Source organism: Pteronotus mesoamericanus, unplaced genomic scaffold (genome assembly GCF_021234165.1).
Source record: "Pteronotus mesoamericanus isolate MK-2021 breed Mesoamerican mustached bat unplaced genomic scaffold, CSHL_Meso_final contig_72, whole genome shotgun sequence".
Classification (NCBI taxonomy): domain Eukaryota; kingdom Metazoa; phylum Chordata; class Mammalia; order Chiroptera; family Mormoopidae; genus Pteronotus; species Pteronotus mesoamericanus.
The window spans coordinates 452224-519080 of record NW_026555242.1 but is presented as its reverse complement, the minus strand read 5'-3'; the positions used below and the strand labels follow the sequence as shown (position 1 = coordinate 519080).

Sequence of the window (66857 nt, the reverse complement as noted above, 5' to 3'; positions counted from 1 at the left end):
GAGGGGCTGAGGCCGTGATGTGTTTGCAGCATCCCAGAGCCACCTGTCAACAGCCAGCTGGTTGACCTGTCAGGGAGAGGAAGGGGCAGTGGCCTCATCCTCCCAACTCTTCCCTCCCTGGAAGGAAGAGGGAAGAGGTTCTACTTAGCCCCCATGGTGGATGAAAAGGCAAGTGCAAAGAGGTTGGGAGGTCTGCTCCAAGTCACAATGATGGAGAGCCAGAATTTGAATCCAGATGAGTCTATCTATTGCTCCACCCCACCCAGGGCAGCTAGAGGTGACTCAGAACAGATCTGTCCCTAGACAGAGAGAAGGGGTCTGGAGAGGAAAGTGTCAGCAGGAAGGCCCCAGGGCCACATACTCATATTGGCCAGGCAGCTACCAGTCTCAGCCTCGGGCTCCGGCTCCTCAGTGAAGTAGACCTGCCAGTCCAAACTGCTGACCCAGTCCTCATAGGCGGGGAGTGCTGTGAAGACTGCAGGCCGTGTGGGGCCTTGGCAGGCATCTCCAAAGCTGTGTAGCCCAGCCAGGAACCACGTGCCCCTCACCTCGTGCACCAGTGGTGCCCCAGACAGGCCCTGTTAGGGGTGAGGTGACACTGGGTGACTTTCTGTTACCCATAGGCAGCTGCAAGGGCCAGAAGGGGCTAGGGGCTGGCCTGAGGCTCTGGCTCTTTGGGTGCCAGTTGGCAGAAGCTGAGTTTCAGGTGAGAGGTAGGTCTGGAGGCCAAGCCTGGTAGATCTTGTACATGAGCTGCAGGGCAAGGATGCCAGGGGTCTGTGGGGTAAGGTTTGGAGGACTGGGGCTTACCTCACAGCGGGGTGGCTCACCCACAACACTGGTACACACCATCCCTGGCAGAATGGGGATGCTATTGCTCCCAAGGGTAGTATGCAGTCGGCTGCAGGCTCTGGGCCCCAGGAGAGTGACAGGCACTGTCTGAGGGGAGCTGGTGCCTGTGGCGGTAGAGGGAAAGACCTGGCTGCCCCAGTGGCCTCTAGGCTGGATGGACAGCTGCTCGTGGCCGCGCCCTACATACCTGCTTCTTGGTGGGTCAGCCCCAAGACCCAGCCACGCTCCCCATCAGGCAGCTGGTGGTTCGCATAAGGCAGGCAAAGGGGCCGCAGGCTGGGGCCTAATGTCACAGGCTGGGCCAGTAGCAGGAAGGCTACATCGTAGCCCCCCTCTGGGTGGGTGTAAGCCCCATGCAAGATGAGTTGCTTGAGGCTGTACTCCTCTGGTCCAGCCCCCAGGCTTACGCTCCATTCCTCTGGGCTCTGACGCCTGTGCAGAGACAGCACTGACAGCATTGGGTGGCAGGGCTGCCAGCAAGGAAGGGGGGTCACGAAGGGAAAGGAGACAGGGCTCACCCAATAAAGCAGTGGGCAGCAGTCAGCACCACCTCCTCTGATACCAGAGCTCCGCCACAGGCCAGCTTCCCCTGGTGCTTCAGCCAGGCGTTCCAGGGCCAGGGGGAGGGGGATTCTGCTTGCACACCTTCTCTCCCCAAGGTTCCGCAGGCTGAAACAGATGGAATTACACCATCTGTCTTCTTGCAAAGTCCACTGCATGCCAGAACCTATGCTAAGCACTTCCCATGTACTGTCAAATCCTCACAGCAGCCTTTTAAATTGAATTTTGTTAGCTTTGTAACCAAAGTTCCAGAGAGGTAAAGTGATTTTCTAGCTCAGTAACTAGAGGTAATTAGCAGATTTGATATTCAAATGCTAGGGCCTAAGCTTTTAACCCTGATGGTCCAGCCTCAAGGGAGTGGCCTGCTCATCATTCCTCCACTCCATCTGTCCGCACCCCTCCAGGCTTGGGCTGGACCAAGAATTCCAGCTCACTAGTGCTTCTCTTACCATCAAGACAGCTTCTGTCCCAGGAGTTATTTTGCATGCAATTTGTATGTTAGTCATTTTATGCTAGAATTCCAAGTGGGAGCCATGCCCTGTCCAATCTCACCTATTCTATTGGGTCCTGGCTTGGAAACTTGCTGCTTACCTCAAAAATCTTCAGCCAGATCACAGAGATCCCTCTTTGTACCTAAACTCCAAACCCATAAAGTTTTGAAGCATTTATTCCTCTCAGCCCTAAATGGGGCTGTTCCCATTGTAGGGGCTCATTGTAGGGTGGGCCTTAAAGGCCCCCTAGTTAGCATGTGGCAGGTTTTGGATGCCCTGTATCAATTCTCTATTCCAAGTGGCTTCTACCTGCTGCCCAGAAGTCTTCATGCAGGCCTGGGTATCCCCACATGTCACTCTTAACAGCCTCTGCTCATACCTACACAGCTGTCCTCATCACTGATCTCCAGGGTCTCTGGGTTCTGGGTCAGAAAGGCTGCCCCCAAAGCTCGAGCCTGCAGCCAGGAGCTGTGAGCAGCCATGTTGGTCAGTAGCACAGGAGTATCTTCTTGGGCACAGCTTGATGTGAAGCTGATGATCCCAGCCTGAACCCAGTGTCCATCAGGCTCATGGCACAGCACAGGACCTCCAGAATCTCCCTGGAGCAGGCAGTGGAGTCAAGGACAGACACCTGAGCCCCAACCCTGGGCAGACATCTCTGCAGCCCTTCCACCCATCCCTGTGGATTGAGAACCCATCCTGAAGCCAGAACTCTTCCCTTTCTGCTCCCTTCCCCTCTCCTCCCCCTCAGACCTGACAGGGCCCCTGCACCCCAGGCTGGGCACCCCCACACAGCATCCCAGGCCGGGCTGGGCTGGCTAGCAGCCGCTGGTGCAGTCTGTTGTAGAGGCAGTTACACGTGGGGCGGCTGATAAGACGCAGACGCAGATTCCGTAGGGTCCTGGGAGCTGGCAAAAGATAGGGGGTTGGGGCTAGAGTCTGGGCTCTGGGAAGCAAGGGAGACTAGAACCAGGGACAGTTGGCAGCCGAGTCTGTGTGACCTTGGACAGGTGCAGTACCTCTTTGGGCTTCCATCTGGGACAGCACTTACCATCATTGGTATCCTGATCCCAGCCAGTGGCCCAGCAAGAGGTCCCAAAGTGAAAGCGATGGGCAGGTTGGGGCAAGCAGAGGGGTGTGTGGGCCATGGGGTGGGCAAGCTGTAGCAGGGCCAGGTCTGAGCCCTGGCTGTAATGGTTATAGGCCCTGGGAAGCTGCAGAGCAGTCACCCTCACCTCCTCAGCCCCTGGGCTCAACCCCTCACGCTGCAGAGAGCCCAAGACAACTGACCAGGAGTTCAGTTCTGTCACTGCTGCCCTGGAAGGAGAGGGACAAGACCCAATCATGGCATGCAAAGGGAGACAGTGACACCATGGAACACAGAACAAGGCAGGTGAAAAACAGATAAATATCAGCCCATGGCTTTAAGCAAGGTCCTTCCTTCTCCCAACCTGTTTCTCATTTGTAAGGCTGCTACCATGAAGGTTGTTGAACTTAACTTGATAATAAGTACTTGGCACATAACATAGTCTTAATAAACGCTACTTTGTTATTCTAGGGGCAGGGATCAGTCTTGTGGAGTTTGGGGACAAATCACCCACCCCCAAAGCTGGGAACCCTGTCTGACCCCAGCCACAACTCACTTTTCAAAGCAATGGGCAGCGGTGAGGACCCAGGTGTCCGCCACCAGAGATCCACTGCAGATGTGGACCCCCTGCCTCCTCACACTGGCCTGCCACGGCCACTCGCCGGGCCCTGTGTTGCCCTCCTGAGGTTCAGGGGGGCCAGGACCACGCTGCCCACAGGCTGCAGAGAGGGGTGGGTCAGGCTGACAGCAGGTCCTTATCCTGCTCTCACCCAGGGTCTGACCCAGACCCAAGTGAGGCCCAGGCCCCATGTCCCCAGAGCTTACCACGCTGAGCTGCTTGAAGACCTAGGAAGAGAGAGACACAGGTGAGACTTGGAGAAGCCTTACCTGCCTGGCCCAGCTTTGGTGGAGGGGACAGTTTGGGGGACAGGCTTTGGGCCCTTGCCTATGACTCTGTGACTACCTCACCGGCCTCTCCCAGAATGAAAATATTTATATGAGGTCAAGAAACAGCTTTTATTAGAACCTATTCAGAGCGTATGCTCGGTAATTAATTATCCTCCCTCAGCTGCACTCAGCACTCAAGGGCCCAAGGAGCAGGGCCGAGGGTTCAGACTGGGACCAAGCCATCTCTCCTTCAGGCTTCAGAACCGCCAACTCCTGCCCCCGCCACTGAGTCAGGCAGCCTCTGTAAGTGGAGAGCATTAGCTTAATTGTGCCCTCAGCCTAGAAGGCCTAAGAGGAAGGATTAGAGGCCTGTGTCACATCCAAATGAGGGAGGGCTCCGAAATTGAGACTCACCCCACCCATTCCAACGACTCAGACTCCTCCACCTTTCCAGAAACTGCCGGACTCTACCAAAGAGTCCCCTGCCCTGACTATTCCCCATAATAGGCACACACAAACACACCCATTGAGCATCTGAGCCAGGAGAGACGGAACATACGTTAAGACCAGGGAACTGAGACTAAAGGGCCTCAGAACTTGCCTAAGGTCTTCCTGGAAGTAGAGAGGCAGATGGGCACAGGGCACACACATAGGCGTTATGACAGTTCCTGCAGACATAGACTAGTCCAGCCCAAGAAAATCACCCATTTGGACACAGGCAGCCACATACGTCTCTCCACACACAAAATCAGACGCAGTTATATCACTGCCAGTAGACTGTCACCATGCAGGCAGTCTTCCTCACACACACACCAAACTGCAGAGGCTGCTGGGGCAGAGGGTGTCCCCTGAACCCTCACCATAGCACTTCCCCACCCATTCATACACAAGTGACTCACCCTCTATAAGGACCACAGCGCCCAGGATAAGCAGCCCTTGTCCCCAGCTCTGCTTCATTGCTGCTCCAGGCCACTCTGCTGCCTGTGCCGTGGTTCTCAGAGAGGCCACCTGGGTCTCCATAGCTCCACCTCTGCTCCGCCCCCAGTTGGCTAGGATTCAGGTGTCATTGCTTTTCCTGGGCTTGACAGGGAGCCAGCACCTCCTAGCTCTGTGGCTGTGGCTGTGTGACCCTAGGCTATTTATTCACCAACCCTCGCTGGTCCTCAGCCGTGGCCAGACTACCTGGGTTCAAATGCCAATTCCCTTGCTTGAGTAATCTTGGACAGTTAGCCTATCTGTGCCTTGTCTGAAAAACTCAGAATTTTTAAACATAAAAATACTTAGACCAGAGCCTGGCATAGAGTAAATCTGCTCCCAGCATGGAAGCTATCCTCCTGTGACTGTGAAGAGTACAATGGGCAGGCCCTCCCAGTTCTTTTCATTTCAGCTTCCCCAGCTCCCCCTGACCCCCGGGCCCAGGTCCACATGGATTGCATGTCCCTTCTCCCATCTTGCTTCAGATACAATGTGTTCAGGACTGGCTGGCAAGGGGCCAGGGCTCTCTGCTACTCACTGGCTATGAGACTGACACATCTCAACACCTCCCTGGGCCTGCTACCTTTCGGGCATTCAGGGTTACAGTGGCACCCCCTTTTCATGCCAGGGTTGGAAGGCTCAGTCAGGAGGGGAAAACATTCAGGGTGCATCGTTTTCTACTTCCTGACTTCTAACTCAGGCCAGCCCAGACTGTTCAGAGGCAGCTGTGGATAGGGTGAAGAGCACTGACACTGGAGCCAGAGGGTCCTGGTGGAATCCTAAGGGCTCTCTAACCCTCCTTCCAGGCACTAGCTGTGTGATCTTAAGCAAATTACTTAGCCTCTCTGTACCTCAGTTTCCTCATCAAGGTAGGGATGATCATAATACCTACGTCATACAATTGCTATAAGAATTAAGTGAGTTCACATATGTCATGTTTTTAAACAGTGCTTGGCATACAGGTAAGTGTTGAGTAGATATTAGAAAAACAAATCTAAAGCACAGCCTGTCTCTGGCTCTTCGGGCTGCCAAGACTGTCTTGGGGTGGTACCTAAGACAGCCAGAAGGGTTAAGGTTACGCTATAAGAACTTCCCAGCAAGCATGTATAGAATCAGAAGGGCAGCTTGCCTTGCAAGTGTGTGCTTGGCCCTTCTAGGAGAGGAGGCCTGGCTCCATGGGCAGCAGGGACAAGCTGCCAGCCTGTCTCCTGGGGGGCGGGGGCTGGTGGCGCCCCAGGTCTTGCTGACTCCACACGCTGGAGAAGGAACTAACTAACGCTTCGCAGGCAGGCCCTCCACTCTCCTGACTCATCCTTCCAGTCCCAGAGGAGGCAAGACTCAGGGAGGCCCAGTTCATAGGATTCCTGGCAGACAGGTGGCTCAGACTTGGCCAATTTCAGAAATTTTATTGCTCAGAACCTTCCTTGGGCAGTGGCAGGAGCTTTCGAAATCAGTCCTTGGGGACAGAGCCAGAGGCACTAGGTTGAGGAAAGAATGTAACACATTTGGTCCATTGTCCTGTGTGGGGAGCACGGTGGAGGCGGGTTGTAGACTTTTCTAGGGACCCAGACATGTTCCCCTTGGGCAAGGCTGACATGCCAAAGCAGAGCATAAGAGGTGAACCTGGCTTAGGATTCAGTGCCCCTTGACCTTGTCCTGTGGTCCCTGGACCTCCCAGAAGCTGAGCACCATCAGGCCCACATTGATGGCATAGGTAGTGATGCAAACGATGCAGAAATCATAGAGCACAAAGAACAGGATCCAGGCCAGGTAGACAGAACCAGCAAGAGACACTAGGGAACTCAGCAGCAGCAGGATAGATACCCAGCGGCCCCGGAGGCAACCTGCAAGGAAAAACAGGGTCAAACATGGGCTTCAGCGACTGGCCACCTCTAGAACATTCCCATGACTTCATGGTGCCACCCAGGCAGCTGCGGGGTAAGAATCTCTAAAATAAGAGGGTCTGACAAGCCCCACCAAGGCCTTCATTTTCCTATCTGTTCTATGATCCCCAGGACCCAAATAGTGAACTTTCCTGCTGAAATTTCATCTACATGAGATGAAAGCCAATCCTTAGATTCTGGCCTCTCTGCCGCTGCCAGAAAGAACTTCTGAGTCTTTCTCACAAAACTGGTGCTGAAAGCCTCTTACTAGTTACGCCCCCCCCCCCCCCCGCCCCAATGCTCAATGATGAGCAGCTGCCTGTCAGCTGTATGAGTCCCCAAAATTGCAAGGGATGGGGCTGGTTGGCCAAGGAAGGAAGGGCTGTCATGAAGGGGTGGAGCCTGCAAGGAAGGGGCAGGGCCAGTTACCTAACAGCAGCTGTAGTGTGTAGAAGATGCAACCAAATATGCTGTTGGATTGATTGAAGACACTTTCTGGCCCCAGCACTTGTTCCACCAGTCCGAAGCCCTGACCCCACCTGGTGGAAGGGAGGGCCCAGGTAAGGAGTGTCAACCCAGGGCCTTGGGCCCTGTCCTGGAGGGGTGATTTCCAAGAAGCCACGCGTGCTGTCCTCCTACCCGTTGTCCCCATTCCTCCCATCCCAGCTTGAGGCCAAGGGTTGATGACCTCATGGTGAAGCTTCCCTTTGGCCATATCAGGAATCTGTGAAATTCCCAGACCCAGTCTGGCCATGGTTCCTCCCTTAGGCCCCTCTTTTCATCCTAGATCTTCAATAATTTATTTTAAAAATTTATTTATTGATTTGAGAAAGAGAGAAACATCAATTTGTTTTTCCAATTATTTATGCATTCATTGGTCGATTCTTGTATATGCCCTGACCAGGATCAACGCGCAAGATGACAAGGTGGGAAATAACGGTTGACCTTGCTTTACTGAGTTACCGGAGACTGGGAATCTGGAGCAGAATTCTCTCTGCCCGGGACCTCTTAATTCTCCAGCTCCCTGGCGGCCCATTCCCTTCCTCTGTACTCAGTTATCCCACTAACCCCAGGCCCTCAAGCATAGCCGTATCTGACCACCTTAACCCCAGGCACAGCCATACTCAAGACCACCATCGTTTTTTCCACGTTACCCCTTCTGCCCAATAACCGTTATTCCCTGGAATCCAGATCCACGTGCTACTCCCCAGAAAAACTGCAGTCCCCAGCACTATCTGCCTCCCACCCGACCTTGCATTCCTATATCCGACACACCCATACCCAATTCTCCGGGCAGTGCCCCCTTGAGCAGCCCCATGCATCCGTTTCCCGGCATACCGATCCCAGACTCCAGAACCGTCTGGCAATCAGGCCACCAGGCACACCCAGTCCCATGCACCGCTCCTACGAGCAATCCGGTGCCCCAAGCCTTCCACTCCCGCGCGCACCTGGAAGAGAAGACGCGCGAACAACTGATGGCGGTGCCCACGTCGCACAGCGCACGGTAATCCCGGTCCCGGGCGCGCGCCGCCTTCACGTGCAGCGCGTAGAGAGACAGCACTAAGCCTGTGAGGCACAGCGTGAGCCTCGCCCATCCGGGGCTCCTCCAGGTAGCGCCCATATCTCCGGGTTCCGCCTGAAGCGCCAGCCGCTAGAGAGCCAGCCACGGGGCAGGGGCGGGGCAAGGCATAACCACGCCCTCTCCCGCCCCTCTTGGTGAAGGACATCCTGGTCTCACATCTCCTGATCCAATTGGGTTTTCTTTGGACAGGATGGGCGTGCTGGCGAGGTAGGAAAACAGCGAGGAATGCAGTTCCAGGAAAATGAGATTAAAGGTCATGGGTGTGTAATTACGGACTAGGTGGCATGCCGGGCATTATGGGACTTGTAGTCTGAGCGGCCGCTATGCCTCAAGGGAAATGGAGTCTCTGGAGTTTTAAAAATTACGAATGTATATTAATTATAGGAAGAGTAATAGGGGCCACCCCACAAAAGCGGAATTGTTCTCTAAAGGGCGGACCCCTGGTACTACAGGCTTCCCCCGCTACCCATCTGTATCAGTGTCCCAGCTGGTGTTGCTGTGAGAGGCTCCGTTTGGCTTCCGCGAATTATTTTCAAGATTTTTTCAACCCTTTGTCCATTCACAGTGGGTGATTTAGGAGCGCCCCTGCCCACACCGTGCTAAGTGTTCATAAGTTTTTAACCAAAAAACGGCATGACCCTTCGTGCCGCATCCTCCTTGTTCACCCAATCTCCCCAGAGCGACTTTCTCTCCACCCCACCCCACCACATGAAAAAAGTCTTCAAAGGGAAACGGTTTGCCGATGTCGAAGAAGTGAAACAAAAAATGGCAGGAGCACTAAAAGGCATCAAAATCAAAGAGTTCAAAAACTGTTCTGAGCAGTGGAAAAAATGTCTTGATAGGTGTATTGCATCAAATGGAGAGCACTTTGAAGGCGACTGAAGTTTAAACATGTAAGAATAAACACAATATTTTATAAATAATTTCCTTTTTGGGGGGTCCCTCCTCCCTTCCTGTCTCCTCCCTTCCTGTCTCCTCCCCTCTCTTTCCCTTTCTCTCTCCTCTTCCTCCCTTTCTAAGTCATTTCTGGCTCTATCACGTTGGCCACAAATTTGACAGTATCCTAACCTCTTTTCTATTGTTCGTGCCCACCTGGCTAAATCTGAGCCTGGACCAATTCAACAGTCAATCCTTTTGAAGCTTACTGTGGGCAAGGTGAATCCTCTTCTTCCTTCCCATATGCATTGAAATTTGCTTCTCTTCCCTAGTTTTAGAAACAGCAACAAATCTTCCTTTACAATCAAATTTTGGGGAAGATTTTATAGTCTTAGTCTCTACTTTTTCTTCCTTGCTGCCCAGGACACCATAAAATAGCTCCTGGCCCCAACACTACCCCAACTAATGCCTGATGCCATCAGGACACTCACTCCAACTGACATTTTTGAGTTTTTATCAGGCTCAACCTCCCAACAGTATTAGTGCACTCCTTCCTGGGAACTCTCCTCTTTGACGCCTGTGATATGTCACTCTCTTGCTAGCCCGTGTCCTTTCTCTGTCTGCTCTCTCTCAGACCCACTTCCCTTCTTCCAGAGAGCATGGTTGGCAGAATAATGGCCTGCACAAACATCTATGTCCTAATCCCTGGGACCTGCGAATATGTTAGGTTATATGGCAAATGGGAATTGAAGTTGCAGATGGAATTAAGGTCACTATTATGCTGATTTTAAAAGAGAGATTATCCTGGGGGTCCAATGTAATCACAAGCGTCCCTAAAAGTGAAAAAGGGCTGTAGAACAGGAGAGTCAGAGGGAGGTGTGACTACAGAAGGAAGGCTCAGTGAGATGCAACATTGATGGCTTTGAAGATAGAGGGAGGGGTCATGAGCTAAAGAATGCATGTGGTCTCTAGAAGCAGGAAAGGGCAAAGAAATAGATTCTCCCCCAGATTCTCCAAAAAGGAACTCCTGACATCTAGTTTTAGCCCAGCGAGACCCCTGTCAGACTTTTGAACTACAGAGCTGTAAGACAATAAGCTCATGTGGGAAGAGACTACAGAGTGGCATGAATACCAGGAGGTGGGAATCTTAGAGGACCTATTGCTGTTCAACAAATCACCACAAAAATAATGGCATAAATCAATAACAATTATTTTCTCTCATAGTTTTTATGAGTTATGAATTTGGGGAGAGAATTGTGGCTGGGCAGTTCTGGCTCACATAATTGCAGTCAGATGATGGCTGACACTGGAAGAATGAGAGACTAAAGCAGCTAAGAAATAACCTAGCAGCGCACGCTCCACGCGCACCTCTCTCCCCCCCCCCCCGCCCCGTCATGTATCCATATAGTCTCTCTGTAGGGGCTAGTTTGGGCTTTTTCATAGCCTGGCAGCCCACAGGCTATAGTAGCCAGCTTTCAAAATTGTCCTCAATGATTTCCACCTCCTGGTTTTCATACCATTGTGTAGTCTCTTCCCACACTAAATAAGGCTGACCTGACCCAAGAGGGTAATACAGGAATGAGTGTGTCTCTTTTAAGGCTATCATAGAGATATTGAGGTTCCCATCTTGCCTCCTCTTAGATCACTCATTCTGAGGGAAGCCAGCCATAGATTCCTGAATAGATTCTAGCCATAGAGTGTTCCTGAAACAGGAACACTCAATTTCAACAGCTCGGAGAATAAAATCCAATATTTCTTTTATTTTTTTAAACAAATGTTTATTGGGCACCTGTTAGATAGCAGGATTAAGGGTGGTGATAAATCAGTACAGCAGATAAATATTCATGCTCTGGTTTTACATTTTATAGGAGAAGAAAATGAGCAATATAATAAATATACAAAGTATATAGTATGTTGGTGGTGCTAAAAGTTACAGATAAAATAAAAAGTAGGGCACAGTGAGGGGGATGGAGATTATTGCAATTTTAAATAGGTCAGGGTGTGCTTCATTCAGTTGACATTTGGGCAAAAGCTTGAAGGACATGAGAGAGTACGCTATATAGATATCTAGGGGATGCTCCAGGTAGAGTGAAAGCCAGTGAGAAGCTCCGAGGTGGAATATGCCTGATACGTTTAGGGAACAACAGGGAGGCCAGTGTGGCTGGAGCGAGCGAGCGAGCGAGCGAGCGTGTGTGTGTGTGTGTGTGTGTGTGTGTGTGTGTGTGTGTGTGTTGGGGGGCGGGGCGGTGAGAAACCAGAGGAAAGCGGGAATTGGTGGGGGAGTGCTTTCGGGGCCTCAGTTCTCTCACTGTAAAATGAATAGAGTAATAGCACTTACCTCAGAGTGTTGTTATGAAGATGAAATTAGTACATAGAAGGCTCTTAGAAGCCTTACTCTGGAAGAGGGATCGTGGGGTGCATGTGCAATTTCCGCCGCCGGGAGGCAGCAGAGTGTTCGGACCGAGCGCTCGTCTAGGCGGAGTCAAACTGGGTAAGGTCGTTCTCAGGCGCTTCCCGCCTCTGTGGCAGCCACGGCAGCCGGCTCGCGCGTCGTGTACACAGCGCCCACCTGAGCGCCGAGTTCTGGCATACTGCTTGCACGCCGAGTCCTTGTTTCTCTGCGCATGCTCTCCTCCCGTACGGAGAACCCTTCCTTCTCCCTTCTTCCATGGGCTCAAGCAGTGCCTGCCTCCGGAACTGAGCGGCCTCTTGGCTTCACCTCAGGATATGGCCGGGACGTTGTAAAAGAAAGGGTGGGAGGGGGTGGAGGGCGAAGAGGGACTCCAGAGACTCAGGGAGCCCCTTTGCAGATCTTCCCCCCGTTCCTCAGGTAGGCCAGCCAAGGTGAAAAGTCCTAACTGCTGAAGGCTCAAGGCAGTCTTCGGACTCCAAAGATGTCACGTACCTCCCTTAACCCTTTTTTTTTTTAAATTTAAAAACTTTTAAAATATAAAATACATAATCACGGTAAATAAAAGTCCAATCAGTACAAAGACACACACACACACACACACACACACACACACACACACACACACTGAAAATTCTCTCATCATTTCTTGCTTGGAAAAAGTAATTGTCTTTTCATTGGTTTCTCTGCCTTTGGTTTCACTAATCCCCATCCTCCCAATTACAGAGGGTTCTAACCTGACAAGTTAAAATTTTTCAGTGGCTTTTTACTACCTCAGGAGAAGTGCAGACTTTTTTCCTTCATGATCTGACTCTGGACACCCTATTCAGCTCCTCTCCTTCCCAGTCCCCATATGGCTGCCGCCATATTCTCGGACTATCCAGGCTATTCTCTATCTTGCTATTATGCCCTTCCCACCCCAGCTCCCCTGTCTGGCCAAGTCCTACTCACTCTGCACCCTATCTGATGCTCCCACAGTTTCCTGTGCAGCCCCCATCACAGCTGATGGCACTGAAATTGTTTTTAGGACAGGGAAGTTTTTTTGTTTGTTTCAGTTTTAAGTTTTTTAAATTTGATTCATCACCCGATCTCTTTTCCTGGCAAGAAAAGTCACCCAATCACTGTTAGTTGCAGGCATGAATGAATGAAAATGAATGATAAGGCCTAACACACAGTGCTAATTCAGTGCCTGACATTGTTCCAGGCACACTGCATACATAATTAACATAACCACACAACAACCCCAAGGTTGCTACATCCTCATTTTACCAATACAGAAATTAAAAGCATTGAGCAGTTTAAGTAACTTGCCCAAAATAGTAAGCGGCTGAGCTGGGGTTTGAACTAGGTAGTCTGATTTCCAATAAATAAATTAAGAACTGAAAGGAGAAAGCCAGACCACAGGGAAGAAATCCAGGTAGGGTTTGTGCTCTTTACATCTAAGGATCTTTTTGCCCTTTCGCGTTTCGCCACCAGGGAGCCCATTTTATTAGACTAGGAAACAGAGGACCAGGGACCCCACAGATAACTCCGGGAACCCTGCGGAGGGAGCCATGGTATTTCTTTGGGGGGGTCAGGAGCTAGGAAGGACCAAGGATGGGCAGGCACCTGGGTTGCCAGTCGTCCGCGCCAAACTACAACTCCCAGGAGGCACCGGGTGCCCACAGCCTACGCGACGTCACAGCGGCAGAGGGCGAGGGTTACTGGGCCAGCCCGGTGCGTCGAGTGTTGGGCCGTTCTGCTCGGACTCCGGCCCTGGCGCTTGCCCCGCGGTAAGTGGAGCAACAGGGGTAGACCCTGGCCGCTGGGGCTTCGCAGCGCGAGCCCACAGCCTCCGCCATTGTGCTGGACCGCGGGAGTGCGCGGGGCGCGGGGCTGGCATCTACCGTGTGGGAGGATCCAGGCCGAACCAAGTGACCTGCGGAGAGGGAACTCTGACGAGGACTCCGGTCCGCAGCTTCGATGCAGCCGGCCGTGGGGCGCACAAAGCCCTGTGGCGCACGTACGCAGGCCAGGCGGGTGTAGGGGGGTGAGAGGTGGCGGGTGTGCCGGTTCTGGAGACGCGGGATAGGGGTCGCTCCGCCCCTTGAACTAGGGTGCCCAGGGACCTGGGCGAGGTTTTGAGCTGGACAGGTCTGAGGATCTTCTTCGCTCTAGACCAGAAGGAACCTCAGATTGAAGAATAGAAGCTCCGGACAGCAAGGTTGTCCAGGTTCGGCGTGTGTGTGTGTGTTTGGGGAGGTGGTTGAATGGGTTAGGGTTAGGGAGATTGCCCAAGGTCTTAGGATATCAGTGCCCACGTGAAGAGATGTGCGGGTCGCCTGGATTCTACCCTTAACCACTCCTCTCCCCCCCTACCCCCGCCCCGATAGATGGGAGCTGCTCCCTGGGGCTGAGCTTGTCAGCATCCTCCAACAGCCCTCGCCCCTGAAGTCAAGAGAAGAGCCCCTGCCTACCCACACCTCCCTTACCCCGTTTGGGGGTCGCCTCCGTGTATCCAGTCCAACAAAGAAGCTGGACGATGATGCTGGCGTCGGTGCTGGGAAGTGGTTCCCGGGGTGGGTCTCCACTCCGGCCCTTCGTTGGGCCTGCACTCTTGCTCCGGGCCCTCTCCACATCAGCCACCGATACACACCACGTGGAGATGGCAAGGGAGCGCTCCAAGACTGTTACCTCCTTTTATAACCAGTCTGCCATTGACGTGGCAGCAGAGAAGGTGGGGAGCTGGGACAGCGAGGCCCGGGTCTGAAGCTGGAGTGGGTGTCCAGGGAAGGGGTGGAGCTAATATGGCAGGGCAAGGTGTTGGAATTCCAGTGCTCAAGTCCCCTCTGCCCCTCCAGCCCTCAGTCCGCCTCACTCCCACCATGATGCTGTACTCAGGCCGCTCTCAAGACGGCAGCCACCTTCTGGTAAGATTCCTGCCCAGTTTTTATGTTGGTCCCTGGAGCTCTGGCCCAGCCAGACCCCAGCCCTGCCTGCCTTCTTTTTTTCTTCTAGAAAAGTGCCCGGTACTTGCAGCAAGAGCTGCCAGTGAGGATTGCTCACCGCATCAAGGGCTTCCGTAGCCTTCCTTTCATCATTGGCTGCAACCCCACCATACTACATGTGGTAAGGTGGCCTCTGGGGGCATGGGTTTCCCTAGTAGAGGGGACCTTAGATCAGAGTGCCTATCACCCAAGGGGCAAATGGGGCACTGGGCTCAGAGTGGCAGAGATTTGCCAGACAGGAGGTTTCAGGATGGATTGTAGAGGACGCAGACCCAAGCCTGCAGAGGCCAAGGCTACATATTCATGGAGGCTTGAAAGGCCCTGATGGTGGTTTGAACCTACTGAATTGCAGTCCCGTTAGGTTGGTATAGGTAGTTATTCTCTACCCAGTGCCCACAGCATCCTTGTGAATTCTGATACTTCTTCCTTGCAGCACGAGCTGTACATCCGTGCCTTCCAGAAGCTGACAGACTTCCCTCCGGTGAGGGCTGGGCCAGGACAGGGTGAGGGGTTGAGAAGTCAGGGCTGAATCATCCATGCTTATGACTCTGTGGCCTGCAGATCAAGGACCAGACGGATGAAGCCCAATACTGCCAGCTGGTGCGTCAGCTGCTAGACGACCATAAAGACGTGGTGACCCTCTTAGCTGAGGGCCTACGTGAAAGCCGGAAGCACATAGAGGTCAGGGGCAGTGCAGTGGGGTCCTGTTGGGGGTCTTGAGATGGATATAGCATTCCTGAGGCCCCACTGTTTATAGGATGAGAAGCTTGTCCGCTACTTCTTGGATAAGACACTGACTTCTAGGCTTGGGATCCGCATGCTGGCCACACATCATCTGGCACTGCATGAGGACAAGGTGGGGTGCTGGGACCTAAAACCCACCTGGGAATGTCAAATGAGGCAGAGGGGACTGAGCCAGGGGCCCATTGAGCTGGGGACCTGGGGAGGGGCTTAGGGCTACTTCAGCAGTCCAGAGGTTGCAAGCATTTGGTGGCTGGAGTGTGGGTAGAGGGCTGCCCAGTCCTGACCTTCTTTCTCCTACCAGCCTGACTTTGTTGGCATCATCTGCACTCGCCTGTCACCAAAGAAGATTACTGAAAAGTGGGTGGACTTTGCCAGGTGAGGCTAGAACAGCTAAGGGGCGGGGGAGTGGATATCTTTGGGCAGGGAAGGCTTGGTGCTGAGCCCTTGCTTGGGGCATGGCCTAGGACAGGGTTTCTCAACCGTCGCACTATTAGTATTTTGGGTTAGATAATTTTGTTTTGCGAGTAGTTGTCCTGTGCTTGTTAGGATATTTAGAAGAATCCCTGGCCTCTACAAACTTCATGTCAAAAGTACTCCCTAGTTGTGACAAACAAAAATGTCTTAATATCCCCGGGTGGAAGGGCCAGGAATGGAGAAAGAAGCACCTCCAGTTGAGAAGCGCTGGTCTAGGTCTGAACCCATGCTCCTACCCACAGACGCCTGTGTGAGCACAAGTACGGCAATGCCCCCCGCGTCCGCATCAATGGACATGTGGCTGCCCGATTCCCCTTCATCCCTATGCCACTGGACTACATCCTGCCCGAGCTGCTCAAGAATGCCATGAGGTGGGCTTGCTGGATATGTTGAAAGAAGTCAGATAGGAACTGGAGTGAGGCTGGGATACCACCACCTACTACTGGTCTTTCCCCTCTGTATAGAGCCACGATGGAAAGTCACCTAGATACTCCCTACAATGTCCCAGATGTGGTTGTTACCATTGCCAACAACGACATTGACCTCGTCATCAGGTTTGCCCTAAGTGGGAGTTGGGTTGGGGTGGAAAAGGGGTTCCAGGCTATATGACTTGCTGTATGACCTCAAGCCAGTACCTGCCTCTCTCTGAGACTTGGTCCCTAGAAAGACAAGATAGTCTATGGTCCTGAGATTGCCATGACCTGGATAAGAATGAATCCAGGCCCAGCTGCCCTGTCTTCATTAGCAACTGAGGGGCCAAGAATGAGGAAAGAGGAGTAGCCAGTCTATGATGCTGGGCTAAGAATAAACGTCACACCCTGTGAGAAGGAATTAAGCAGTCAGTGGCCCAGGCACAGGTGAGGATAGAGAAATGCAGCTAAAAAAACCCCAAGGTCCAAGGGTCTAGGTGGACCACATTCCACCTTTGGGTAGAAGGGACAGGATGACACTGTCCGCCTAGGAGGTAGTGAGCCAAGTTCATACTGTTGACATCCTGCCAGGATTTCAGACAGAGGCGGGGGAATCGCTCACAAAGACCTGGATCGGGTTATGGACTACCACTTTACTACCGCTGAGTCCAGCACCCAGGATCCCCGGATCAACCCACTCTTCGGCCACCTGGACATGCACAGTGGGGGCCAGTCAGGACCTATGCATGGGTGAGACCCCACCTGGCCATTATGGAGGGGTGTGGGGCTCCAATAGACTTAAGCCTCTGAAGCCCCTATCCTGTCCCCTACCTCCACCCCAGCTTTGGCTTCGGGCTGCCCACATCACGGGCCTACGCAGAGTACCTTGGTGGTTCCCTTCGGCTGCAGTCCCTGCAGGGCATTGGCACAGATGTCTATCTGCGGCTCCGTCACATCGATGGCCGGGAAGAAAGCTTCCGCATCTGACCTCACCGCCCTTGGCTTGCTCACCTGCTGAGCATGGGCCTAACCCCCTGCCAGGACCTTCTGGGCCAGAGAGAGTGCCACCCTGCTCCACACGCTGCTGCATCTTGGGTCCTAGGGCCCCAAACCGATGGACTTACATGGAGCCTGGCACCACCCCTTCTCAATAGGGTCCACTACTTCCCTATCTCCAGGCCTCGGAGGGAGGAAGTGGGGACTCTTGAGGCCTCCAGCACCAGCTTCATCACTCTCGTTCCTGGAGAACCCCATTTTGACCTGCTGTTTGTTATTAAAGTTCACATTCTGAATGCCCTCTTGGACCCCATGTGGGGAGGGCAGGTGAGCTTTTGTTTCTGACCCCATTCAGGCTTCCTGGGCCCTTAGGTTCAACTAATTCATACCCAGTCTCTTAATTGTCCTGACAGCCTGGCAGACCAGGAGTAGAATTGGCCCCAAGTCTCTTGCATATTTGATTTGACGGGAGCGGGGGTGACTCTCAGTTTGTGCAAAGACCTTCCATTCATTTCATTTAACAAATGTTTCTGCTTCCCATACAATATTGAAAGCCCAGGTTGGCTCAGCTTCAGGCCTCAATTCTGACTCCTCCCTTCCTGGCAGTCACAGGTTCTGGAGGTGAAGGTCACCGGACTGGGCAACCTCCTAAGCCACCTGACTCTTGAGCCCGAGTTAGGTTAAAAATACTGCCCACCACCTGTGCCTATTGCTGCCAAGGAAAGAAACATTCCAGATTGTGCCCTGGCAGGCCCCAAGGATAGTGGGGCCCTGGTAAGGAGGGCAAAAGAAAAGGGCTCCACAGAGCAGGTGGGGCCTCCCTGCCCATCTTGCCAGGGAAGGAGAAGAAGGGTCCAAGAGCCTGCTTGGTGGGGCTGCTGATGGAGGTGCGGGATTGAGCGGGGGATAGGAAACCAGTGACTTGCCAGGCTGAAAATACTGCTGGCTGCAGTGCAGGTGGGTGAGGCTGGAGAGGTTTGTGGCAGCAGTCAGGGTGCAGGGCCTTGACTGTACAGCCAAGAACAGAAGCTTTATCCTGGAGGCAGCAGGGATCCGTGCATGTGTTTTAAGCTGGGAAAGGATATATCAGGCTGGGCTCCCTAGGAGCAGACCCTGAGGGAAATTTGTGTCCAAGTGATCTGTTGGAAAAATGCTCCTGGAAGGGAGTAGGGGAAGCAGGAAAAGGAAAGGCAGGAGGCCAGGCAAAGATCTCAGACAGAAGTCCACAGCCACTAAGTTCTTCCACAGAGTTGGAGGCAAGAGAGCTAAGCTCCACAGACACTGGTTAATGTCTGTGTTGGGAGGTACCTGAAATAGTTTTCAGCTATTTCAGGCAACACCTCTTAGTGACAGGGGCAGTTCACCAAAGGAAGACCTCTAGTGCTATATTTTGAAAGCACATTGAATGTAATCTGGGCACACAGAAGCAACAAAAAAAGAGATCCCAGATCTGGGTGAAATATCCATACAGTTCTTGGAGAAAAGTCAGGTTTGTGCATTAGAATCAGCACTGGTGGCTGGTGGGTCTGAGGGAGAACAGTGAGGAGGTTGGCGGAGTGACCCTGATCAGGGCTTTATAAAGCCTGGAGTAACCCTTAACTAGAAAGGACAGCATCCTTATTTGAAGATGTCAGGTGAAACCCAAAGTTAGGCACCAGAACCCCCGGTAGAAAGAACAAGTCTCGAAAATGGGGGTGGGGTAGAGAATGGGAGAAGACATGATTTTAATTTTTCATTCCTTCTGTTTTTTTAATGCTGCCAGATACCTGGCATTCACTGCTCCTTCCCTCCAACTCCATTTCCCAGAAGCCAAGTTACCAGCACTTATGCCACCAACCCCCCACAAAGACCTACCTCAGATATTTCTTCTTTTTTTAAAAAAAAAGGACTTTACTTCTATTTTAGATAGAGGGAGAGAAATATTGATAGGTTGACTCTCGCGCACCCCCAACAGGGAACTCTGCCTGAAACCCAGGCATATGCCCTGACCGAGAATGGAACTAGGGAACTTTTGCCTCACCAGACAATGCCCTACTAACTGAACTACACGGGTCAGGGTGGATATTTTTTGATCTGTAACCTCTGAGCCACATCCTCAGGCCCTGAGCATTTCACCAACTGTTTCTGTCTGGGTCCAATAACCAAACTATAAATATAAAAAGATTCAGAGTGGCCAAAAGGAATGCTTAGAGCACCTACCCTGTCTGGCACTGTGCAGTGTATTTGCTTTATAAACATATGTAAGAGGTATTACACAGTTTAACCCTTACCAACTCTGAGAATGGACACACTTCTACAACTTACCCAGAATAGGGTCAGAACCCAGGATTCCTCACTCGCTAAGTCCAAGGCTTCTCCATTATGTTCACTGCCTCTGGCTAGTTTCTGTTCAGGGGATGTCTGGTTTGGAGGTCCTGGTTCACTCTTTAGAAAGGCTTGATTCTGTTAAGAGTGATATATTGGTTGGCCCCTGGACATACTCTTCCTGCTACCCCCACCCCAACTGTGTCCTTTAACCGCTCTGAACAAGGAAGGCCTTTTCTTCAATATTCAAAAAAGAGATGATCGGTATAAGGCTGGCCAAAGTGGCGGTGCAGGGGTGAGTGTTAAATCCAGGCTCACAGTCCTAAAATCGGGCAGCCAGGAAGGCTGTTCTGGCTCCGCCCGGTTAAAGTGGAAACAGCGCCCCCTGAGAATTGGCACTTCTTGGCGGCCTCAGGCACCAGGGCCTTTAAAAAGATCAAGCTGAATCATCACATCAAGAAAGTCTCTTCAGCTCTAGGACGCAACCATTCTTCCATTCGGAAAGAAATGAACTCCAGGGCAGCTGGCACGGGAAACCTCGAGCTTGTCCTGACACCGCGGAGACGGCCACACGAGCCAATGGGAATTTGCCACACAGCAGACCCCACCCCCTAAAGCAGCTGCGGCCTCCACCACCCTAGGCTGACCCGGAGCCAAAAGCGCTGCACGGCGCTGAATTCTGGCGTCATTTCCACTACAGCGATGGCGGCCCAGGGAGCAGCCGCTGCGGTGGCGGCGGCGACCTCAGGGGTAGCCGGGGAGGGCGAGCCCGGGCCCGGGGAGAATGCGGCGGTTGAGGGGACCGCCCCATCCCCGGGTCGCATCTCTCCGCAGACCCCGGCGCGCGGCGAGCCGGAAGTCACCGTGGAGATCGGAGAGACTTACCTGTGCCGACGGCCGGATAGCACCTGGCGTGAGGGCGGAGTCCAGGGCCAGAGGGCGGTGTTTACAGGGCGGGGTCCGGGCCGAGTTGGTTCCTTGAAGGGCTGGGAGTAGTGAGGGGCGGGGCTTGGGGAAAGAACGCGGAGTTTGGGGACGTTTTGCAAACCTAGCCAGTGAGGGATTTGTCACCAAATTCTTGTCTATATAGAGCTTCCATCCCACTTCCCTTGCCCAGCCTTAGGTTACATTCTCTCGTTAACCTTGCTTCCTTACCGGTCTTTCCTCTCTCTGCGACTTCCCCTTCCCCTTGTCCACTACAGCCGCTTGCGGAGAGGATCTCCCAGACCTCCAAAAGGACCTTTCCCTTCCCACGCTCCCCTCCCCTCCCCTCCCCATCTCTCCTCCCCTCCCCTCCCCTTCCCATCTCTCCTCCCCTCTTAATTGCATAGAATGGCATTCATCTTTGTGACCCCTCTGGTTTCTAGCCACCCCTAGCAAAGACCGTTACCAGACCAGACCACACTATAACCTTTGAAGACCTTTGGCCTCCTGTGCCCTCTGCTTGGAATGCTCTTTCTTCCCTTTCTCCTTGCTTACCTGATCAGCTCCTTACTCATTCGTTTAACACCGAATCCCACTGTGATGCCATTCCTGAGTCCCTTCAGACAAAGTGAATCATTCCCTTCTGTATGTTTTGGCAATGTTCATACCTCAGCAATGGTTATAGTAACATTCTTGTCCTTGTCTGTCTGTGTCCGCCCCTATCAAAGTGGGAACTTCTGGAGGGCAGGGCTGCTTGTGATTCATTGTCATGCCCTCCAGCAACAACGCAGCATAGGGCCAGACACGCAGTGGTTCCCCTCCTCTTTTACTGAATGGTCTGCTAGTTGTCAGTCACTCTACTAAAAGCTTTAGAGGCATTAACTTATCCTTTGAAGTTGGTGATTTTACAGATGAAGAAACTGAGGCTCAGAAAGAAAATAACTTGCTCAGTTAAAATAGCTAGGAAATGGGGAGCTGGAATTATATATAAACCCACACTGTCTGACTCCAGAACCAGCCCTCATGACCTCTGAGCAAGTAAACGACTAAATATAGTAAACCAAATATTGAGTTTGAGTCAGATTTAAGCTCAGTTAAGTATTAGCTGTTAAAGTCTGTGAGCATGGGTAAGCCTCAGTTTTCTCAAAGGTAAAATAAGAACAACACTCTCAACCTGGTGTACCTCACAGGCAGTGATTGAGTTGAGTGGCAGATGTGGACAGGTGAGGTTAGCTTATCTGTGAAATCTGGAAACAACCTCTCAGTGTTCCACTCTGCCTTCCTGATGATCCTATCCTTTATCCTTCACAGATTCTGCTGAAGTGATCCAGTCTCGAGTGAATGATCAGGAGGGCCGGGAGGAATTCTATGTACACTATGTGGGCTGTGAGTGACTTGGGGTATTTGGGCCTGGGGCGGGGGGAGAAGGGTGGAAGGGCAGCGCTCTCATGGCACATCCTCGCAGTTAACCGGCGACTAGACGAATGGGTAGACAAGAACCGGCTGGCGCTGACCAAGACAGTGAAGGATGCTGTGCAGAAGAACTCAGAAAAGTACCTGAGCGAGCTGGCTGAGCAGCCTGAGCGCAAGATCACTCGCAACCAAAAGCGCAAGCATGATGAGATCAACCATGTGCAGAAGGTCCGGGCTCTCTCCCCTTCCCTACAGCCCTAGGAGGCTCATGTGCCTCTGCCAACTCCTTTGGGTCCCAGTGCCTGAACCACAATAGCTCCCATTTCTTAAGCTCCTACAGTGTGTCAGAGACTTAACCCACTTTTTCTCATGTACTCGTCCCCGATGAGAACTCTGAGGTTCAGAGAGGGCAAGGGCTTGGCTACGGTCTCAGAGCAAGGAAATGGCACAGCTGGGACTGGAACTCAGGCCTCCTGAACCAGTAGCCTGTTTTGTCTCCTATTAGTTGTGCCATGTCAGACGAACCAATGTGAAGTTCAAAGGGAAAAGAATAAATGATAATTGAGCACTTGCTATTGCTCAGAACCATGTTGAGTACTGTACGTGTAAAAACTCATTAAATCCTCCTTAACAGTTAATACCACGGGACAAAAGTAGGTTTATAGTTGTTTGTATGGAAAATAAGACAATAACTAATAATAATACAAGGGTAAACTCTGTGTTTCACATACAACGGTAAACCTACTTTTCCCCCACACTGTATATATTTTTTGTAGATGAGGAAACAGGCTCAGAGAGGTTAGGTAACATACCTAAGGTCACACAGCTATTAAAAGGGTGGGCTGGAATTAGAATAATAACAAACATTTATTGGCTTGTGGCCCACAGTTTATAATGGAAATACGGATAGGTTTTTCCATTGAAGCCCAGTCAGGAATTAGATTTGCCGTTGTCCTACTTCAGGGCACCAATCCTTAACCATGATTTTGACACATTCTAGACACTCGGGCCACTTATTTCTAAAACCTGGGTTCTTTTCATCAAGCCACCTGCCCCTGGTGGGTTACTTTTCTCTCACTCTGAGCCTCAGTTTCTTGATTTGTGAAATGGGGAATGGAGGAGAACTGGATTTACTGAGCTTTCAAGGCACACAGACTTTCATTAGTTTTGACTAATGCAATTTGTTCTAAGTGCTCATGTGCTTTCCAGTAGTGCTTGTCGCCTGTGGGCACAGCTGTTAATAGATTACCACATTCGTTCATTGGGTTCTGACCAACATTTAAATTTTCAAAATGGAAGGAAAAAAATAAGATAAACTAGAAAATACCAGCATGCATTGAACTTTATTAAAGGTAAATATTATTTTGAGAAGTTTTTATTTCACATACAAATACATATGTGTATATACATAAACATTAACTAATTTACAGTGCTAATTGCACATCCTACTGTGGTTTGTGATTTCCTGAACTAGAAAGACCCCTCAGGGTCTAAGGCAGCACTGTCCAATTGAACTTCCTGTGATGAATAGAGATGTTTATATCTGCACTGTCCAATAGAGTAGCCAGTAGCCACATGTGGCTATTAAGAATTTGAAATGAGTTTAGTACTAAGAATTAAATTTTATTTATTTAATGTCTAGTGGCTACTCTATTGGACAGCACAAGTCTAGGTTCTCTCAGTTCCTCAATGAACTGGCACTGGCCAGTTAAGTCTCAGTGTGTGTGTGCACCAGCAGTCAGCCAGGTGGGTGACAGTGGGCCAGTGGCGATAAAAATCAAAGAATGGATAATCATGGAGTTAACAAGCAGCAAGATTCTTCAGAAGCTAATTCATTTTAATTCTAAATAAATGGCAGCAGTTAAGAAAAGTAGTGTTTCTGTAGTTCCTTAACGCATTTGCAGCAGAGGATTGTGTTTTGTGAGAGTTAGGAAATGTGTTTTAAGGTGGTATATGAGGAGGAAAATCTTCCTTCCCTCATCTTTACAGGGCTTACACTTGGGAGTTGGGCATACCAAGGGCCTACGCTCAACTGTGCTGAGTACCTTTTCTGTGACCTCGGGCAAGTGACCTCACCTCTTTGTGCCTCAGTTTCCTCTTTTGTGCAGTGCAGATAATGAGCAATCTTGTCTAAGGCTTATCATGAGGACTAAATGAAATAATGCCTGTGGAGTGCTTGGCACTTGGAATAATGGCAGGTGGCTTATCCCCAAGGGCAAATGATCTCACCTCTCCCTGCCTGTTTACTTCTCCATAAAATGGAAATGAGTGTTGTGTATATACAACCGTATTGGCAAAGTGCTTTGCGGAAGGGGCTTCTGAGTAAAACGTTGACACCTTTCTTCCTTCTCAGCTACAGGCCAAGGCTACTGTCTACTCTGGTATAGGTCATAGGCCTTCTTGGGTCCCCACTCCATTGTCAGGGTGTACTTAGTTCCTCCTTCAGAGTCTGGTCTAGGAACACGATGTGCTGTGAGTGTGTTATGACTCTTAGTCCCTCCTAAGAACTTGGAAAATAGGGGAAGCCAGGCAGGGCAATTAGAGGTTATTGTTTTTAGTTACTGCATTCCTGACTTGGAAAGGGGGAGGTATATTCTGCATCGGAAGAGTCCAATCTGGTATTCTAGAGGGGATGGGAATGATGCTGGGCCTTCGGGGACAGGAAAGAGCATAGTAAAAACAATTACAGCGGATAGCTTACAGAGTGCTGCCTTGTCATGCACTCACCTGGCTCACCCTCTGTTTAAGGGTGAGTAAGCATTTTCTGGCAGCAGTAGGATAAGAAAGGGTATTGAGGTGGAAGGATCTTCTGTGTGCAAAGGCACAAAGCGTGGAAAAAGAAGGGTTGGTAGCAGTGTAGGTTTGAAGGGGCTGAGGCTGGAGGCTGTGAATCTAAGGAGACCTAGTCATTTTTCCGGACCTGATATGGTGGCAGTGGCTATTTGGAGTAGGACAGAGAAGAGAATTCCAGAGAGGAACCAGTTCCAAAATTTCAAGGAAGTAGAGTTGACAGGACTTGGCCATTAATCAAGTGCCAGGCCGAGAGAGGCAGGAATCTTAAGACAGGCCCATTATTGGTCTTAGGCATTTGGACCATGATGCACCCATTGAGATGGGAACCCAGGAGGAGGAACACGTTTACATGGAGGAAAGAATGAGTTCCTTTGTGGACATTTTGTGGAGTCTGAATGCCTGTGGGAAGGAATTCTGGGAGCAGTCCCATGGGCAGGCAGTTCCTCAGGTGTTCAGGAATGAGGTCCAGGCATATTGGGGAGTCGGCAACAGTTTCTGCCACGAGTGTGGGAGATAAGATCCATTATTTCACAAATTTGGCTGAACTGGATCGATCCCATTGTAAAGCTGAAGCTGTTATCAACTAAAGGACTATAACCAGGCCTCTTGATCCTTGCCCTGTTCATCTGGCAGAAGGTTCAAACTTGGGTGTCAGGGATGTCTGGGATATATGGGTGCTCAGACAGACAGGAGAAGAGCTTGGACAAGCCTGTTTCAGAACCAGGTAAAACAAGTTAGCTACTCCTATGGTTATTGTCATTCAGGATGTGAGGTCTGGAAGATAGATGGGAAGCACTGTGGATGGATTCTGGGACAGGGGAAGGACATCCTGACCACCATTTCTGTTCACCTCTGTCCACTGCTCTGTCCTTGCCTAGACCTACGCAGAGATGGACCCCACAACAGCAGCCTTGGAAAAGGAACATGAGGCGGTAAGCGGGGCAGGGATTCTAACTGCAGGCTCCCCCTACCCCTGCTCTCTCTATTTTGACTGAGCCATCCACTGCCCTCCACAGATCACCAAAGTGAAGTATGTGGACAAGATCCACATCGGGAACTATGAAATTGATGCCTGGTACTTCTCACCGTTTCCCGAAGATTATGGAAAACAGCCCAAGCTCTGGCTCTGCGAGTACTGCCTCAAGTACATGAAGTATGAGAAGAGCTACCGTTTCCACCTGGTGAGGCCACTGGGAGGGTGCTGAGACTGCAGCACTGGGAGGCAGAGATGGTTTCAGAGGAATGGAGGACAAGGAAAAGCTGCCTGTGGGTTGAGGGACCTGATTCGTGCCTGGCTCTGTCTTTGCTGGAGTGACTTAGGCCAGTTTGCCCCTCCGCAGACCTGTTTCCTCTTCTGTGGAATGGGGACAGTAATCCCTACTCTTACCCCTTGCTTGGGTCCCTTGCCCTTCACCACATGTGTATCAAAGCCAGCTTGGTGCCAGTTTCCTCAGTGCAAAAGCAGAAGCAAGCACAGTCCCTAGGCAATAGGACTGGAAGGTGTGGACAGATGGGAGGCATCGGTACATGGGAGATGCCAGGGTGGAGGCCTCTCATCATCCATGCAGCAGGGCGTTTCCCAAAGGGTGGAATCTGAGGAAACTGTATGCAGTTTAGGAAACACCGTCGTCATGGATCAGAGCCCTGTGGAGTCCTCTAGAGCCAGGCTGACCTGGACTCGAGTCCCCTAGTTGTGTGATGCTCGAGCCAGTTACCTAGCGCCTCTGTGCCTTGGTTTCTTCATCTGTAAAATAAGCTCTGTCTCATCTTGTGGTTGGGAGGGTTACTTGATGTGGGTGAAGTACTAGCCCAGGATCTGCTCATAGGGAAACAGAGAAGCAGAGATTTGCTGCAAGGCACACGGGACAGGATGAAGGGCAGCTGGCAGAGAACCTCAGGGCCTTAAGCGTCTGTCTGTCCATCCCCACTCCCAGGGCCAGTGTCAGTGGCGGCAGCCCCCAGGAAAGGAGATCTATCGCAAGAGCAACATCTCTGTGTATGAGGTGGATGGCAAAGACCACAAGGTGAGCTGGGTGACCAAGGTGCTTCGGGGAGGTGGGCGAAGCCGTGGCATCTCCTGGACAGTGTTCACTGCCATCGAAGGGTAGAGACCAACCTTAGGGTGAACAGCCCACCCAGGCAAAGGCCTGCGGGATCATGCTTAGTCTAGCGCTTGGCCTGTGGCTGGTGCCTAGTAAACACATGGGCTTTGGTGCCAGTCTTGGGGACAGTTTTTGTTCTTTCCCTGAGGACTTTTCTCCTGTTGGGGTAGTTTAGGTGTGGGCCATCTGGAACCTGGATGGAGATTGTCATGCTTGTGACTGTTTCTAGAAGGGCTATGTCTTTCCCTGGGAGAGACCGGCTTTGTGTAAGATTTCCTGCCAGAGAGCTCTGTGGCTCTGATGGCTGAATTCCTTGTTCGTGGCAAAAAGACTTCAGTGGGCCAGGGTGGGGCATTTGGCATCTGCTTCACTGTTACTGAGAACCTGGCCTTTGCCTGGTCAGTCTGGGAAGGTTTCATCAAATGTCCCCATTTCCTGTGGAAGGGCAGTTGAGAGTATAAGGTGAAGAGGGCAGGCTTCCGAGTGACTCCTGGCTTCAAATCACCCCGTCACTTCTTAGGTGACCTTAGACAAGTTACTTAATGTTTTTTTCCTGTTTCCTCATCTATAAGACAGGAGTCATGATAATATTTACCTAATAGGATTGTTAGTGGAATAACTGAGATAGCAATGTCACATACTTAGCATGGTGCCTGGCATCCAGTAGGTGCTTAGTAATGGGCCTTTGTTATTACTGGTGACCTGTTGTGGCTTGTCGTCAGCCTTGTGATAAATATCTTGGTGAAGGAATGTTCACTGTGAGCCTGGCCCTTGCCTGCTGCTCTGCCCTCTTGAGCATCAACAGGGGGAGTAGCAGAAGGGGCTCTAACAGGAGCCAAGGGTATTTTGCTGGCTCTACCTTCTGCCAGCTTTGAGGTCTTGGGCAAGCACTTCCCCTCCCAGAGCCTTGGTTTTCTTTCAAGTAAATGGGACCAGACATGCTGGGCTCACACGGCCCAGCCTGTGTCAGATGAGAGTGAATACAAAAGGTGTCATACACCAGAGGGACCCTTGATCTGTGCCGTGAAGCCAACCCTAAGGTCCCGTTGTTCCTCCTGATGTTGGTTTCTGCCCTGGGTGGGTGTCTGGTCCTGCAGCAGGAGAGTCTCAGCAAACGAGTATGGCCAAGAGGGTAGACTGTTCAGGTTTCAGAGTCAGGCTTGAGGCATTCAGCAAATATTTTAACAGTAACCAAGCTTCATGCTTAGCTTTGTGTTAGGTGCTGAGGACATAGCCTTGAACAACACAGGTTTGAACTGCGCAGGTGTACTCGTATGCGGAAATCCTGTGCTATTGTTCTGGTGGCGAGCCACTTCTCACCGGTCCGGCACTGGCTGTTCTGTCGAGCCTGGTCCTTGCAGAGCAAGGACAGATGGGAGCCCTCTGGAGTCCTCTAGAGCCAGGCTGACCTGGACTCGAGTCCCCTAGCTGTGTGATGCTCGAGCCAGTTACCTAGCGCCTCTGTGCCTTGGTTTCTTCATCTGTAAAATAAGCTCTGTCTCGTCGGATCAGAGCCCTCTGGATCAGAGCCCTCTGGATCAGAGCCCTCTGGAGCTCCTGCCCAAGTTTCAGTGGGCTCATTGTACTTGCTTCCTGAGCCTGTTTCCTCCACTCCCACCCTTCAGATATACTGTCAGAACCTGTGTCTGCTGGCCAAGCTTTTTCTGGACCACAAGACATTGTACTTCGACGTGGAGCCCTTCGTCTTTTACATCTTGACTGAGGTGGACAGGCAGGGGGCCCACATCGTTGGCTACTTCTCTAAGGTACTGGGTCAGAAAGCCAAGGTTGAGGGAGGGCAGTGAGTATGAACTGAAATAAGGGCTGAGCTTCCCCAGAGGTCCCGACCTCTCCCCGCCGCAGGAGAAAGAGTCTCCAGATGGGAACAATGTGGCCTGCATCCTGACCCTACCTCCCTACCAGCGCCGTGGCTATGGAAAGTTCCTCATTGCTTTCAGTGAGTAGCTCCTGTTCTGTCCAGGAAGGGGCACCTGTGGTGGGGATAGAGTGCCAGGGTAAGGGAGGTTTGCAGGACCCTTATTTCTCCCACTGCCAGGTTATGAGCTATCCAAGCTAGAGAGCACAGTAGGCTCCCCTGAGAAGCCACTGTCCGACCTGGGCAAGCTCAGCTACCGCAGCTACTGGTCTTGGGTCCTGCTGGAGATTCTGCGTGACTTCCGTGGCACACTGTCCATCAAAGACCTTAGGTGAGGACCCTGGTCCCGAACCCTGTCACAGGCATGCTGTCCATCAAGGACCTCACAAAGGAGGCTTCCTGAAATTCTCCAAGAGGGAAGGGTTCTTCTAAGATTGGCCATGATCTTGTCTCCTTGTCCCCATTGCTGTCTCAGCCAGACCCCACACGGGAAGTCTCCCAACATCTGCTCCAATCCCTTTCTACAGCCAGATGACCAGCATCACCCAGAATGACATCATCAGCACACTACAGTCCCTCAACATGGTCAAGTACTGGAAAGGCCAGCATGTCATCTGTGTCACACCCAAGCTGGTAGAGGAACACCTCAAAAGTGCTCAGTATAAAAAACCACCCATAACAGGTAGGTGGGGGGCTACCAAAGGTGTGTGGTAGTGGGCAGGTGTAAGGACTACTGGGAGCCACAGCTTCCTTTTTGCTGTCACATGATCCTAAACCAGTCTGACCAGCTCTCAGAACTGAAGCCTGGGGCAGGCTGCTCATCCTTGTGCTTCCCTGCCCCCTCCCCAGGACTCAATCTGCCCTTGTTCTCACCTAGAAGTGAAACCTGGCCTGGGCCCAGAGGCCCAGCCCTGCCTCTCTCATGCCTCTTCTCCCCACAGTGGACTCTGTCTGCCTGAAGTGGGCACCCCCCAAGCACAAGCAAGTCAAACTTTCCAAGAAGTGAGAGACCTGTGCCTCTGCTGCTGGACCTGCAACTCCTTGCCCCTCTAGCCTGTAAATATGTACAGCCTGTTGCATCATTTTTTAAAATAAAGTAAGTTCTGCCAGTGGCTCTAGACTTTGGAGGTAGGAGGAAGAGGCCAAGAGCTGATGTTCTTCATCGCACGTCACACACACAGCCAGTTGTGCTCAAAACGTTTTACTCCTCCTTGCTCCGTCTACCCTCCACCCCAGATCCAAGCCCAAGCCCAGTTCCGGTGGGGGCTCAGTCCTCCGGAGTCCAGGGATCGGGGTCAAGGGGGACATGGCAGCCAATGGGCAAGACTTGGACTTTTCTGTCTTTAAAAACATGCTGCTCAGAGGCAGCCCCAGCCCAGAAGACAGCAAGAGAGTGAAGCGGTGGGGGCTCATCAGGCAGAACAGGTTGGGCACTGGAGCCAGCCCTTCAGCAGCAATCAGAGAGCAATTGCCCACTTTTCTAGAAACATAAGAGCCAGGGCACAATTTCTTAGCTAAGGCTCCTTGGGGGCTCCATAGGAGCCCAACCAATAGGCTTGTGAACAGCAGGTGGCCGGAAGTTCTAGCCAGTACCACAGGCAGTGAAACTCCTGCCTTTGGGTTGTAGTCCCAAAGAACAAGCCCAGGGAAGTGGGCTCAAAGGTCATTATGGTGCCCTGAACTCCCACAGCACCCTGGGAGGAAGAAGTGACTCAAATGCCCAAACAATGTCAAGGAGCGGCCAGGTCCATTCCTGGGAATGGGCATCTGTCCTTGGGTACAATATTGAGTCCTGGAAGCAAAGGTCAGCTCCTGGGGTGAGTAGCTCAGTGCTCTCATCATGGGTGGAGGAGGCCCAGGGTCAGGGCTAGTGGCAGCAAAAGGATGGGCCCCAACAAACCCCGGCCTGGAGTGGAGTTGAAGGCCAGATGATTCCTGCAGAGGCTGATATCGGGCTGGGACTCCTGGATTTGGGGCACCACCCGAGGCTGGAGCTGTGCTACATGGTGGTGAATCCAGGAGGCATAGCTGGAGGTGAGCGTGTACACACCAGGTCTGTTGGGGGCCCCACAGGCATCACCCCAGCTCACAATGCCTGCCAGGTACCAGAGGCCCCCAACAGGGCAGGAGAGTGGGCCCCCAGAGTCACCCTGAGGAGAAAAGCCATACAACAGCTGTCAGGACCAGGCCCCCAGGCCTCCAGTCACCCATGCCAGCCCTCGTTTCCCAAGACGCACTTGTCTTATTTGTTCCACTGGACCCCCTCCCTGCATTTACCTGGCAGGCATCCTTGCCCCCCTCTACATAGCCAGCACACACCATGTCTTGCTGGATAGAGTGGGGCTCATTGGGCTTGGCGTCGATGTTGTACAAGCAGTTACATGTTTCACGGCTGATCAGTGGCACCTCAAGTTGCTGTAGTTGCCTGGGGGCCTGGAGGCTCACTGTGGGGGCAAAAGATGCTTAGCGAGGGCCTCCTACTCTGAGCCAGGCTCCCTCCGTGCCTCTAGACCTCAGTGCCCCACCTCACCTGAGGGGGCCACATGGCCCCATCCAGTGACAGTACATTGGAGGCCATTGGGGAAGGAGGCGTTGGCTGCAGGGAGGCAGATGGGCCGGATGTAGCGGGAGAAGATGATGGGGCTGCTGAGACGGAGGAGCGCAATGTCCCCCTGGGAGCCCTCATGGCGGTAGCTGGCGTGGGGAATGATGTGTGCCACGGTGCGGACCTCAGCCGTCGGGGTATAGGAGCCCAGCTGGAAGGCCCCTAGCTTTACCTCGTACTCTTCCTTGCGATGCTCCCTACAAGCAGGCGGGGTAAAGGCTGGGACCCAGGAAACCTGTCCTGGTTCCTTGATCCCTGTTGCCTTTCCACATCCAACCCCAGATTCTGATCCCAGGCAAAGGACTTTTCAGGACCCAGACTGTGCCCTAGTTTTATACCGTGAGCTATATGACCTCTGGTCTTCACTCCTGACTGTTCTTTCAGGCTATATTGATACCCCTAGACCCAATCCAAGAACCCCAACCTCTGACTGACCCCTGAACTTTGACCTCCAGCCCACCTTTGGCTTCCCCTACATTGCCCCCAACTCATTTGGTACCTTGGAAAGCAGTGAGCAGCTGACAGCACCCACTGATCAGACACGAGAGAACCGCCACACACGTGGATGCCATCATAGATGATGCTGACCTGCCAGGGCCACTGGCCAGGGGTTGCACTGTTACCACCTGTGATGCGTGCTTGGGAGGCCACACCGCAAAAGGCTGCCCAGGGAGGAAGGGGAAGGAGTCAGGCCCTTCTGGAGCCCTCATATAATGTCCTTAGCCCTGCCACTCCCAATAAAGCCCAGCGGATCTGTTTTGGAGCTTAGGAAGTGAGTTCATAGAAGCCAGCCACCCCTTTGTCCCCATCCCGCTGCTTAACAGGCATGGTCAGTTTTGCCACCTTATCATCCTTGACCCATTTATTGCCTCATTCAGGTCTCATACAGTTCCTTTCTCTTAGGCCTTCCTGCCTTCCATCCAGTCCACCCCTTCCAGGTCTGAAGCCCTTTATGAATGAGAAATCTGGCCAGGTGAGTCCTGCTTAAGTCCTTCCCTGGTTTCATACTGCCCTTAGGATACAGTCCAGATCTTCCATGACCCTGCCATCTGCTCCGGCCATCCATCTGGACACTTCCTGTTATAGACCTGGGGCCACACACTTACTCACTTTTAGATCTTGGCTTATCCAGGTCATTGCCTAGAATACCTTTCCTTATCCCTACTTTGCTGTGCACACTTCGATTTGCCCCTCCTTAGCCTTCCCTGACCTGCTGACTGAGTCAGGCAGTGTCCCAGAGCTCCCAGGGCCTGTGCTTCACATGATTGTTCTGTGCTTCAACCACACCAACCTGCGCACTCCCTAACGGCAGGGATCAGCGCAGAGCCCCATGTGCCCTGTGCCCAGTGCCCAGCATGGGGCTGGGCACAAAGAGGGAGTCATGGATGTGTGTGTTGAACAAAGGAACAGAACAGCTGGGCTCCCATGGTGTGAAGGCCACCCTACCCCCGCTGAAGCTAGCTGGAACAGGAAAACAGGACGCAACTGCCTTCACAAAGTCACCTTCCCAGGAGCAGAGAAAACTGCCCAACCGGCTCCTCCTCCTCTGTTCCTCCTCCTCTCCTCGTAATACTGACAATAGCTGCTATTTAGTGACTTAGAACAATACAAGGCCCTGAAGGGGCTTTCACTTTGTCTAGGTTCTGGACTCCCCATGCAGCCCCAGGAGATAAACATAATCAACTTCATTTTAGAAGGGGATTGGCCAACCACACAGCTAGTAAAGTGGTGAAGCCATGACTGAATACCTTGCCTCGGACAGGGGTGGTGCGCCTTTGAAGAAGGGAGACCCTGGGTTTCTTTCCCTCAAAACACCCCACGGTTGGACTGAGACCTGGGTTTAAATCCCAGCTCTGCCATGTACTGGCTGTGTGCCTTTGGGCAAGTCACTTCTCTGGACCTTGTTTTTTTTTTTTTTTTTGTTTTGTTTCGTTTTTAATCTGTAGAACGAGGGATACAATCCCTGTCTCACGGAGCTATTGGGGGGACTTAAGTAGAACAATTACAGGGGAGGCCCTGGACTGATAGCTCAGTTGGTTAGAGGGTCGTCCTCAATATGCTGAGGCTGTGGGTTAAACCCCTGGTGTGGGCACATACAAGAAGCAACCAGTGAATGCGTAAATAAGTGGAACAAATAAATGTTTCCCTCTCTCTCAAATCAATAAAGTAAAAAATTTTTTAAAGTTATGGGGGAGGGGTGAGACAGTCTGGCAGAGAGACTGACAGGCACGCATTAAACACTCCATGGGAATCTGAATGTGTTCCCTCTTTTTCCCCTCCCCCATTTCCCTTTCCTCAAGCCTCACCTTCGGACCCTGCCCCGTCAGCTCCTGGAAGGCAAGAGAAACAGGGAGGGGTAAGCAGAGAAGACCAAGTTCCCAGACTTCTCAGCACTTGCCACTTCTCTGGAGAACTGCCTCTCCCCCTAGGAGCCAAAGCCGAAGAGCTAGGGAGCCGGGCCTTGTTGAGCCCAGGATAAGGGACCTGCTGCAGGGATGGGTTAAACCATGGCCCCTGTGCACCACCTCTCCCACACCCCCTACCCGCATGGTCTCACTCACCCAACCCGGAAGGGAATAATCCAAGCAAAAGCAGAATGGCCATAGCCTCCAGCTGCCCAGGCCCCAGGCCTGCCCTCTGGGCCATGGCCCAGGATGAGGGCCCCTGGGCAGACACCAGGCACTCAAAGGAAAGGACCGAGGGCTGGCTTCCAAGGCAAGATTCAGGTGTTGGGCCCGGAGGGAAGGGATGTTGGAATCCGTGCTGGGAAGATCGGCGCTGGTGTCCGAGGCTGGCTTTGAAGGCAGGGAGCAGGCTCAAGGGGAGACGACGAATATCCGCAGCCCTCGGTGAGGACACGTCTCCAGCACTGCCCGGCTACACGGAAAACTGCCAGAGTACAGCTCCTCAGAGAAAAGCACCTACCTGCCCGCCCCTCCCTTGGCCCCGCCCTCTCTACTCATCTCTGCCAGCTTCTTTCTCCACCAAAGTCTTGGAATCCTCCCAGACCCCGAGGGGTGCGCGCGCGCGCGCGCGCAGGCATGCCGGGGGTGGGGGGGTCAGGGGTGGTGGTGGCGGTGATCAAACAAAGAGCAGCCCCAGGCCAGGCTGGAAATTGTAATGTCCGATGGCCTAGCGCCCTGGAGGGCCACCCGGCTGCTGTTGGCCCTAGGTCTTTCAGGTCTCCCACACCAGTTATGCCTCCCAGGGGTTGGCTCAGCCACAGACGCTCCTCCCCCCTCCCTTCTTAGGCCCCGTGTCTGAGCCTAGGACACCTGGGTCTGCCCCAAGCTAGGGCCACTTCAGGCACTTCTGTAGATCCTGCAGCTTCATCTGTGTATGATGAGCTGTGGTGAGCGTGTCTGGCAGTGCCAATCATCTTACAAATATTTACTGAGTGCCTACTCTGTTCCAGGCACAAGAGACAAAACAGACAGCATCCCTGCCTTCCCTGAGCTCACCCTGAAGTAGGGATGACACCTTGACTCAAATAACCACACAAGCAATTATAGCACAATTTCAAATTAGGAACTGTGATACAGGAAGGTTAATGGAGGTTCTGGGAACCATTTACAGGAGCTTGACATAGGCCAGCATCAAGAAGGGCTCCTCAAAGAAGTGCCTTCAGAACTGAGACCTACAGATATTATGAAAAGGTGTTAAGATGAAGGTGGGGGAAGAGTGGTTCAAATGAAGCATTTTAGGTGGAGGGCGCAGGTGGCACAAGTTCAGGAAAAGAAGACCCAGAGTGATTTATGTCAGGGGTTGGGTGCTTCCTCTGTGAGCCTATGAGTCTGTGTGGGCAGTTGCAAATGTGTATTGGCTTCAAGGTTCAGGAAAACAGAGCCCTACTTCCTCACCTACCTTCCATAGATTAGGTGTCTGGACCTCTAAGCCAAGACTTAGAGGCTGGAGTGGGTGAGAGGATGAAGGCTGAATCTGAAGGGGTCTAAGCTGGGAAGGAGGGGCAAGACACTGGGCACTGTGAGTGTGTTCGGGTAAAAGGTGGGGTATATTAAATGTTTGTGGGGGACGGCATGTGGGTTACTCACTGGGTACGGGGAGGAAATAGGGATGTATGTCCCTGTGGAGATTCAGGGGAATATTCTATTTGGGATCCGGCAGCTAAAGATAAGCCTAGGCCTTTAAGGACCTCTGCCTGTCTCCTCTGTCCCCCAGGGAGAACTTCCAGCTGCCCTTAAAGGTCTCCGTCCCTATCCTCTGCCTATTCAACCCAGAGATTTGACTCCAGCCGCAGAGGTGGCCCCTCTACCACCTTCCTCAGCTCGCTTCCACCCCAGGCACCTCCCCTCCATAGGTCCCCATTTACTTTTTTTTGTGCTCAAACATCACTTCTATGACCCTTTCCTGACCCCCAGCCAGAGTTGTCCATGTAGTTCCCCACTACATAGGGAGCACTTCATGGGCTTACCCCTCAGACCCTAGGTGTGCCATGACTTAGTAGTTAGCAGGGAACGTGCTCGAATTCATGCCGGGAGGTGAACCAAGAAGTGGTGAGGGGACTCAAACCCTAGGAGCGCTGGGCAGGATGTGAAAGCTGTGGACGCTTGAAGGGTACAAAATGTCATGTATGTACGGGGGACACTGGAGGTGTATACTTTGGGACATCATTCATCGGGGTGCGTAGGTGGGGAAGTGGCTCCCTGTGAGTATAGGAGATTGCAGACAGATCCTGGATCCTTGGGGTCCTGGACCCTTCTATGACCCTCATCCTCAGTCCTTACTCTGGGGAGAGGGGTAGCAGGGTCAAAGCTAGGGCTGAGGTGGCCAGCAGGTGCTAGGGATAATTCCCACTGGGGATGTGACACACACCCAGCTGGCCACCCAACCTCCCCCACCCTTGGGCAGGAATGAGGGACAGCTGCCACGTTATCAGGGACACATTTCCTGGGAGCCCAAGGCCTGACTCACAGAGGCCCAGGAGGGAGGGGCTCTACCCCTCGTGCTTCCCTCTAGCCCCCAAGCCTACCCTCAGCAATTCCATAAGGCCATGTGTCTTTGTTTACACTTTATTGTCCACTCCCGCTGCCCCCAAGGATTCCAGGGCACAAAATATCCAGGCACTGAAGGCCAATTATCTGAAGCCATTGCAGTCTAGGTGGGTGGGGGAGCTCTGGAGGTTCTGGCGAAGGGATTGAAAGCCGGTTAAGTCACATTCCAACCCCACTGGAAGGGAAATGGAAGGCTGGAGGGGGTAGGGAAGGAGAAGGAGAGGTGGTCCAGGACTCAGACCCCTCAGCCCTGGATTAAGGGGGTCAGGAGCAGCAGGAACAGAGCAATAGGAGGGAAGCCTGAGGCCCCAGCCATGTCCAGGGGACAGGGATTGCTGCCTTCAGGGGGCCAGTAGGGGGAGCCACTGGGGGGCAGGAAATGGGCCTCTCCCACTGTCTGGGAGATCCAGGCCTCTTCAGGGCCAATGGAGGCAAACAGCTCCTGGCTCCCTCTAACAGCCATGCCCACGAGAACCCAGGAGCCTCCCTCACTCTGGCACAGGAGCGGAGGTGCTGAGGTCACCTGCAGAGTAAAAGCCAAGGCCAAAAGGGTCTCTTACCTTTCCTCCTGGTCCCCTGCACCTTATTCTAGGGCCCAGTTACAAAGTACTGCCTGTCTCCATCCTTAGGCATCCAGGCCCCTGGTTGCTCTCCAAGGTCCAACCAGGAAGCACTGCCTCTTCCCGTTTGGGGCCCAGCACCCAAGAATTTTAACCCTGTTTTCTCTCCAGGGCCCAGCTGCCCAGTACTGCCTTTCCCCTCCCTGGATCAGGATGCCCAGGCCCCTGTACCTCACACCTGTCTTCCTGCCCCTCTGCATACAGGACACAGAGAGTCCCAGGGGGCAGAATACCCTGATAGAGGCAGTGACAGAGTCGTGGTGTCAAGATGGAGACAGCAGCAGCCACAGGGACTAGAGAGAGGAAAGTGGGTTGTCCCAGGGATTCTGGCCTCCAATCACTTCTCACCCCCAGGACCCAGGGCTCTCACCTCGGTCCTGAGGGTCCTTCCAGCCCAACACCCAGCAGCTGCCCCCCAGGGGGATTCCCCCTGGGTGAAGGCAGATGGACAAGGCTGAAGGGGAGGGCTCCACCCGCGAGCTCAGCTCTAGGAGGGCCAGGGGGGGCCGAAGTCCCAGGTGCCGGGGTAGGCGGATGCTGATGACCAACCGGGATACCTGGTGGCCCTGTGGGAGGGGGCTGGCCCCTGTTCGGCCCAGGTACACTTCAATATAAGGCACTGTTGTGGAGCCTGGCCTGTTGGAAACAAGGCCCTATGTTACTTCCTGCCCACCCTCCACCCTCATCCCCTTGCTGGTAAGGGCCTTCCCTTTGGAGAGTCATTCCACTAACTCCTTTATCATTGCTCCTTCCTAATCTCTCTTCTATTTCAAAACACTTCACAGAAAGTTTTCCTGTGCTCTAAGAGCCCTTAAGGGAGAATATCCCACTATTTCAAGAGTTCTTTGGCCTGTCTCCCGATTTTCCCCTCCAGCCCAGGAGATGGGTGAGACCCACCTGAGGACACAGTGAGTGGCAGTCAAGATCCAGCCTGGGGCCACGAGGATCCCAGTGCAGACGTGATCACCAGCCACATGCACCTCTGCCAGCCACGGCCACAGGAGCCCCACTGGAGCGGGCTCTGGCCGCAGGCCACAGGCTAGGGAGAGGAGGTGACCACCTCAGTGGAGGTCTCCCAGCTGACCCCTGATGCCCCTGCCATGGATTTAAGCACCCCCAAGAACTAAACCCCAAAGGCCTGCTCCTCACCACCACGTTCTGTGTGGGGAGGACAAGTTTGTGTCTCAGTCTCCTCCCCCTCAGGGCCCCAGTCCCAGGTCAGCTGGTCCTCTAGGTAGGCTCCCCGAGTCACATGGCTGATCCATGGGCCATGGGTCTGAAGAGGGTAGAAGGCTCTGGGACGTAGGCAGCCACTGGAGAAGACTCTGATTCCAGCCAGGAACCAGGTCCCCTCCTCCCGGCACAAAAGGCTCCAACTGGAGTAGTTCTGCAGCAAGAGAGTGTGTGTTATCAACCACTGCGTTTGTGTGTGTGTGTGTGTGTGTGTGTGTGTGTGTATAAGTTGATGAAAGGATATCAAAGATCCTGGGCCTTTCCCAGACTCCACATTCCTCCTTTCTCGGACATAAATCCCACTTCTGCAAGTCAAGCTCCATTACTAGCCTGTATAAGGATTCCCATTAAACTCAGGAGAGCGAGGAAGCCCGAAAGAGCCCAAAGCTTGCCTCAGGACCCTCCCAAAAGTCCCCCAGAGCCAGGCTCCGCCCCCAGCGTGCTCGGTCTCTCCTGTTCCGCCCCCAACTTCCTAGGCCTCTTTCCTAGGCCTCTTTCCGAGTCCTAATCCGACCCGCAGGCTCCGCCACCGCCGCTAACCCAGCAGCTGCCCGATTCCTCCTCCTCCTGGTAGGCAGGGCAAAGCGCTTGCGGTGGGTCTCCCGGCAGCGGTACTGTCGCCCCCTGGCGGCCGTACAAGCAGTGACACCACCAGCTGCTCAACAGCTCCGCCTCAAGTAGCGTGTTAGGGCCGGGCGCAGGTTCTGGGAGAGAAAAGGGAGGGGAGTCCGCGCGCAGCAAGGTTGGGCCTCACGCCTCCCCGCCCTTGCCGGGTGCCTGGGCCCCTGCTCACCGCCACGGCCCCAGCGGGCCAGGCGGCAGCGGCTTCCGGGCAGGAAATAGTGTTCTGGGTGAGGTAGGCACACTGGCCGCTGGGCCACGCTCAGGTTCACGGGCGCGCGCAGCTGCAGCAGCACCAGGTCCGAGGCGTGGTCCCAGGAAGCGTTCTCGTGTGGCACGAAGCGAGTCACCTGCTCTGCGCGCAGGCGCGAGGGGAGCAGCACGCGCCAGTTGTCCAGGTCGCGGGGCTGGCCGTCTGAGCTGCTGCGGCTGGGGGATGAGGAAACTGGGAACGTGGGAACACACTGGCCTGGAAACCGCTCACCCCTGACTTAGGCTCCATATACCCAGGCTAGGATTCTGTTTCCCCGGCCTGAGAACTGTGCACTGAATTCTGGCTCCAACTTCTACTACCTCTCTACTCGCTCGACATAGACCAGGACCCTGCTTTGCGATTTGGGTCCTGCGTCTCCCAAGGAGACCCCTCCCCCATCTCACCCCCACTCCAGACTGAGGGGTACCCCCCCCCCCCGCCCCAGGGCTGGGACCAAGTAAGTACTGTCTCAGGCCACTGGAGGAGGGGCATGAATCTGTCTGCTATACGGGGTTTTACTCACTCCAGAAAGCAGCTGGCAGGCGCCAAGACCCAGCTTTCAGACACCAACGCCCCATGGCAGGGTCTGGATCCTGGCACTATCACTTGAGCCTCCCAAGGCCAGGCCCCTGGCCTCTGGGCCTTCCCGCACTCTGAGGGGTGAGAGGCCTGGGTCAGAGGGCCTCTTGAACCTGCAGCACTTTCCACCCCAACTTGAATATCCCATGTTTAGCAGTTATCCAGGGGTCCTACCCCCTCACCTGGCAGGGCGATAGTGCAATTCTCATCCATGGGCTCCCAGGGGCCTGATTGGGGGCCCTGGGACTGGGTGGGAAAGGCAGGTCCGGGCTCTGAGCCCATCACCTGTTCCCGGATCCATGCCTCGTAGGGAGCTACAGCAGTGAAGACTCCAGGGCGGTTCCTTCGTCCACAGCCAAAGCCAAAGCTGGTGATTCCTGCCTGGAACCATCGTCCACGTTCCTCACAGACCAGGGGCCCCCCAGAGTCTCCCTGATGAGAGATGACTCAGTGTCAACAGATCAGCCCAGGGACCCACCAGCTTATACTGGGCCATGTTCCAAAGTTACTACACCTCTTCTTGTTGGCCCCCCATACAGACACCTTCTCCTCGGAACCTGCCTTGGCTGTGTCAGCTTCTGTATTCCCTACAACTCTAGACAGAAGAATGACATGTAAAGCAGAAAGGCTGGTGATGAGCAGCCAAGCTAAGATCACCAAACTGATGCATTGAAAGCCATGTGAGAAGGCTGAAGGTCTCACAGCCAAATGATTCCCGTTCAATGACTAGTTCAAATAAATGCGGTCTTGGATTTCTAAGTTCACCCAATTGTTAAAAGTAAATCAGAGATGCCAGCATTTAGGAAGCTGTTAGAAATAGGAAATCTAAAAGCAGCAAGAAGAGACAGGAGGAAGAACCACAGTGAACAGACACTAAAACTTTGAGGCATTGTCCCTAAGACATCTCTGTAGTCCAGATCAGGTATTTCTACGACCTGAACAGGGTCACAAAGAAGGCTCAGAATCATCTAGAATATGCTGTCTAATATGGTAGACACTAAATAAAATTAAAAATTTAACTCCTCAGTTATACAAGCCACATTTCAAATGTTTTTCAAATGTTCAGTAGACAATGTGGCTAGTGACTACTATCCTGGACAGTGCAGATACAGAACATTTCCATCACTGTAGGAAGTTCTGTTGGACACTGCTGGTCTAGAGGAATTTGAATTGCTCATAATCCTGTTCAAGACGGCAGAGGATTATGTCCATAAGTCCTGGAATCTCATAATTGGGAGGGACCCTGAAGACCATCTAGCTTGAATCTCCATTACCACTATGCATCTGAGTACTGGAAAAACGTGTGTCATTTGAGGAAGGTTTGTAGGAGAAATGATTAAAATATACTGTATTTTGGCCTTTAGCAGGTTATCTGGAAAATTCCATTCTGTGAAGGATTAATTCATTTTTAAAGATAACTATTTATTGAGTATCTACTAGCAGGTGCTATGCTGTCCTTCTTCTACACTCTCATCTCAGGAACGGCCCGATTAGGCACCCAGTGAGAGCTGGGAAGTGGGATTATGATAATATTAATAGCTAATGCTTATTTTGCTCTTATTAAGGCCCACACACTGTTCTAAGTATTCTTACATATACAAATTCATTTAATCATCATTACCACCCTATGATCTCCATCTTTCAGATGAGAAAGTCTGGGCATAAGGTGATTAAATATCTTGGCCGAGGTCACACAGCTAATAAGTGGTGGTGCCAAGCTTCAAACCAGGCAGACTCACTCTAGAGTCTGGCACCTAACCACTGCACTATACTGCCACAAATAACAGTTGTTGAGCCTCAGGTTCTATCCATTTATAATTTTCACATCAACCCCATCCATTGGCAATCTTATCCTCTTTTGCAGATAAGACTCAGAGATATGAAAGAGATGGGATTTGTCTGTTTCTCACACTGCTTCCCATTGGTTACTGCTCTGCCTGGTCTTGTCAGGCAGGTGCAGGGACCTCCCCTCACCTGGCAGGTGTCCCTGCGCCCCTCTGGGTAGCCAGCACACAGCATCCCTGGCAATAGCTGAAAAGTGAGGTTGAAGGGGCCCGGCCGGCTGTAGAGACATTGACAGGCAGCTTCTCCCAGCAGCCTTAGCTCCACTTCTTGCAGCACCCAGGGGAGAGGCAGAGGGTCTGCGAACAGGACCAGAGAGCTAATGCTGTGAGGCAGGCATGGAGTCCCCTGTTCCCGAGAGCTCAGCTTTGGCCTCTCCAGCTGCCTCCTGGACATCTCTATCTAGATGCCTCATGGCACTTCAGTCCACCACATCCAAATCCAGTCATCTTCTCTTCCTGCTCTTCTCTGTCCTTCTTCCTACATCCTCACCTCAAGAATGTCCCCATCAAGTACCCAGTGAGAGCTGCCATGTATGGGTTTGTACTGTACAAAGGTCCCCAGCGAACAAAGGATTCACATGGGGGCTAAAGCCACTAAGCTCTGCTTCCTGACATAGGCTGTGTTAGTCCTGAGAGGGTACCCTTTTCAACAAAGATGCCATACACACTTCATGCGGTCTTGTACCAAGTTGCAAAGTATGGAATCTGGTGTCAGTCCTGATCCATGTCTCAATCTTCCCTCCCCAATAAGTTCCCAAGTCCAGAAAACCTCTCATTTGTGACCTCCTGGCATATTTACTGCAACTGTCCTAGTTCAGGAGGCATAACCTTGGACCTTGATGATTGGCCCAGCCTCCTCACTGATCTGTTGTTTCCCAACCCACCCTTCACTTTTTGATGCCAGAGAAATGTTTTTAAAGCTCTGCTCTGACCTTACCAAGGAATATCAAATGGATCCCACTGTCTAAACCTGAGGCCTCAATCCTTTCCTGAGGTGAACCTGCTCTTAATGGAGACAAAGTCTCAGGATCCAGAAAGGGTAAGGGCGAGTGTGGACAGAGCTCCTTCCCTCCCCACACAGAATCCTAGGAGGTCAGGGGATGGCTGAGGCTCAGCTTGAGGGAAGTCGACCAGGGAAGTTCAGGAATTGTCCTGGGGATCCCTGCGGCTGGTGGGGTACTCTGGCCCTCAGTCTGACCTTAAGGCCTTTATGGTTCAGCCCCAGAAGCTTTTGCAGCCTCTGCCCCCTCCACTTCAGCCTGGCAGCCTGACTATTCTCTGCCTTCTATGCCTCACCTGGGTCTCCAGGATGGCCTCCATCTCCCCCCACCTTCCTGTAATGCCAGCTCACGTCCTGACTTCACACAACCTCACCAGAAGTCTCCTGCTGTGGGTGTCCATTGTCAGGATGGCCTGTCCGCATCCACACAGACTTCCTAGGTGCTCAGACTGACCCTTCCTTATTACATCCTGCCCTGATGGGGCCCCTGCAAGCCGAGGCTGTGGCATCTCTCCTCCAAATATCCTTTCTAAAGCTCTGGGCATTGCAAGGGCCTGACCACAGATGTGGAATTATTGTGAGGTCCTTGCTAACATGAAAAGATAACACTGGATAATGGGGATGATGGAGAATGGAAAAGTTATCTATTTCTCCCCATACCTTCTAACATAAGTGTGTGCTTATTTAGCTAAGTAAGTAGTATTGTGTACCCACTAGAATGCAAACTCTGAGAAGGCAGAAATTTTTGCTTGTTATGTTCATTGGTGTATCACCAATGCCTAACACAGTGACTGGCACAAGAAGGTGCTCAAAAAATATCTGTTGAATAAATGAAAGCTGGACTAAATGAATGAGAGCGATGAAAGTGAGTAGGGAGAAGACAGAAGGTGGGGGAGTAGAGAGATGAGTCGGGGGAGGATAGGATGGGAAGAAGGGAGACAGGAGGAAGGGGGATGGGAGAGAAGGAGGGCAGAAAATGATGTTTGCTGAAAACCTGCTATGCATCAGGGGCTGTGCTTTAGTGCTCAGATCACCTAGGCAGGGGTGACCAACACGTGGCCCACAGGCCGAATGGGGCCCAGGATGGTTATGACTGCAGCTCAACACAAAATCATAAATTTACTTGGAACCTTTTTTTTTTTTTTTTGTTCATGACGTTTCATTAGTGTTTGTGTATTTAATGTGTGGCCCAAGACAATTCTTCTTCTAGTGTGGCCCATGGGTTGGACACCCCTGAAAAATATCTAAAATGTATTAATTACTGCTATGCTAGTCATTCTGTTATAAGCTTTATGGATTTTCCCATTTAATCCACCCAGCGACCCAGAGGAATGAGCCTTATTTTCCTCAGTTTTCAGAGGAAGGAATGGACTGGGTGTAGTACTTTGTCTGAAGTAGCAGAGCTGGGATGGGAACTTTGGTCTGATCCTAAAGCCAGGAAAGACAAAACTGGAAGGAGTGGTGAGGAGGGAATGGGGGTTATGAATCGGAGGTCTTAGCTTGAGACCCCTTGGGCGGGATGGCGTTTGGAGCTGGGTAAGGCACTTAGTCTGGGCCCAGCAAACCTCGCCCCAGCCCCCGCCCCGGGGCCCCTCCGCCCGAGGGCCCGCCCCTGGACCCGCCCACCTAGGGGCTCACCTTTTTTTAACCCGCCCCGGAGATCCCGCCCAGGCGACCGTTCTGTAGGCTGTACCTCTCCGATAACCAATCCCCCACAGCACCCATCTCGCTCACCCGCCTCCTGTACGTCCCCCCAGCCAGTGGCCCAGCAGGTCGTTCCGTGAGCGAAGTGGTGTGAGGCGCGGGGCAGGCAGACAGGCCGTACCGCGGGGCCCAGCCTGGCGGGCGAAGCCAGGCGCAGGAGGGCCAAGTCGGCTCCCAGTTCCACGCTGCTGTAGTTGTCCGGCACCAGGATGGCCGCCACTGCGCGTACGTGCGCGGCGTCCAGGGGCCCGTCCTGGGAGTGCACGCCCAGCAGTACCGAAAACTCGGCCGCGGGCTCCAAGGTCCCGTTGCTTTGCCAAGGCCGAGGCGGGAGAGGGTTAGATTGACCCTAACGTGGGGCAGATTCTCGTGGGGGTGGGGGCTCAGAATTTGGAACGAGATGGGACGGTGAGGAACCCAGGAGGGGCGGAGTCGAGTTCACTTTGGGGGCTGGGGCGACTGAAGTTCAGGTAGAGTGGAGGCAGTTGATTGGGGGTATGGGAACGACGGAATTCAGACTTGGATATTTAGCTCCATTAACACTCCCAGAACCAGGATATTCCGCAGAGCATCTGGCCTCCGGGTAGGGCAGGGAGGCAGGGCAGCCGGGGTCAGCTAGTCTCCAAATCAGCTGAGTGCACGGGGTCAAAGTTGGGCATGGGTGAATACTCACTTTACGAAACAGTGGGCAGCTGAGAGGACCCAAGAAGGGGCGATGAGTGAGCCCCCGCAGATGTGGCCCCCATTCTGGTGCAGGCTCACCTGCCATGGCCAGCTGCCCGGCTGTGCGTCTGAGCCCCCCACGATTCTGGTAGAGGACTCAGGGCGACCACAGTCTGCAGTGGGGTACCGTGGAAGTCATATTCCATCCCTGTCCCTCACCGCAGAGGCACAGATAACTCAGGATAAAGCCCCATCCCTACCCCATTCAGTTTGTCCTCCCCTCCCACTCTCCCCGACCCCAAACAAAGAGCAAAGTATATCTAGGCACTTCTAAGTTTCTGGTCATTTCCATCTCTCTCACTGCCTAAGCCAGCCTTAACCTCCTTTTAGATCTGAGCCCACTCCCTGCTCCCATTCACCTCTTACCCAGATCTTCAGGTTCTTGAGTAGGACTGAGAGCTGGGAGTCAGAGGGAAGAGAGAGGAAGATATTGAAGACTTCCAGCCCCTGACACTGCCCAGCCCTCATCTTCCTTCTCCATCTTCCACCCCCCATCTTCCTTTTCCCTGCCCTCTCAGCAACAGCCCCCCCACACCCGCCGCTGCCGCCCCAACACCCATGCTACCCCTTCTATCTGCTTTGCCTTTGCACTTGACTTTCCCCAGTCCAGCTGCCTTACCTGAGTCCTGGAAGGCTCCTGGGATGGGGCTGATGACTGGAAAGAGGGAGGCAGGAGGAGGCTGGAGACCTATTCTTATAAAACCTGCCCTCCTTGACTGCCTCCCTCCCGGGCTTTATAACTACTCCTCCCCCGCTGCAACCAGGCCTCCTTTCTCCCTCCTGACACCTCACTCCCTCTTTCTTCCGATGGTCCCCCCTCCCCTTCTTCTGACACCCAGCTCCCTGAACAGAGCTCAAGAGTCCTGCTTTCTAGCTCAGATGGTAGGACCCAGGCCCCTTGCAGCCATCTTCTGTCTCCTGAGGTTACCGAGGATCACAAGAGGGAGAAGCAGGTGCTGGAACATGGCACATTTGAGTCAGCTGGAGGAACAGAGATGAGTGAAGGTCTGCTCCTTGCCACGGCTCTGTCACTGTCTGGGCAGTGGGTGACTCCTGATGATCCCAGGAGCAGCCCCACCCTCCCTGGCTAGAGCCCATCTCTGGGAATCTGAGAAGATCTGGGGTTGGAAGGGGGAAGTAGGGAGTCTGAAGGCCCAACCCAGAGCCCTGTCCCATGTCACATCTCTGGAGGCCAAGGGTGGGGGTGGGAGGCAGATGCCCTAGTTCCAGGATACCTGTTGGGTGGGGCAGGGCAGAGAGGATAGCCAGGGGCTGGGAGGCCAATGTCAGTGAGGCAGGGCTATAGGTAAGCAGTAGCTCTTGGACAGGGAAGGTGGCCCCTCATTGGCTTGCCTCACCTGAGACCGCACCTCTCTTTGGGGTGCGGCTACCCCAGTGGCTTTGGCTTCTCACACAGCTCTGGTTACTGAAGTTGCGGCCAGGTCAGGGAATGGAGCCCTAGGGAATACAATCCCATCCCAACAAAAGGATCACAGATTCCGGCAGGTTGGGCAAGGTACAAGATTCTGGGAGGGGGCTGGGCAAGCTGGCAAAACCGGAAAAAGATTCCATCCTTCTCTGTGTTAGAATGAATACTCTCAGGGGTTCTGTCATTTACTCCTTGTGTGACCTTGGGAAAGTCACTCAGCCCTTCAGTGTATAACAGTACAAGCCCACTTAAGAAACATGACATCTCAAAGAGGAATTGAGGAGAGTTTAATGAAGGAGCTATTTACAGCAGGGTTAAGGAAACCAGCAAGGGATGGAGAAGCACCCTGGGGCTAGCAATAATGGAGATCCCTGCCTGAAGAGGCAAGAGAGGGTGAAGTTACTGAGGCCAAGAGAGAGAGCTGTGGCTGTAGACAAGGGTCAGCCAACAGGAGTGCCTTCAGTGGAATGCAACCTCTATCAACCTGTGGCCCAGCAGGGAGGGAGCTGGGAAATAAAAATCCCCATCTCAATCTTCTCCTACCCTCTGATCACTGGCCAGCTCCTTTGGTGTCTGGAATCTACCAGAAGCAAGGGAGCCCATCATGTGGCCTACAAATGCCACTCTCTGGGGGAACAGATCAGGAAGCAGAAGGGTGGAGAATGAAAATGGAGGGTGAGGAATAGAGTGAAGAAATGAAATGAGTCACTGTGGTCAAGCTGCTCAATTATTAACTTCAAGTGGGTCGAAGCACAAGAAAAAGATAATTTTTGTTTTGACTGACTTTGGGAACTTAAGCTCTTGAACTTTCCAGTCTTGCATCAATACCTGGATGCACATCAGTGTGTTGTGTGTTAATCCCTGGACATACACTAAGCCTTCGGTTAACCATCTGAATGGTCTCAAAAAGAAAATATTCCATTGTCTAGACCACTGGACATCTGATGAGTACTGCCTTGGACCAATTCAAGGCTAAGAATGCAGAACTGACTCTTCGTAAAAATGTGTTTTTTCCAATAAAACCCTAAGACTCTTCTTTCTCCTTTGGAACACTCTGGGTATTGCCTTAGTAGTATTTCTGGTTTGCAAACCCTCAGACCCTTGAATAAATCTCTGCCATTTCTTTCTAGCAAAGCCTCCTGACTCTTCTTGAGTATGTTTGACAAAGGGCAAACAAAGAATATCCACACATATATCTACTTCCTTACCAATAATATAAAATAATCATATTCTACTAGTCCAATTTCCCTAGAAAACAGAGGCTGAGGCAAAGCCTACATGCCCTAGGGAATACTTTATTCCTTAGGCAAAATATGCATGTGCTTTATTGGGAGATAACATCCCAGGGAAGCAAGAGAGGAAATGAGAAGTCACATGGGAGGGAAAAAATGTCAATCCAGGGACCCAACAATTGACTGGATTCGATCGATTATCTTGCTAGCCTTAGCTAGTACGTGGCACAGAATGAAGGTAAACTTGGTGGTAACAACTTCAGACTTGTTAACATAATCTTGGAGCTTCTAAGTCCCCTCAGGCACTCATTTGCTGGTGTTTGTCCCTCCAAGGATAAAGAATCAGTAATTTACCCAAGAAACAGAAAAATTAGACAACCGGCATTGTTCAAAGGTAGGAAAGACGAAGTGTGTAGGGTATCTCCCAAGAGGAAAGTGCTCTCCCTTCCTCCTCCAAGATTCATTGCTTTGGCAAGCCACTGTGCTATTTAATGGAGCAAGTCCTATTCCTCAGGTCTGTTAGGGTGGGGAAAGAGTTAAGAATTATTGTCTTAGAGCAGCAGTTCTCAAATATGGTCTGAGAACTTCCGGAGGGGTTCCCAAGGCTCTTTGAAGGGGTGCCCAAAGCCAAAACTATTTCCATGATGTCAAGTGTGCAACGTAGGTTTTCAAAGGCTACTTTATACATAATATCCCAAAAGGCTGGGTGCAGAAGCAGATACGAGAAACATACACAGGTTTTCATGAACATATAATGTTTATTATTTTTAAATGAATAGATAAATATTTCACATATTTTTCAGTTATAACTTCAAATGCAGTAAATATTGATAGATACAATCCACATAAGCAAAGCTCTTTGTATTCCTCAATAATTTTTAAGAGTGTAAGAAGGACCCTGGCGTGTGTGGTTCAGTTGGCTGGGCATCATCCCACAAACCAAAAGGTTGCCGGTTCATTCACTGGTCAGGGTGCATAATTAGCTCACAGGTTCATCCCTGGTCGGGGTGTGTATGGAAGGCAACCCATCAATATTTCTCTTTTGCATCAATGTTTCTGAGAGAGAGAGAGAGAGAGAGAGAGAGAGAGAGAGAGAGAGAGAGAGAGAAAGGAGGTCCTGAGACTGAAATGTTTGAGAATTACTGAGTTGCAGCAAGCAGTTGATAAGCGAGGGCCTTCATGGCATGCATGTTTTGCCTTAGCAACACTACCCCTTTCTGCCTTTTCTACCTGTGAACAATGCCAGTTTGAAAAGCTGCCTGGGTGATTCTGATAGTTCCTCCATCCCAAGAAACCCTTGTTTGAGAATCACTGCTTTAAGCTTCCTAAGGCCAACACAAAGAAAAAAACCCAAGTAAGAGTCTCTCTCTTCCAGAGGAACACATGGAGAGGTCACTTTGGTGTAATGAAATCTTCTGCAACATATAATATGGCAAAAGCAGCAAAGAGTTTCATAAGGTTAATTTTTATAGAGCTGCTTAATGTCAGCCAGTAACACCACAATCAAACCGCAGTCGGTAAAATCATTATATGGGGGATGCCTCTGGGTAAGAGAGGCAATACAGGGATACACAGTTCTCTGCTAGTCTGGTTAGTGGAAGGCGAAATGTATTAGTTTTCTATTGCTGACACAACAAATTATCACACACTTAGTGGCTTAAAACAACACAAATTTATTATCTTACAATTCTGAGAGAAGTCTGACACTGGTCTTGCTGGGCTAAAATGATGATATCACTGGGCTGTGTTCCTTTCTGGAGGCTCTAAGGAGAATTCATTGCCTTGCCTTTTCCAGCTCCCAGAGGCTGCTCTTATGCCTTGGCTGTGGCTTCTTTCCTCCACCTTCAGAGGCAGCAACATTGCATCTCTCCAGTCCCTCTTCTGTCTTCACATCCTCCTCTTTGACCAAAATCAGGAAAGGCTCTCTCCCAATGGTTACTCTACAGGGTGTTTTGCAAATTGGTCTCCATACATGGAGTGCAAGGGGAGACTGAAGAAAGAGGCAGACCACTCCAGATTGGTAGCTGGCAAGTTTAACAAGCCAGGGAACTTACATGCAAGGCTTGTCTTGGGTAAATGAAAAGATTAGCTATCTGCTCCACCCACCAAAATCTCAAAAGTTTACATAGAGGGCTGCACTGTGTTCAGTCACGTATACCATCCAGATGGTCTCAACAACACATTGCTCTCTCAAAGTTTTGTCCTTTAAAATGACTCTCACTGTAGGACCAGTGGGCAGAACATACATTCCAAGGATAGGAGAGGGGATGAGGAGCCTCTGATTGCTGGGGTCCAGCTCTAAGGTCAGCTGGTGGCCATGCCCTCTCAACAACCTCCTCCAACACATGGTCTTTCCAGCAGGGCAGCTGGATTTCTTACCGGTGGCTCAGAATTCCCGAGAGCTCCAAAGCAGAAGCCGCCATGTCCTCTGAAAGCTTAGGCCCAGAACTGGCACAGCATCGTTTCTGTGGCATTCTATTGGCTACAGTGAGTCACAGCCCAGCCCAGAACCAATGAAGGAAGGAACCACTACAGAGGCCATGAACACTAATACCAGGATGCATGGTTCACTGCGGGTCATCTTCGGAGATGAGTTACAATAGACTTTAACAGGTACTTCACAAAAAGAGAATGCCCAATTGCCGATGTGCACGTGAAAAATGATGCAACATCACCTGAGAGAAACAGAAACTTAAATCACCAAATGAGAACACTGCACACCCACCAGAATAGCTAAAATTCAGAAGGCTGACAATCCACATGTTGGTGAGGATGTGGAACAACTGAAATTCTCATACATTGTTGCGGGCTTGGGAAGGGTGGGTAGAAAATTGTTTGGCAGTATTGACTAAAGCTAAACATATACCTACATTATGATCCAGTAATCATACTTCTATGATTAGATGCCCGGGAAATGAGTACACCAAAAGACATAAGCATAGCATAGTGTCCATAGCAGGTTTACTCACAAGAGCCTAAACCTCTTTATGGCATAAATGTCCAGGATATTTGACAAATAAATTATGGTATATTCCTACAATGGAATAATATGCGGCAACAAAAAAATGAATTACCAGTACTTGCCACAACATGGATGAATCTCACAGAAATTATGTTCAGTGAATACATATCATACTATATGACTCCAATTATATGTAAGTTAAGGACAAACAAAACTAGTTAATGGTGATAAATTCAGAAAAATGGTTACCTTTGGAGGAAGTATTGCCTGGAAAGAGCACAAAGGAACTTGCTGTGCACAGAAAAGTTCTGTATCTTGATTGAGATGGTGGCTACTCGGGTGTATATAAATGCAAAATTTCATTGAGCTGTACCGTTAAGCTTAGGATACTTTAGCACTGACTGGTGTGGCTCATTGGTTGGGCATTGTCCTGCAAATCGAAAGGTTGCAGGTTTCATCCCAGATGAGGGAATGTGCCTGGGTTTCTGGTTTAGTCCCTGGTCAGGGTGCGTATGAGAGGCAACCTGCAGATGTTTCTCTCTCACATTGATGTTTCTCTCCCTCTCTTTCTCCCTCCCTCCTCCTTTCTCTAAAAAATAAATAAATAAAACCTTTTTAAAAATAAAAATAAGTAGATAAAATTTTAAAAAAGATTAGTATAATTGATGCACCTTAGTGTACGGTCATTTTGCCTGAATAAAAAGACAAAACACATTTTGCAATTAAAGAGATTCTGGGGTCAGTTAAGGAAAAACTGACTGAACCAGCTCCAAAAATGCTTTTCTAGACCACAAACTTTGGTAAAAGGTAGAGCATTACATCAGATATATCAGGGCATGTGTATTTTGTAGTTTCTGAAAGTTTAGGCAAAATAATGAAACCTTTTAGCAACTGGAAACAATAAAAGCATGCTTAAACAAAAGTTGTTGATACTACATTTCTGATAAAAAAGATACTTTCTTTTTTCACAAATTTGGTAACAGGTTACTTTTTCCTGAATTCACCTTCTCATTAAAAAGGATCACTGACCTAGAAAAAAGACATTCTTCAGATAATCCTAAAAAAATATTGTTTCTCTCAGCCAACCTTTTGAAGGTACTGAATGGAAGGAGCAGGAGCCTGCTTCGCAGGTTGAGGGCAGAGCCACTTCTGCTCCACAGCAGCTAAGCTGGGCAGTACTGCATTTCCTGGTGAAAGGAGGGTGCACAGAAATTGGAAGTTAATCCACTTCTGGTCAGAGCCGCTCTGGGAAGATCTTGTGGGCAGGACCACATGTCTCCTCAGAAAAGAATCTGGATGTCTGCTCTAATGCACGCCAGAACGGGTGCCATCAAGGCTGCAAATATTTCAGTTTGGAAAACTTAAAACAGATCTAACCCCTGGTAAGTTTGTCAAATAAAACAGATGTTTAGCCCTGGCTGATGTGGCTCAGTTGGTTGGAGCATTGTTCTGTACACCAAAAGTTTGGGGGTTTGATCCCTCATCAGAGCCCAGGCATAGGTTGTGGGTTCCATCACTGGGGTGTGTATTGGGAGGCGCCCAATTGATGTTTCTCTTTCACATCGATGTTTTTCTCTTTCTCTCTCTCCATTCCTCTCTCTCTAAAATCAGTAAACATTTTTTTAAAAATCAATGTTTAGTTAAATCTGTATTTCCAATAATCAACACATTTTTTTTTTTTGGTATAACTATGTACCATGAAATATTTGGGAGAATACTTACACTAAAAATTTATTTGTGTTTATCTGAAATTCAGATTTAATTGAGTGTCCTGTATTTGTACTTGCTAAATCTGTCAACACTCTTCCCTTGGCCATAGTTTTGCAAGGTTACTGTGTATTCTCTGGAAGACTTTCTGGAATGTGCTCCAAATTAACTTGAGGTGGGGTCTAAGATGCACACACCACATACTAAATGAAGTGACCCTCAGGATGGGCATATTTGAGAGACTCCTGATAAAAGTGAAGGTCATACTGATTGCAATCTTTTCTTTTTTAACATTTTTTTCCCTTTTATTTTTAGAGAGAAGGGAAAGAGAGGGAGAGAAACATGATCTGTTTTGATCAGTTGCCTCTTTCACCCACCTATCTGGGGACCTGGCCCACAAGCCACGCATGTGCCCTTACTGGGAATCAAACCAGCAACCTTTTGGTCTACAGCATTCAATCCACTGAGCCAGACCAGCCAAGAATGACTACAGTCCGTACTGAAACCTAATTAATTGGTTTGATCAAGACGTTCTCCCTGGTGCTCTCTCTCGCGGCAGGAAGAGTAAGAGCTCCTCCTTACATTTCCATGTGCAGGACACCCCTACCCTCTACCTCTATCACTTGGTCTCCAGGACCTCGCTGGTAGAGGTTACCACTATCCTCTCCCTCAATATAGGCCCCAAGAAACTAGAGCCTACTGAAGTAAGAAATTGTCCCAGGACTCAGTACTTTGGTCTCAAATGAGCAGCCCTGCTTCAAGAGTACCTCAGTTTAGTGGGATGCACTATATGCCGTTTGGAGAGTTGTTGCTGAGAAACAGAGGAAATGATCTGGGTTGGGGTCTGGGAGATAGACTCTGCCTCTGAAGAGAGCATCTCTGGGGCTCTCCTACACAAACTGGACAGGTGTGGCTCAGTCTGGTGCAGCCTTTGGAGGTGAGAGAGGATTTCAGGAGAGGATAGGAGTGATGGCAAGAGTTTCCACAAGTGTTCAGAGTCAATAAAGCCCTGACTTGGAGGATTGAGTTCAGGAAGCTTTCTTGACCCCTGTGAGAAACATGGGGCATGAGGCATGGTGGGACCTCGGGCACTCATATCATAGCAGATGTTAAACAAAAAACTTTCACAACTGAAAGCTTTTCTGAAAGAAGGGATTTATTGAACCATATGCTAGCCAGAAAAGGACCAGGTCCTGAAACATGAAGTCTAAACCACCAGCAGCAGGGCTAGGTGGAAAAGACAAGTGTGTCCTGGAGTTGATGGGCACTTTTTTTTTCCAGGCTTTGATAAGTTTTACTATAGCAAAATTTCCATGAAAGTTTGCTTTTATTTATAGATTTTAGTGGGTGTGGGGACTGTCCCGCTTATGTGGATACGAGTGAAGATAACCATGAAGCCTATTTATGTATTTTTCATTTTCAGTTTGCATACAAAACATTTTGTTTGCTTCACATTCATAAAAATCCCAATAATTAAAGGACAAATAAACTCTTCTTTTTTTACCTATCACATAATTAACTATAATACAGCTTCAAAAACACACAAAGTTTAGATTGGCTTAATCTTTTTTTTTAAAAGATTTTATTTACTTATTTTTAGATGAAGGGGAAGGGAGGAGAAAGAGAGGGAGAGAAACATCAATGTGTGGTTGCCTCTTGCATACCCCCTACAGGGAACCTGGCCTGCAACTCAGGCATGTGCCCTGACTGGGAATCAAACCAGCAACCCTTTGGTTCACGGGCCGGCTCTCAACCCACTGAGCCACAGCAGCCAGGGCTAGATGGGCTTAATCTTGAAATGTAACCCAATAAGGCTAAAAACTGAACATTACAGATCCTATACCAAATTGTAAAATATTCAAAGGTCTTCAGCATCCTTTGACTGATTCTCATCAATAAGAGAATCTATTTTTTTAACCACTTCAGTATCACTTCTCTACACTATTTTTTCTTTTTAAATTTTTATTTGTTGATTTAAGAGAGAGAGAGAGAGCGAGAGAGAGAGAGAGAAGTATCAATTTGTTGTTCCACTTATTTATACATTCACTGGTTGTTTATTGAATGTGTCCAGACCGGGGCGGGGGGGCACGTCAAACCTACAACATTGGGTTGATGCTCTAACCAACTGAGCTACCTGGCCAGAAGCCTGGGAACCTATTTTTGATGTAGTAAAAAAAAAACAAACACAACACGTTCATCTCCCATTACAATTTCAAGCTACTGTCAGGGGGAGGCCACAAAACATCATCTTCTTTTGTAATTTCACTGTTATCAATAGTTCTCTTCAGTTCTTCCAATACATTCTTGTGTACATAAACCACTTTTTTTTTTTTAAATACACTCTTTTGATTATGCTGTTACAGTTGTTCCAATTTTCCCCCCTTTGCCTTCCTCTGCCCGGGGGTAACCCCCATCCTGCCAGCAATCCCCTACCTTAGTTCATGTCCATGGGTCATGTACATAAGCTCTTTGGCTTCTCCATTCCCTATACTATTCTTATCCTCCCCCTGTCTATTTTGTATCTACCATTTATGCTTCTTAATCCCTGTACCCTTTCCCCCATTCTCCTCCCTCCCGCTCCCTGTTGATAACCCTCCAAATATCTCTGTTATCTATGATTCTGTTCTAGCTCTGGTGTTTGCTTATTTTGTTTTTTAGATTCAGTTGTTGATAGTTGTGAATTTGCTGCCATTTTAATGTTTATAGTGTTGATTTTCTTCTTTTTCTTAAACAAGTCCCTTTAACATTTCATGTAATAGCAGCTTGGTGATGATGAACTCCTTCAGCTTTACCTGGTCTGGGAAGCACTTTATCTGCTCTTCCATTCTAAATGATAGCTTTGCTGGATAGAGTAATTTAGGCTCTAGGTTCTTGCTTTTCATCACTTTGAATACTCCTTGCAAGTCCCTTCTTGCCTGCAAAGTTTCTTTTGAGAAATCAGCTGACAGTCTTATGGGAACTCCCCTGTAGGTAACTGCTTTTCTCTTGCTGCTTTTAAGATGCTCTCATTATCTTTAACCTTTGGCATTTTAATTATAGTGTGTCTTGGTGTGGTCCTCTTTGGGTCCAACTTGTTTGGGACTCTCTCTGTTTCCTGGCCTTGTATGTATATTATTTCCTTCACCAAATTAGGGAAGTTTTCTTTCATTATTTGTTCAAATAAGTTTTCAATTTCTTGCTCTTCCTCTTCTCCTTCTGCCATCTCTATGATTTGGATGTTGGTCTCTTTGGAGATGTCCCAGAGGGTCCTTATCCTATCCTCATTTTTCAAAAAATTCTTTTTCTTCTTGCTGTTCTGGCTGAATGCTTATTTCTTCCTTATGATCCAAATTGTTGATTTGAATCCCAGCTTCCTCCCCTCTACTGATGGTTCCCTGTAGATTTTTTCTTTATTTCACTTTGTGTAACTTTCTTTTCTTCCTTTATATTGTTGTACTCTGTGAGCTCTTTGAGCATCTTGATAACCAGTGTTTTGAACTCTGCATCTGATAAGTTGGTTATTTCTGTTTCATTTAGCTCTTTTTCTGGGATTCTGTTCTGTTCTTTCATTTGGGGCATATTCCTTTGTCTCTTCAATTTCGCAGCCTCCCTGTGTTTGTTTCTGTGTATCAAGTGGCTTTAACTCCCTGTCTTAATAGTGTGGCATATTGTAGAAAAGGCACCTGTAAATGCGTGGGGTGGAGCCTTAGGAAATCACCGCAGTGGGCAAACTACTTTACTGCTTTGTGACTCTGTGTGGGGGAAGGGTTAGGAGAGGGGACAGTGCCGCTGCTTGGCTTCTGAAGGTTTGCCCAGCACTTGCCCCATTTCCAGTCACTTCACCCACTTCTCATATCTTGAAAATCTGGCAGTTTCTTCTGAAGCTCCAACCCCCCAGTGGTTTTTAGTCAGAAGTTATGGGGATTTGTCCTTCTGGAGCTGGAACCCTGGGTTGTGTGGTCTGGCCTGGGGCTGGAATCACTTGCTCTCAAGGTATCCCTCCCAGTTCCAAGGTATCCCTCACAATTTTTATCCACCAAACATGAGTATGGGACTGTCTATTCCTCTGTCGCCACTGCCTCTCAGCTCCACACTGTGTCTTCGCACCCCTCTGCCCATCTCCAGGACTCCTTCCCTCCTACAGAAGAATGTGGCTTCTTTAAATCCTTGGTTCCATACAGCTCAATTTTCTGATGGTTCTGGGTGTTAGCTGTTTTGAGGTCTAGTTATAAATCTTTTTGCGGTTGTGCAAGGAGGCGAAGCATGTCTACCTATGTCTCCATCTTGACCAGAAGTCTAAACCACTTTTCTGATCATGACAGTATTTTTGTAAGTGCTGTTGTCGGCACATCTAAACTCTCCTGTGGGGAGTCAAACAAAAATTCAATCAATAACTGCAAAAACTGCATTGGCCAAAACTTGAACTCCAAAAACTTGTGCAAACTTGTCCTTGTGCTCTACATAGTAGTACAGGTAGAAATTGCTGGCTATAGCCATTTTTGTTCCATGATGAGCACTTTTATACGTTGATTTTGGGAAAGAGGATGTAAGTTGTTTTGAAAGAATTTACACTGGCTACAGATAAAGGGGGTAGGAAAAGGTGAAAGGGAGCAGTTTTAGGATAGGTGCACAGTCCTTAAGGAAGAAATATTTAAGACTCTTAATTGGTTACGGACGACATTCTTGAAAGTTCATGCATATTCAAGATGTGGTGCTGTCCAGTGGTGGGCTAACACATGCCTGGAGCTGATTCAAAGTTCTGCCATACACTCAGGAATGTCAGTAGTCTTTTCCTCATTGGCCCACAGGTATTAACTGGTTAATTATTCTTGCTTCTTTCCTTTATTTTCCTGCCAACTGTAATTTAATTTAGTACGTCTCATAAACTTTTTTGTGTCACAGATATTTCTCCTGTAGCTTGTTTGCATTTTCTGAATTCTAAACATCTAAGTGAGAGTGTGTATGAGGAGGGAAGCTGTAGGTAGCAAAAATCCTTTCAGACTATCTTTTTTAAAAAAATTCTCACCGGAGGATATGCTCATTGATTTTAGAGAGGGGTGAGGTGGGAGGAAGAGAGAGAGAAAGAGACACATCGATGGCTGCCTCCCTTACGTGCCCTGACCGGGGATTGAAACTTCAACCTTTTGGTGCGCAGGATGACTCTCCAACCAAGCAAGCCACCGGGCCAGGGCTCTTTCAGACTATCTTAATAACAAATAGGTACATTGCCCTAGATGGTGTGACTCAGTTGGTTGGAGTGTTGTCCTGTAAACCAAAAGGTTGTGGGTTCGATTCCAGTTTAGGGCACATACCTAGGCTGCAAGAGGCAACCGATAAATGGTCCTCTCTCACATAGATGTTTCTCTCCCTCTTTCTCTCCTTCCCTTTCCCTCTCTCTAAAAATAAGGATATTGAGGATTTCTCATTGAATCCCAAGAGCTCCCAAGGGACTAGAGCTACATGTGCTGGACTTCCAGACCTAAACTGTCCACTATAGTGGTCACTAACCTCATGTTGCTACTAAAATTACAATTGCAATTAGTTAAAATTCACTAGAATTTAAAATTCTGTTTTTAAGTCTTACTAAGCACATTTCAAATTCTCAGTACCACATGTGGCTAGTCGTTGCCATGCTGGACAGCACTTTCCATCATTGCAGAAAGTCCTAATTGGATAGCCACTATTCTAGATTATCTGTCTAGTTTACAATAACCATTCCTCCTATCTGCTCCCCTGAGCCACAGGACTAGGGCCTTAGCTGCCCTTAAATCAAATTTTAAAATTGTTTGCCACTATTTGAAAATCTTCTGTGGCTAAACAAAAATGGGAAAAAAACCTTCTGTGGCTGCTCAAGGCTCTTATACATAACAAGCTGAACTCCTCAGGATGGCCTAAAAATTCCCCAAAGAAACAGGTTCCTGACTACTTTTTCCACTCTCATACTACCAGTTATTGTGAAGGACCCAACCTTGACTCCCTGGCCATTTCCAGGTCTAGGACAGCGGGCTCAAGCCGGGCCAGTCAGTTAGGAGGAGGAACGGTGGTCCCCTGGGGGCTCTGACTGGCCCCGCCCTCCAGAGGACTGGTGTTTCTCAGTCACCTACAGAGGGGCACCCATTTTGTATCTTGGTTTTGGAACTGAGTCGGATTCCTTGATTGCTGACCTTTCCTCTAAATGGTCTTAAATTTCTGATCACTAAAGGCCACTGTGTAGGATATGACAGGCCAATTGGTACTGAGCCCCAGTCAGCTCATAGAAAAAACTACGCAGCTTTCTGATCCCTTTTAGCTTGGGGCTATTCTGTAGAGGCTACATCTTGGGAGATTTGACTACAGCCAGGGATCTCCAACTTCATTTCTATCTTGTTTTTACATTGTTTTAAAAAGATTTTATTTATTTATTTTTAGAGAGGAGAAGGGAAGGAGAAAGAGAGGGAGAGAAACATCAACATGTGGTTGCTTTTTGCGCCCTCTACTGGGGACCTAGCCAATAACTCAGGCACGTGCCCCGACTGGAAATTGAACCATCAACTCTTCGGTTCGCAGGCTGGCACTTAATCCACTGATCCACACCAGCCAGGGTTACATTGATTTTTAGAATAGACCATAGTTAGTCCCTTTAATTTTAGGCCAGGAGTGGCAAATTATGGCCCCCGAGGCCAAATCCAGCCATCAGCCTGTTTTCGTAAATGAGGTTTTATTGGAACACAGTCACTCCTATTCATTTATGTATTGCCTATGGCTGCTTTTGTGCTATAAAGACAGAGTTGATTACTTGCAACAGAGACCTTTACAAAGCCTATAATATTTATATTCTGTCCTTTACAGAGAAAGTTTAACAACTGTTTTTCTAGATAGTCATATTGTGGATAAAATTCCCATTTAAAACTATGTTACAAAGGTAAAATTTGATAATTTCTAAAGATGATCAATGAATAAAACAAAGGTCATCAAAGTTTAAAGAAGAAAAAGACTGAACGTACTTGACAGGCAAGGAAACTCACCAGAATATAAGAAATTCACTGGGAGTGTTGCTGAGGGAGAAGTCAAGAGAGTTTTGAAAATCAAAAGGGGTTTTCATGGTAATATGCTAATTAATAATTAAAAAACTAGCACTTTAGTTAGAATGGAATGAATTCATAGGTCTGACCCAATTGGTTAAATCCCACCTCTTATTGGTTAGGAAGGAGTCTTCAGTTAGGTCCAATAATGGTCTGGCATCCAGGAGTTACTCAAAGTCCACACCTGCTTATTAGCTTCAGCTTGTTAGAACAAGTTGTGATGAAATACAATATTGTTTTGATATATCTCAGGCAAGTGTTGCTTTAAAGGAAAATCTCACCTTTTAAGAGATACATCCTATGTTTCTTGCCTATTTCAATATACTCTTTGTGATTACTAGTGTGAGAGCAGACCAAACCAAAAATGAGAGGGAAAGATTGTGAAGCCATCTCTCTCCTTCTTTCTTGCTAACTAGACCCCAATTTTCTTCAGCCGCTGGGTGGGTAGAAATATGTTCATAGATGTAGGTCCCCTAATCCCAGCCCTGGGGATGCATCATGATGGGTCTGAGCCTCTTGGATTGACATAACTCCTCTTTACCAAAGATTAGTCAAATTCTGACCCAGGAAAAATCTGCTGGGGCTTCTAAGAAAGACATTTTTTCCCTATTAAAAAGAAAAATATCTTGAAGGAGAAAGGCATGTTCTCACATGGGTAGGATTATACTTCCTGGCCCCTTTGTGGTGAGGAATAGCCATATGATTAGTTCTGGTCAATGAGCTGTGATTGGAGACGACATGCACAGCTATTAGGCCAAAGCTTTAATTCTGAGACATTTTACTGCCTGCTTTTACCTTTGACTTAATAGCCAGCAATGTTCCAACCTGGCTCAAGAATAAGAATGATGCAGGGCAGAGCACTCAGTCAGCTCTCAGTGGACATGAAGTCCAAGTAAGAAATAAACCCGTATGTGTTTAACTACTGAGATGTTGGGGTTGTTTATTACCACAGCATAATAATCTAGTTCAGCATTGTTCAAGTGAGGCCTGGGGACCTCTGTGTGTTCCCAAAACCTTTTAGAGGATCTGCAATATTAAAACTATTTTCATAATAACACTAAGAGGTTACTTGCCTTTTTCATTCTCTGGAGTTTTCCAGAGCATGTGACGATGTTATTGCTACGGTGGCAAATGAAACGTGTGCTTGTTGTTTTTGTTTTTAAAAAAGTACCAGTTTTTGAACTCACAAGCAAAATAGAGACAGACTTATGGATAGAGAGCAGGATGACAGCTAAGCAGGGGAGGATGGAGGGGAAGGAATTGAGCAAAAAGGAAAAAGGACTCATGAACATGGACAATATGTTCATGATTGCGGTGATTGCGGAGGGCGGGCAGGGATGTAAGGGGACTAAATGGTAATGGGAAAAATACAGTAATAATTTTTTAAAAAAATTACCAGTTTAGCCCTGGCTGGTGTGGCTCAGTGGATTGAGTGCTGGCCTGTGAACGAAAGGGTCGCCTGTTCAATTTGCAGTCAGGGCACATGCCCGGGTTGCAGGCCAGGTCAGGCCCTCAGTAGGGGGTAGCACAAGAGGCAACCACACAATGATATTTCTCTCCCTCTTTCTCCCTCCCTTCCCCTCTGTCTAAAATTGATATATAATTTTTTTTTTAATTACAAAAAATTACCGATTTAGCCCTGGCTGGTGTGGCTCAGTGGATTGAGCGCTAGTCTGTGAACTGAAAGGTCTCTGGTTCGATTCCTGGTCAGGGCACATGCCTGGGTTGCGGGCTGGGTCCCCAGCTGGGGGTGACTGAGAGGCAACCTATGGATGTTTCTCTCACACATCAATGTTTCTTTCCCTCTCTTTCTTCCTCCCTTCCCCTCTCTCTGAAAATAAATAAACTCTTTTAAAAAATTACGTTTTAATTTTAATATGATAATTATAAATACATATAACCTACCTAAATGCAAGCTCTTCGGAGTTTGTTTCTTCCTTCTTCCTTTCTTTTCATACATATATACATTTCCCCAAATATTTGTTTTATGATATGTACAGCTGTTTTCCTTAGCTGCCAGAATATGTTCCAAGAGCCCCAGTGGATGCCTCAAACCACAGATAGTACCTAACCCTGAATATACTATTTTTTCTATACATTCATATTTGTGATAAAGCTTAATTTATACATTAGACACATGAGAGGTGAACGACAAAAACTAATAATAAAATAGAAGAATTATAACAATATACTGTAATAAAAATCATGCGAATGGTATCTCAAGTGAGTAAAGGGCGAGGAGTGCACCCAGCTCAGATAGGCTGGACAAAGCGGTGATTCCCCTCCTGGGCAGGACAGTGCTGGATGGCTTGAGTTGGCATGAGAGTTCATCACGCTCCTCAGGACAACATGCAACTTAAAATATATGTATTGTTTATTTTTGGAATTTTCTATCTAATATTTTCAGACTGCATTTGATCATAATAACTGAAACTGCAAAAAGCAAAACTGTGGATGAGGGGACAACTGTGTTATCACAAAAAAGCTTATGTTTAAATTACAGTACTGTCCAGAGGATATTTTATCCATCGAGGAGCATTTTTTGGGGGGTGGGGGAGGGGTAAGCGTCTGTGCTCATCCTATTTCTGGCTTCGAGAGGACTAATATAATTTACAAACAGAGTAGATATACAATGTCTCTTCATACAGCACAGAGGTTCCTCTCTGCTGTCCCCTTCTTGCTCCTTCTACTTTTTGCCTCATCCTGAAGCCTATGCACCTGAAACCACCTCTGAGGTGTGCAGTCCCCAGTGGTGCTCTCTGCTAGCATGTCAGATACTTACTGCTCATGGAGACTATTTTCCTATTACCCCATTTATAAAACCATAGGCTCCCTTTTTTACAGGAAGTTTCTTTGTTGTTCCTTTCCCTATGTTGGGGGAAAAACTTAAGTCATTGTAGTATTTTATTTTACTATCTTTATGTAAGGATTCTCTAGGTTTCATCCACTTTTGACATCAGAACATGTTTCGTCTTTAGGCCTGTATACATTTTGCCTCTGGTGTCTTTTTGAGACTTATGTTTTCAGGGCACAGTGATTAAAAACTAAAGGTTTTTTTAATTGTTCAGTTACAGTTGTCCCAATTCCCCCCGCCCCCCGCCCCTTGCTCTTCCCTGCCCCGCCCATCTCCCTGGCTCCCACAGTCAGTCCCCACCCTGTTGTCCATGTCCATGTGTCCTTCATATAAGCTCCTTGACTACACCATTCCCTTCCTTCCCTAATTATCCCTCTTCCCCCTACCCTCTGGTCACTGAGTTTGTTCTTTATTTCCATGTCTCTGGTTCTATTTTGCTTGTTTGTTTTGTTCATGAGATTCCACTTAGAGGTGAGATTATATGGTATTTGTTTTTTGCCACCTGGCTTATTTCATTTAGCATAATACTCTCCAGTCCCATCCATGCTGTTGCGAAGGATAGGAGTTCCTTCTTTCTTTCTGCTGCGTAGTAGTATTCCATTGTGTAAATGTACCACAGTCTTTTGATCCACTCATTTACTGATGGACACTTAGGCTGTTTCCAGCACTTGGCTCTTGTAAATGCTGCTGCTTTGAACATTGGGGTGCATAGGTTCTTTTGAACTGGTGTTTCAGGATTCTTAGGGTATAATCCCAGCAGTGGGATCACTGGATAAAAAAGGCCGTTCCATCTTTAGTTTTTTGAGGAAATTCCGTACTGTTTCCCACAGTGGCTGCACCAGTCTGCATTCCCACCAATAAAAATTAAAGGTTTTATTCCTCAGAAATTTTAGAGGTTAAATTAAAAGTTTGTACTATTGAGGATTACTAGGTAAAGCAGGTTATGCATATCTATTTGCTTTTGATAATAACAGTTTAGACCAGGGGTGTCCAACATTTTGGCATTGCTGGACCACACTGGAAGAAGAGGACTTGTCTTGGGCCACACATTAAATACACAAATACTAATGAAAACTGATGAGCAAAAAAAGGGTCCGTGTATAATTTTTGTGATATCTGCCACCCACAGATAAGCAAAAAAGTCCTCACATAACCCTAATTATGCAGCAACCCTTTTGATAATCTTTAAAAATCATCCAGCAGGTCCCAAGTTTGTGATCACTAATATAGAAAATGTACATATCTAAGAAATAAAACATCACTAATGTTTTTTTAAAAAGTTTTTTTATTATAAAAGTAAAAGAAAAGAGGGCAACGTAAAACTAGTGGGATGTGTGACATTGTGTTTGAGAAACTAGTGCATCAGTATTTGGTTTGATAGAAGTAGTTGCAATTTTCAGTGGGTTCTCAAGGTTCTCATCATATATTTTTGGTTCTAATTTTATTCTTAATGTGTTTCATTCTTGAAAATAGTTGCTCACAAATGTAGGTGCTGCCAAATAGCAATGACATGAATAAGGCGTGATTGCGAAGCACGGGGTATTTGTCTCTGAGAAGATAGGACCTAGAAAAGTCCAGTAAAGAGACATGATCAAATTTTTCTTTAAGTTGAATGTCAGATTGCAGCCCTATGCATTCCATTTGAAAATTGGCAGGTAACATATTTATGTTGACTGAAAATGGAGTTGAAAATATAACAAAATATTATTTTCCTGGAAATCTTGAAATCTATTTTCAAATTCTTGAATCGAATTGAAAAGCAAGGCTGCATATTCTTCACTGTTCACAGGACTGTGTGTAGCCAACGTGTTGAAATGCATAACATTGTTTGCCTTAATTTGAGCTTTCTGTTATTTCGGTTTCATTTGGAATGCTGTTATGGTTTGAAACATGGTATTGATTAAGTTGGTTTTCACCTTGAAGACGCATGTTTAACTCATTTAAATGAGCAGTTAAATCCACTAAAAATGCTAAATCTGTAAGCCAGTTTTCATTGTCAAATGTCTGGCACAAATTTGTTTGTTGATACTATAAAAAAGTTGATAACATGTTGCAAATCATAAAATCTTTTCAACATTTGGCCTTGACTTAGCCATCGAACTTCTGAAAAGTAAATGATGTCAGCATAGTCAGCATCAATACTTTTAAGGAATTCTTGGAATTGGCAATGATTCAATATCTTGGCTCTTATGAAACGCACAGTCTTGATGGTGATTTGCATAATGTTATCCATTTTTAAACCTTCTGTGAATAAATTTTCTTGAGGTACTATGCAATGATACTTCATCAAATGTGAGTTTTGGGTGGCAATTGCATCGTCTTCTATTAATTTTACAAGCCCTTCTCTTTTACCTGCCATTGCCAGGGTACCATCAATAACTATACCAGATATGTTGACAATGGAAAAAGAAAATTGCTTTAACATATATTTTACTGCTTCATATAAATCTCTTCATTTAGTTGTGTCTTTTTTTTTCTTTCTTTTTAAAAAACTCTTATTTATTTATTTTTTTAGAGAGAGGGGGAGGGAGGAAAAGAGGGAGAGAAACATCAATTTGTGGTTGCCTCTCATGTGCCCCCTACTGGGGACCTGGCCTGCAATCCAGGCATGTGCCCTGACTGGGAATCACACTAGCGACCCTTGGGTTTGCAGGCTGGCACTCAATCCACTGAGGCACACCAGCCAGGCCTGGCTGTGTTTTTTAATGGCTTCTTCAGTGACATTATATTCGTCATCAATACTTCTAATAACAATGGCAAGTTGAGCTGTATCTGTAGCATCAATGCTATCATCCATCACCAAAGCATAAAATTTAAAATTAGCAGCTTTACCCTCCAAACTTCTTTCAATAGGTTTTCTTCATTTCGCCTGGCTATACTCTGGTGAGACAAACTGATTTTAGAAATATCCCCCTTGCTTCCAGGGCAAATTATACTTGCCATGCTTTCTATACATTGCTTAATAAACTCACAATCAGTAAATGGTTTTGATATTTTTGCTATTCAATATGCTACCACATAACTAGCTTTTATAGTGGAATCCACCCAAGTTGTAACTTTCTGAAAAAATTTTTGTTGAGAAGACAGACTTTCTTTCAGTTCCGTTAATTTTTGTCCTTACGACACAATCCTTCATACACATTGAATTTGGCAGCATGTTTTTGCACATAATGCCTTTTCAAATTATATTCTTTGAAAACTTGCACAAATTCCCTACAAATTAAGCAGAGTGCCTTACTATGTGCCTCAACAAAAAGTAGTCATCTGTGCACTTTTTATTGAACAATCTTTCTTCATCCATAAGTCTTCTTTTTGGGGGTTCTTTTTTCTTTTGAGACATTGTAGAAGCTATGCTGGGATTAAAAAGAATAATAATAAATAAGGGATTTTATTTACTTTTATTATGAAAATTAATTGAGAGCAAAATATAAAGCGAGCTGTGGGCCCTTCCAGAGCTCTCTTGGCTGCTGATGCAGGGCGAGGAAGGGCCAGTTGTAAAGCGTGGCGGACGATGTGTGAAGTGCCACCAAGGTGTGGAAATACTTTTAATAATCAAATAAGAATGCTTACCTGACTTCTAAATAACATTAAACACCTAATGTTGTGATGGTAGGTTGAAATATTATTGATAATTGCTGCCTCGCTAAATCACCATGAGCACATGTAATGTCTGATGGTGTCAATTCTACTCCCTGCACTTGGAAGATGATGCACTGGAAGCTGCACAACACTGTAAAACTGAAACTACATATGTGTACAAATAGCGAGAGCCTATGTACATTTATTTGACATGACATTGCGACACATAATCACAAAAACATCTCATGTTTTAAGTAAATTTACGATTGTGTATTGGGCCGCATTCATAGCCACCCCTGGGCTACATGCAGCCCATGGGCTTGCAGGTTGGACACCCTTGGCTTAGACCAAAGCTGGAACAAAAATATTGTAAATCATCCTGAGGTTTTCCTGATAAATTCCAATTACTCAGTAGTATTTGGGTGTAGATACTTATTAACTAATAAATACTTATTATGTTCCTTAGAGAATACCACTGAATACAAGTTCTAGAAGTAAATTGAAGATTCAGAAAAACTCTCTCCAAGAGAGATTATTTGGACCATTTCAATGTAAATACTACTTGTTGTTTTGGACCAGTAAAAGGAAGTTCTGAAATATGCAAACCCTGGTGAATTATGTTCCTTAGGATATTTAAATATATTTTGAATATATTTTGAAATAATTATCAGCAAATTTTGAAGCAACTTTGGCCCCGATATAGAGAGTTTTCCCCTTTGTCATAGAAAAAGTAGCAAATAACAATTACATTGAGCAGAGCTACACTCTCTTTCCCTGTGGACTAAAATAAACCATGCCTGTATCTTTAACTTTCTTAGTGGTAGGTAGTTTTTTGGGTGATGGGATGACGTGTTTCTTTTCCTACCACAGAGAAGAGACACATCTCCTAAAAATCACTAAAGTCAAGGTTTGTTATGCCATGTTTTGCATGCTTGTTTTTGAATGCAAAACTTTTTTTTCAGATAAAAATTTTAGTTCATTAATCCTCTCATGAAAATCATGGTATAAGAAGACTCTTTACTCCTTCCTTTTGCCAGCACCAGCATGGGCATTTGCAGTCCCCCTGACTGTCTTCATTCTGTTCTTGAGTTCCTTTCTCTATTTTCTGAGGTCTTCTCATACCGGCCGTATCTTGCAAGCTTATGTTTGGGTTCATTTTTCTTTGCATAATCCAAGGAACCAAAAATTATGCCAAAGCTATTTGTCTTACCACCACGAAAACTGGTTCTGAA

At 49.0% G+C, this 66857-nt stretch overlaps 6 protein-coding genes and 1 pseudogene across 12 annotated transcripts in view; 2 read left to right on the top strand and 5 right to left on the bottom strand.

The window, feature by feature from the left end:
* PRSS53 (serine protease 53) overlaps positions 1 to 5014 on the bottom strand; it is a 5487-nt gene extending 473 nt beyond the window's left edge. Inside the window, 11 exon segments of the mRNA XM_054582785.1 lie at positions 1 to 66; positions 362 to 578; positions 811 to 956; positions 1040 to 1284; positions 1371 to 1521; positions 2284 to 2503; positions 2658 to 2812; positions 2956 to 3221; positions 3548 to 3710; positions 3817 to 3837; positions 4779 to 5014. The exon segment at positions 1 to 66 is cut by the window's left edge and continues 38 nt beyond it. Of these exon segments, the coding sequence (XP_054438760.1) occupies positions 1 to 66; positions 362 to 578; positions 811 to 956; positions 1040 to 1284; positions 1371 to 1521; positions 2284 to 2503; positions 2658 to 2812; positions 2956 to 3221; positions 3548 to 3710; positions 3817 to 3837; positions 4779 to 4899 (1771 nt within the window). The 5' untranslated portion in view covers positions 4900 to 5014.
* A 1231-nt stretch (positions 5015 to 6245) lies between these two features.
* On the bottom strand, positions 6246 to 8504 carry VKORC1 (vitamin K epoxide reductase complex subunit 1). Of its 2 annotated transcripts, XM_054582636.1 has the most exons (3): positions 8186 to 8424; positions 7167 to 7276; positions 6246 to 6698 (listed from the first exon to the last, which is right to left on the bottom strand). In XM_054582636.1, exons 1-3 carry the CDS (start codon positions 8356 to 8358, stop codon positions 6490 to 6492), a joined length of 492 nt encoding a protein of 163 aa, XP_054438611.1. In that variant the 5' UTR covers positions 8359 to 8424; the 3' UTR covers positions 6246 to 6489. The 2 variants fall into 2 exon arrangements, with proteins under 2 accessions (XP_054438611.1, XP_054438612.1); XM_054582637.1 differs by lacking the exon at positions 7167 to 7276 and having other exon boundaries at positions 6593 to 6698; positions 8186 to 8504.
* A 4770-nt stretch (positions 8505 to 13274) lies between these two features.
* On the top strand, positions 13275 to 17513 carry BCKDK (branched chain keto acid dehydrogenase kinase). 4 transcript variants are annotated; one of them, XM_054582626.1, is made up of 13 exons: positions 13275 to 13377; positions 13768 to 13817; positions 13978 to 14321; positions 14446 to 14514; positions 14603 to 14713; positions 15026 to 15073; positions 15154 to 15273; positions 15350 to 15448; positions 15638 to 15711; positions 16053 to 16181; positions 16275 to 16364; positions 16812 to 16970; positions 17063 to 17513. In XM_054582626.1, the coding sequence occupies exons 3-13, from the start codon at positions 14127 to 14129 to the stop codon at positions 17205 to 17207; spliced, it is 1239 nt and encodes a 412-aa protein (XP_054438601.1). In that variant the 5' UTR covers positions 13275 to 13377; positions 13768 to 13817; positions 13978 to 14126; the 3' UTR covers positions 17208 to 17513. The 4 variants fall into 4 exon arrangements, with proteins under 4 accessions (XP_054438601.1, XP_054438600.1, XP_054438603.1 ...); XM_054582625.1 differs by having other exon boundaries at positions 13763 to 13817; XM_054582628.1 differs by lacking the exon at positions 13768 to 13817.
* Positions 17514 to 20196: 2683 nt separating this feature from the next.
* KAT8 (lysine acetyltransferase 8) lies at positions 20197 to 29740 on the top strand. 2 transcript variants are annotated; one of them, XM_054582623.1, is made up of 11 exons: positions 20197 to 20433; positions 21756 to 21830; positions 21910 to 22085; positions 25529 to 25582; positions 25667 to 25831; positions 26585 to 26674; positions 28378 to 28518; positions 28616 to 28709; positions 28785 to 28959; positions 29156 to 29310; positions 29570 to 29740. In XM_054582623.1, the coding sequence occupies exons 1-11, from the start codon at positions 20223 to 20225 to the stop codon at positions 29632 to 29634; spliced, it is 1401 nt and encodes a 466-aa protein (XP_054438598.1). In that variant the 5' UTR covers positions 20197 to 20222; the 3' UTR covers positions 29635 to 29740. The 2 variants fall into 2 exon arrangements, with proteins under 2 accessions (XP_054438598.1, XP_054438599.1); XM_054582624.1 differs by having other exon boundaries at positions 20198 to 20433; positions 28809 to 28959.
* Positions 29741 to 29821: 81 nt separating this feature from the next.
* PRSS8 (serine protease 8) lies at positions 29822 to 34105 on the bottom strand. The gene is made up of 6 exons (XM_054582629.1): positions 33795 to 34105; positions 33540 to 33563; positions 31733 to 31895; positions 31159 to 31430; positions 30906 to 31072; positions 29822 to 30778 (listed from the first exon to the last, which is right to left on the bottom strand). The coding sequence occupies exons 1-6, from the start codon at positions 33877 to 33879 to the stop codon at positions 30467 to 30469; spliced, it is 1023 nt and encodes a 340-aa protein (XP_054438604.1). The 5' UTR covers positions 33880 to 34105; the 3' UTR covers positions 29822 to 30466.
* Positions 34106 to 36280: 2175 nt separating this feature from the next.
* PRSS36 (serine protease 36) lies at positions 36281 to 45787 on the bottom strand. Of its 2 annotated transcripts, XM_054582618.1 has the most exons (15): positions 45751 to 45787; positions 45442 to 45477; positions 45189 to 45221; positions 44773 to 44935; positions 44130 to 44410; positions 41526 to 41692; positions 39734 to 39983; positions 39496 to 39625; positions 38892 to 39148; positions 38639 to 38802; positions 38015 to 38252; positions 37763 to 37904; positions 37236 to 37501; positions 37037 to 37158; positions 36281 to 36768 (listed from the first exon to the last, which is right to left on the bottom strand). In XM_054582618.1, exons 1-15 carry the CDS (start codon positions 45785 to 45787, stop codon positions 36490 to 36492), a joined length of 2565 nt encoding a protein of 854 aa, XP_054438593.1. In that variant the 3' UTR covers positions 36281 to 36489. The 2 variants fall into 2 exon arrangements, with proteins under 2 accessions (XP_054438593.1, XP_054438594.1); XM_054582619.1 differs by lacking the exon at positions 37037 to 37158 and having other exon boundaries at positions 37423 to 37501.
* Positions 45788 to 53929: 8142 nt separating this feature from the next.
* LOC129078102 (protein mago nashi homolog 2-like) lies at positions 53930 to 56628 on the bottom strand (annotated as a pseudogene).
* Between the last annotated feature and the right edge of the window lie 10229 nt (positions 56629 to 66857).

What these genes read in the sequence shown, in the direction of transcription:
- PRSS36 (XM_054582618.1), bottom strand. Translation starts at nt 45,787, where the DNA reads ATGTTCCAGCACCTGCTTCTCCCTCTTGTGATCCTCG. An exon ending in TCCCCACACAGAACGTGGTG is followed by an intron (nt 37,905 to 38,014) that starts GTGAGGAGCAGG and finishes TCCTCTCCCTAG; the next exon opens with CCTGTGGCCTGCGGCCAGAG. An exon ending in GAAGGACCCTCAGGACCGAG is followed by an intron (nt 37,159 to 37,235) that starts GTGAGAGCCCTG and finishes TCCTCTCTCTAG; the next exon opens with TCCCTGTGGCTGCTGCTGTC.
- PRSS8 (XM_054582629.1), bottom strand. Translation starts at nt 33,879, where the DNA reads ATGGCCCAGAGGGCAGGCCTGGGGCCTGGGCAGCTGGAGGCTATGGCC. An exon ending in ATTATTCCCTTCCGGGTTGG is followed by an intron (nt 33,564 to 33,794) that starts GTGAGTGAGACC and finishes CTTGCCTTCCAG; the next exon opens with GAGCTGACGGGGCAGGGTCC. An exon ending in TGACGGGGCAGGGTCCGAAG is followed by an intron (nt 31,896 to 33,539) that starts GTGAGGCTTGAG and finishes CTCCCTGGGCAG; the next exon opens with CCTTTTGCGGTGTGGCCTCC.
- VKORC1 (XM_054582636.1), bottom strand. Translation starts at nt 8,358, where the DNA reads ATGGGCGCTACCTGGAGGAGCCCCGGATGGGCGAGGCTCACGCTGTGC. An exon ending in TCGCGCGTCTTCTCTTCCAG is followed by an intron (nt 7,277 to 8,185) that starts GTGCGCGCGGGA and finishes CCCTTCCACCAG; the next exon opens with GTGGGGTCAGGGCTTCGGAC. An exon ending in CACACTACAGCTGCTGTTAG is followed by an intron (nt 6,699 to 7,166) that starts GTAACTGGCCCT and finishes TTTTCCTTGCAG; the next exon opens with GTTGCCTCCGGGGCCGCTGG.
- KAT8 (XM_054582623.1), top strand. Translation starts at nt 20,223, where the DNA reads ATGGCGGCCCAGGGAGCAGCCGCTGCGGTGGCGGCGGCGACCTCAGGG. An exon ending in AGATCAACCATGTGCAGAAG is followed by an intron (nt 22,086 to 25,528) that starts GTCCGGGCTCTC and finishes GTCCTTGCCTAG; the next exon opens with ACCTACGCAGAGATGGACCC. An exon ending in TAAAAAACCACCCATAACAG is followed by an intron (nt 29,311 to 29,569) that starts GTAGGTGGGGGG and finishes TTCTCCCCACAG; the next exon opens with TGGACTCTGTCTGCCTGAAG.
- BCKDK (XM_054582628.1), top strand. Translation starts at nt 14,127, where the DNA reads ATGATGCTGGCGTCGGTGCTGGGAAGTGGTTCCCGGGGTGGGTCTCCA. An exon ending in TTGACGTGGCAGCAGAGAAG is followed by an intron (nt 14,322 to 14,445) that starts GTGGGGAGCTGG and finishes CTGCCCCTCCAG; the next exon opens with CCCTCAGTCCGCCTCACTCC. An exon ending in AAGTGGGTGGACTTTGCCAG is followed by an intron (nt 15,712 to 16,052) that starts GTGAGGCTAGAA and finishes TCCTACCCACAG; the next exon opens with ACGCCTGTGTGAGCACAAGT.